This window comes from Coregonus lavaretus (genome assembly GCF_964263955.1).
Source record: "Coregonus lavaretus genome assembly, chromosome: 32".
Taxonomy (NCBI): Eukaryota; Metazoa; Chordata; class Actinopteri; order Salmoniformes; family Salmonidae; genus Coregonus; species Coregonus lavaretus.
Genome location: NC_140019.1, coordinates 19,224,598 through 19,296,686, shown reverse-complemented (window position 1 = coordinate 19,296,686; position 72,089 = coordinate 19,224,598). Strand labels below are relative to the sequence as shown.

The 72,089-nt window shown below is 42.2% G+C and overlaps 2 protein-coding genes across 3 annotated transcripts; one reads left to right on the top strand and one right to left on the bottom strand.

Moving 5' to 3' along the window:
- Positions 1-34,576: 34,576 nt before the first annotated feature.
- Positions 34,577-36,007, top strand: LOC311107984 (transcription factor LBX2; the record flags this gene model as incomplete). Its single annotated transcript, XM_084150617.1, has 2 exons — positions 34,577-34,901; positions 35,547-36,007. 2 exons carry the CDS (start codon positions 34,577-34,579, stop codon positions 36,005-36,007), a joined length of 786 nt encoding a protein of 261 aa, XP_084006743.1.
- Positions 36,008-41,985: 5,978 nt separating this feature from the next.
- Positions 41,986-55,597, bottom strand: LOC311107410 (polycomb group RING finger protein 1-like). Of its 2 annotated transcripts, none has more exons than XM_084149899.1 (9): positions 55,503-55,597; positions 54,587-54,692; positions 52,919-53,071; positions 52,563-52,634; positions 52,352-52,454; positions 44,251-44,296; positions 43,883-43,969; positions 43,469-43,549; positions 41,986-42,945 (listed from the first exon to the last, which is right to left on the bottom strand). In XM_084149899.1, exons 1-9 carry the CDS (start codon positions 55,587-55,589, stop codon positions 42,895-42,897), a joined length of 786 nt encoding a protein of 261 aa, XP_084006025.1. In that variant the 5' UTR covers positions 55,590-55,597; the 3' UTR covers positions 41,986-42,894. The 2 variants fall into 2 exon arrangements, with proteins under 2 accessions (XP_084006025.1, XP_084006026.1); XM_084149900.1 differs by having other exon boundaries at positions 41,989-42,945; positions 43,883-43,966; positions 55,503-55,592.
- Between the last annotated feature and the right edge of the window lie 16,492 nt (positions 55,598-72,089).

Sequence of the window (72,089 nt, the reverse complement as noted above, 5' to 3'; positions counted from 1 at the left end):
ATCAACATCTTTCCTTGTTATTTCAACTTAATTTATACTTACTTACTTACTGGTAGTACTGAGCGGTGAACCGAAATGTCGGTTATGTTTAGTTTTTTAAACAACTAATTGGTTCAATTATTTGAATTCCATTTAGTTCGTTTTTTTGCTGCGAGCTCAATGCACACATTGCACAGCTGCTCTAGTTTCCAACAGGCCAATATTCTACATAGTTTAGCGAATAAAACGTGGTTATTAACTACAATGACAATAATCCATTGCGGATCTACTTGTCCGGTCTGTGTTTCTTTTACGCCTGCTACAGAAAAGGCAGAAGAATGTACGATCGTGAGGGGATAAAGAGAGCAGCTGTTGAGATGATTGATAGTTGGTACTCAGCAGTCATAAAAGTATGCCTTATTTACTTTGAAGAACTACTAAAATTGTGATTTTGTCAGAAAGCATTGGCAATAGCTCTATAGAGATGAGATGATGACTTGGAATGAAATAATAAAGTCATCAAATAAAACTGATGTAATATACACAACAACTAAAATATTTTATTAAAGTAAAGTAATGTGAATAAATGATGGTTAATAAGTGAAAGCAGTAATGGCAGTCACTACCATCATGGGACCTTTATTAATTGTTTTATTCTGTGTTGTTACAGCATTCAACCCAAATAATCGAAACTGAAATCAAAAACCATGATAATTTTTAAATAATGAACCGAAACCTCACAGACATCAAAAAGCACTAATCGCTCAGCTTTACTTACTTGACCTGATGTCTTTGCTGGTGGGGTGTTTGTTTTGGCAGACTGGAGCTCTGAGTGACAGTCAGAGAGTTATGAACGGGCTGTTGTGGTGGTGGCAGTTTGGAGGGACCTCAGTAGCCCTGGTGAGTGCCTGCTGCCTGGGGCACTTTACCTCCGTTGCCCTCCTCTGGAACATAGACTTGTTGTGTGACATGTTCCATAATTCATCTGCATGTCTTGCTCAAGGTTTTCCCTGAGCTGTTTTCCTCTTTTCTCTGCAGACTGCCTGGCCATAGTTAAATGAAAGGCTTGTTATGGATAAGGGTTATTTATGGGATCTCAAGCAGAAGCAATGTGATACATTTAATCACTTAAATTCATAATAAATATGTTTAATTTTTTACTCTAGCCAAACTCGCTTCCTGGTATGTTTAGTCCGGCCAGGCCATTTCCAGACATACTGATACACGTTGCAAACTAGGGAGAGGAGGACGCAAATACAGTGAGCTCCAGCACTTTGGATTTGAAATGATACAATTACATTTTAGTCATTTAGCAGACACTCTTATCCAGAAAGACTTACAGTTAGTGCATACATTATTTTTTTAAATACTGGCCCCCATTGGAATCGAACACACAACCATGGCGTTGCAAACGCCATGCTCTACCAACTGAGCTACATCCCTGCCGGCCATTCCCTCCCCTACCCTGGGCCAATTGTACACTGCCCCATGGGTCTCCCGGTCACAGCCAGCTTCAACAGAGGCTGGATTCAAACCAGGATCTCTAGTGGCACAGCTAGCACTGCGATGCAGTGCCTTAGACCACTGCGCCACTCGGGAGGTAATGACTATGAGGTTAAAGTGCAGACTGTCAGCTTTAATTTGAGGGTATTTCCATCTGTATCGGGTGAACAGTTTAGAAATTACAGCACTTTTTGTACATAGTCCCCTAAAATTTTAGGGGACTAAAAGTATTGGGACAAATTCACTTATATGTGTATTCAAGTAGTCAAAAGTGTAGTATTTGGTCCCATATTCCTAGCACACAATGATTACATCTAGCTTGTAACTCTACAAACTTGTTGGATACATTTACTGTTTGTTTTAGTTGTGTTTCAGATTATTTTGTGCCCAATAGAAATTAATGGTAAATAATGTATTGAGTCCATTTTGGAGTCACTTTTATTGTAAATAAGAATAGAATATGTTTATAAAAACTTGTACGGTTTACAAAGCATGGTAAGGCCTCTGTAGTCAGCTATAGCCTTGGCTGAGAAACTGAGTGAGAATACATGTAGTTGAATGTAGACGCATGATTTGAATGTTATGCTTTTAATATTTTGCCACCAAATTATGCTTCAGTGCTCTAATACATTTTCATCAGCCTAGTTTATAACACTTGAGATACCTACAAATAATGACCTCATGTATTTTCTTAAAACCTAGAACTTGATCATTGTACTGGATGAAATTAGCTCCCACATGGAATTCCAACAGGACTGGGTAAAACAAATTAACATTCTAAGAAATGAGGAGTGGTCTATGAGCGACCACCTTTTTGGTCCAGTCGTACCTCATTCCATTCTTGAAGTGGTAGCATAGCTCAGCTAATGCTGATCTGGAACCTGACTCCACAGCCAGGTCACCTGACTCCACAGCCAGGTCACCTGACTCCACAGCCAGGTCATCTGCGGTATAGTTGTAGATGGGGATGGCAGACAAGCAGAAGCATCTGCCACTGATTCCAAAGGTTGCAAGTTTGAATCCAGCAACAGAAAGTTGTTTTTGATATTTTTGTTTTAAGCATGTCCCAAACCTTAACCCTTACCTTAACTATTCGGAATTAATGCCTAACCTTAAGAATTTTGAGTTAATTCCTAAACTTAACATTAAACACTTATAAATTTGACATTTGGAACAACTTCGAAATTTGACGTTTGAGAAACATGGATGAACGTCTAATTCTGACATGAGACTGTGAGAGCTGGTAGGACTCCAAGCCTCCTGGCTTGTGTGTCTCAGAGATCAACAGTTAATCACGTTTTTTGTTCATTTTTCTTCTCGAGAATAAAGTGAAGCTCAGGTTAGACTCCTTTGCCACTGGCTGGCTAATTGGAACCAGGGTCTGTAAAGATGGGAACTTTAGTAAAACATGCTGTAAAATTCTTAAGGCTAACCATAAACTAACCGATTTCTTTCATTCCTTTAAAGGGAGCTCTAACTGAAACCTCTGTGTAAACTTTTACGAGGACCCCTGGGGTCACCCGTAAACCCGTTAATAGAGATGAGATATGAGTGGGGTACTTGGGCCTCCCATTTCATTTGCATTTTTTTGTTTTTCGCGTTCTTTGGAGGGGTCAAGTGCTGTTCTGAGGCAAATGCAGCCTCGTCTCGGACGTCATTTATATGAAAGAGCGAAACGAAAATGTTACCATTTAGACAGGACTTACCAGATAAGTGTCAACACACTAAAATAGTTCCTCAATTTTGTCAGGTTACTCTAATACCAAGTTTGTGGTGACAGCTATAGGAGCCACAAACAACCATGATGTTCCTGTAAGTTTTAGTGGTCTCCATGTGGTGAGGCTATCTCTATGTTCTCCTTAAGAGAACATGGTGGCTCAGACCCATATCTTTGATTATATTTTAATGACCACAATTTTGTATTTTTGTTTTGTATAAAAATGTCATAAGGTTTCTTGTCTTTTTAAAAGTATGATAACAAAAATGGTCTTAAAGATTTGACATGGTACATGCTAATGCTGAGATTAGTTAAGGTCCTAGAGGATCAATTTCTAATTGATGTAGTAAAGGCTGAGGTCACTACCCTAAAGACATAATCATGCCGTCCCAGAGTGCAATGCCTTATACATACGCACACAGTTTGACACAAGTAGGGCATGACACTATACCTCAAAATACATGGGCAGAAATGTATCCCACCCAAAGTAAAACAAAGTTCACTTCTCTGTGATCTCAACTTTTCTTCTCTGCAGCCTCAAACACACTGGGGATTCACCACCACATTAACCCAGTTTGGAAGTATGTGTTCACAATTGCATGCCTACTTTACTTCATACACACAGTGAGCAAAGACATTTTTAATATCAGGGAGGACTTTAATACTTCTAGGCATTTTGAAGACTTTGACAAAGTGCATCTCAGATTTTTTACTCCCTCATTCATTTTGGCCTGCCTTACAGTTGAGTCTTCAGCCTTTGAAGGAAACACTCGTCTCGGCTCAGCAAGAATTAAGTGGCCGCTGAGTCATAGCAAATCTATTAGCACAGAAATGATGATGGTGCTGAAAATCCTGACAAAACAATTTGTTAATTTTACAAATGATAATGATTTTTTGGTCAGTTGGCCCCGGGCAGCTAAAATATTAAGACTGGTAAATCATAATGTCGTAAGAGTTCATGTGTCTGTGATAGCATGGTCGGCCAGGGCAGCCGTCTACATTGTTTAGTGTGACGTTAACAATCTCAGGTTACCTTGAAGCCTGAGTCCCAGCGAGTCTGAGACCACCCTTAGATTAATCTTCTTGTAGCGCCTTATAATTTGCCATTACAAAAGCCATTAAACCTGGAGCCTGATTCAGGGCCCCGGGGACTCCTTGTAAGGAGGGTGCGAGGCTCGAATAGGCCTCCAGTTGGCCCCTTGCACCTCGGACGAGCCTCCAGAAAACAGACAGGTACTTAAAACAGGGTGAAAAGATCACTTTAAAGAAAACAAGGATGATTAATGGGGAAAAATGAGGACCCTTTAGGTTACTTTCATCTGGGACTGATTCAGGTCTTCGGTGGGCCATTAACCCATAGGACAACTGTCTGCTGCATACGGGAGAAATTAAGTCCCAGTGCTGGGTTCAGACAAATGTTTATGCCTCGGAATGAAAGTAGAACGGGAGGGACTTTGGAGAGAACTTCAACAGAACAAGGTCTAGTCGTGACCAGTTGGGGACAAAGTTCCACTGATATTATTAGTAATGCTGTACATGGTACAAATTAATAAAGATAAGATTTGAATTACATATTGGTTGTAATCATGCAGTGGATGGCTAGTAATGACATACCGTTCCAAAAATAGTTATTGCACCAAAAAATGGTATATACGGCATCAGATGAATGAATAAATGTATTAATCCACAAAGGGTAGAATTGCGGGATTAAAATAGACAGAAAGTTCAAATAATATTACTATACATTATATTGATTCAAATCTTAGACATGCGCAAACTTGGTTCATTTATCAACTGGACAAGATTCCCCAACCATACAATTCTATTTGGAAGATCAATCTTCATTGTGTACGTAGAGTGATGCATCATGGAGTATTCCTGTTGCTGAAAGATGTCATTATCATACCTACTGTTCCATGCACATCTCCTTTATAGGTTCATGGGTGAACATAGGAAACATATGAATGTGCATCTCCCAAAATGTCAGACTATACCACGTCAGTCATCTGTTCGCATCCTGTACAATGGATTAAAGTGGGCAAAAATAAATACATCTCTGCCTTTTTTGAAGAGTGCTCCAACTCCTTTTTACCTTGAATTAGTCCTTTTGGACGTTTTTCTTGGTAAGCCATTTTCATGATTTTTGTCATTATTGTTGAGCACGACTCCTTCCCTTTTTTTGATGAAGTGCGAAGGCCCACCTGAACACTTATACGACAGGTTTGTTGAATACTTGTACATTCTGACTGGTTAATAACTTGCTAAAAATATTTCTGAGAAATTCATATGACTTCAAATGAACACTCATGTTGCACATTTATTACACAATTTATGTTTGGTGGATGTATAGCTAAATCATTATTTAGGTACATATTTTTATTGAGCTTGTGTGGAAAATTGTGGTTCTAGTTAGCGACTGAATTTTCACATCCAACGTTTCCATTAAAACTGTTGTGACAAAGAGCCCAGGTATGGGTGTAAATAACTAGCTTTTGGATGGAAAGGCCAGAGCATTGGTATGGTTCGTGGCAAGTACAAAGCCCACACCTGGCTAGAAGTGAAATCAAATCTATCCTGAACTCTGCCTCTCTCACTTTGCTCTGGCAGTTTTCCTCAAGCAGGTTTCTGGGTCAACAGGCAGGCAAGTGATTTCAGTCCATGTCACACTCAGAGACAGTTTCACACAATAATGCATTTTAAAGCTGTGGCATTGCCATGACTAAGCACTATACCAAACTGGGTTACATTGTATCTGTTTATTAGAGACTTTCCCTCTGTGTATCAGACAGTTTTTATTTATTTATAGAATATCACTAATAATTGTATTTCTCTTTTTAGACATTTACATTTGTATATTTTAGTAATTTAGCAGACGCTCTTATCCAGATTGAGTGCATACATTTTTGTACTTTTTCGTTCTGCGCCACCGTGGGAATCAAACCCACAACCCTGGCCTTGCATGTCACACAGGGTCCGTTGCTGCTCTACCAACTTAGTCTGTGTGACAGATGTATGGCTATCAATGTCAATCTGCCAACATAAAAAATTAATCCCAAGACCTACTGTGATATATTTCAATGGTCACATCTATATTAAGATCAGAATCTTACCCTTTACATGAAGTATGTAATGAGCATTAAACCACATATGAATCATTAAACACATCCTGTAATCTGTAAATCAGTGACTGGTAGATGATCAATAAACCATTTCCTCTTGGTTATGTTCCGTAGTCTCCAATGATAACGTTGCTCCTGATTAAATCAAGGCAAATTATCTCCCTAAGATTTATCTCCCTAAATTTAGTTCCTTTCACACAGCTGGCCCCGGGAGAGAAGGCAGCTCCTGCTGGGATGGAGGAATAACCATTCATTAACCTTTGAACTGGAAGGAGAGTCAATTGAGTCACCAGAGTGTGCTTTTTCACTATCAACAGTGTCCACCGCCAGTCAAAGCAAACTGACAATTTACACAGCAGACCCAAACTTTATTAACCTGCTCCGTGCTTTGATGCAGTCACTTGATCATCCAATAAAGCATGTCCAAGCTAAGCTCAGATCTGCATTACATGTGTTATGTTAGCTTGTATGGAATTGTTTAACGCCTGTTTTTCCCGTAGATTTTAGGGTAATGTGGAAAAAGACAAAAGAGGAAGAGGCAAAGAGTTCACATGAATACATAAATTGTGCTCAACTTATATAGGGTGTGACGAGCACAAAGAAAAAAAATATATATATATATGTCATGGCCAGTGCCAAAGAGTGTCCATGGCCTCTGCTATAGAGAACAGCATGCATAATGAAGGCCTGGTTTGGTCTGTTAGTACTTGGCTGACCTTTTAATACGTTTACAGTTCTCCTGACATTTCTCCTGATGGAAATAAAAAAACGAGGCCGAGCTGCTAAAAGAGAAATCAGGACTTTCAGCTCTGTTTCCCCAGTTAGAGAATGGCTTTTACTGATCCAAAAGGTTTGGGTTTTATAGAGGGTCGATGTTCCATGTTTGTTAACACTAACTTGTGACTGTTTTCATTTCAAAACACGATCCAGTTTTTATTAGTTTTCATGACTGGTGGCATGGCTGTGGGGAATGGACGGAATGGAAGGTCATGAAGTGGACATTAGTAAACGGTCTAGATCGCCTTTCCACAGAGGGTTCTGCATGGAACCCAAAAAAGTTCTACCTGGAACCAAAAGGGTTCTACCTGGAACCAAAAATGGTCCTTCAAAGGGTTCTCCTATGGGGACAGCTGAAGAACCCTTTTGGAACCCTTTTTTCTAAGAGTGTACATACAGTGGGGGAAAAAAGTATTTAGTCAGCCACCAATTGTGCAAGTTCTCCCACTTAAAAAGATGAGAGAGGCCTGTAATTTTCATCATAGGTACACGTCAACTATGACAGACAAAATGAGGAAAAAAAATCCAGAAAATCACATTGTAGGATTTTTAATGAATTTATTTGCAAATTATGGTGGAAAATAAGTATTTGGTCAATAACAAAAGTTTCTCAATACTTTGTTATATACCCTTTGTTGGCAATGACACAGGTCAAACGTTTTCTGTAAGTCTTCACAAGGTTTTCACACACTGTTGCTGGTATTTTGGCCCATTCCTCCATGGAATGGTGGAAGGAGGTTTTCACTCAAAATCTCACTATACATGGCCCCATTCATTCTTTCCTTTACACGGATCAGTCGTCCTGGTCCCTTTGCAGAAAAACAGCCCCAAAGCATGATGTTTCCACCCCCATGCTTCACAGTAGGTATGGTGTTCTTTGGATGCAACTCAGCATTCTTTGTCCTCCAAACACGACGAGTTGAGTTTTTACCAAAAAGTTCTATTTTGGTTTCATCTGACCATATGACATTCTCCCAATCCTCTTCTGGATCATCCAAATGCACTCTAGCAAACTTCAGACGGGCCTGGACATGTACTGGCTTAAGCAGGGGGACACGTCTGGCACTGCAGGATTTGAGTCCCTGGCGGCGTAGTGTGTTACTGATGGTAGGCTTTGTTACTTTGGTCCCAGCTCTCTGCAGGTCATTCACTAGGTCCCCCCGTGTGGTTCTGGGATTTTTGCTCACCGTTCTTGTGATCATTTTGACCCCACGGGGTGAGATCTTGCGTGGAGCCCCAGATCGAGGGAGATTATCAGTGGTCTTGTATGTCTTCCATTTCCTAATAATTGCTCCCACAGTTGATTTCTTCAAACCAAGCTGCTTACCTATTGCAGATTCAGTCTTCCCAGCCTGGTGCAGGTCTACAATTTTGTTTCTGGTGTCCTTTGACAGCTCTTTGGTCTTGGCCATAGTGGAGTTTGGAGTGTGACTGTTTGAGGTTGTGGACAGGTGTCTTTTATACTGATAACAAGTTCAAACAGGTACCATTAATACAGGTAACGAGTGGAGGACAGAGAAGCCTCTTAAAGAAGAAGTTACAGGTCTGTGAGAGCCAGAAATCTTGCTTGTTTGTAGGTGACCAAATACTTATTTTCCACCATAATTTGCTAATAAATTCATAAAAAATCCTACAATGTGATTTTCTGGAGAGAAAAAATTCTCATTTTGTCTGTCATAGTTGACGTGTACCTATGATGAAAATTACAGGCCTCTCTCATCTTTTTAAGTGGGAGAACTTGCACAATTGGTGGCTGACTAAATACTTTTTTTCCCCACTGTATACTCTTGTTAAAACATTTTGAAATAAAAACCTATCTATCAAAATGATTCAAATAAATAAATAACATGAATATAAGTTATTCATCTCTCATTTTACAGATTATTTCCCTGTCCGCATCTATAAATCTAACAATGCATTGCATTATGATTACTATGGCTCCAATTCCACCATATCCTTGTAAAGACTTGTCTCTTCCCTCCGATCAGTTCTGTGTGAGGGGGAAACCTGGGATCCAAAGATGGGGCGGGCGTTGATTAATAATTCAGGAGAGCGAGATTAAAAAGTGAATTCGGATGGCACTTTATTAAAAGCCAGGGTAATTACTTCAGAACTCGATGTCACCGCCTCAATAAGAGAGACATAATTTGGTTACAGGCGCCTTGCATGTAATTGCTGAAAATGAACAATGCCATCTCTTAGAGAATCCAATCCACATGGAATCCCCATCCCACACCTGATTCAATAAGGGGCCTTATGAAATGATGACTGCGATTTCACATAGTCTTTGACACAGCGTTGTCTTGTGAAAAGAGCTCATTGTGTTACTGAAACGTTAGTTTGCCTACTTCATGTTTTATCATACATCTTTGCATTCTGGAATCTGACTCGTAAAAATTATACAAACATTTTCTGTGGTCTGCATAATTAGAACACATTGTTACACAGTACTTACACATTTGATACTGGTTTGCTATTTTGATTTGTGTAATTACGAATGTAGATATTTACATGCATTATGTCACACTGTAGTCAGAGTTTTTTTATATAGGTTTTAGTGGCACTTAATGTAAAGTGGTACTGGGATGGTCATCATTTACATCTACACTGAGTATACCAAACATTAGGAACTCCTTCCAAATGTTTAGTTGCATCCCCACTCCCCCCTCAGAACAGCCTCAATTTGTCGGGACATGGACTCTACAAGGTGTCGAAAGCGTTCCACAGGGATGCTGGCCTATGTTGAGTCCAATGCTTCCCACAGTTGTGTCAAGTTGGCTGGATGTCCTTTGGGTGGTGGATCATTCTTGATACACACGGGAAACTGTTGAGCGTGAAAAACCCAGCAGCGTTGCAGTTCTTGGCACAAACCGGTGCGCCTGGCACCTACTACCGTACCCCGTTCAAAGGGGCTTTTGTCTTGCCCATTCAGCCTCTGCATGGCACAGATACACAATTAACGTCTCAATTGTCTCAAGGCTTAAAAATCCTTCTTTAACCTGTCACCTCCCCTTCATCTACACTAATTGAAGTGGATTTAACAAGTGACATCAATAAGGGATCATAGCTTTCACCTGGATTCACCTGGTCAGTCGATGTCATGGAATGAGTTCTTAATGTTTTAAAGCTCTTGAAATTTAAGATTGATATGTTGTAGGCTAGCATACTCATTATCATGAAACACGTGACGAAAAGTCACTGTATGCTGTAGCGTTAACATTTCCCTTTACAGTTGGCACTACGCATTCGGGCAGGTAGTGTTCTACTGGCATCCGCCAAATGCAGATTCATCCATCGGACTGCCAGACGGTGAAGCTTGATTCATCACTCCAGAGAACGCGTTTCCACTGCTCCAGAGTCCAATGGCGGCAAGCTTTCCACCACTCCAGTCGACGCTTGGCATTGCGCATGGTGATCTTAGACTTGTGTGCAGCTGCTTGGCCATGGAAACCCATTTCATGAAGCTCCCGACAAACAGTTATTGTGCTGACATTGCTTCCAGAGGCAGTTTGGAACTCGGTAGTGAGTGTTGCAACCGAGGACAGACGATTTTTACGTGCTACGTGCTTCAGCACTCGGCGGTCCCGTTCTGTGAGCTTGTGTGGCCTACCACTTTGCGGCTGAGCCGTTGTTGCTCCTAGATGTCTCCACTTCACAATAACAGCACTTACAGTTGATCGGGGCAGCTCTAGCAGGGCAGACATTTTGTCACTTTGAAAATCACTGAGCTCTTCAGTAAGGCCATTCTACTGCCAATGTTTGTCTATGGAGATTGCATGGCTGTCTGCTCAATTTTATACACATGTCAGCAACGGGTGTGGCTAAAATAGCCGAATTCACTAATTTGAAGGGGTGTCCACATACTTTTGTATATATAGTGTATATCTCATTCTTGTTTTTTTAACACATTTTTCTGGAGGTCCCTGGTGATGTCACTCATTCAGTGTTCCAATCTTTTTCTCTGTATTATGAATCAATGAACCCAGCTGCTCGTTGTGTGACCACCCATCATGTCATCAATGGCATATTAGGCACTGGACTTTTTCTCTCCACAGGCACTACATCACAAAACTGAGGGAGTTGCTACCAGATGGTTAAACAAACACATCACCCAACTGCCCATAACTCAAATCCACTTAGCACCCCTTGTCAACATATCTTTCACTCGTCTGCTACTTCTCCTATCTTCTGTGCATGGAGGGAGGGAACGAGAGAAAAAATAAGGAAGAATATTAAGTATCTGGAATAAATTCTTGCTTGGTGTGTTTAATTTTAATCAGCAAGCCCACCCATCCCCAGTTGTCTGTCTCTGTCTCTGTCTCTGTCTCTGTCTCTGTCTCTGTCTCTGTCTCTGTCTCTGTCTCTGTCTCTGTCTCTCTGTCTCTCTGTCTCTCTGTCTCTCTGTCTCTGTCTCTGTCTCTGTCTCTCTCTCTCTCTCTCTCTCTCTCTCTCTCTCTCTCTCTCTCTCTCTCTCTCTCTCTCTCTCTCTCTCTCTCTCTCTCTCTCTCTCTCTCTCTCTCTCTCTCTCTCTCTCTCTCTCTCTGTCTCTCTCTGTCTCTCTCTGTCTCTGTCTGTCTCTGTCTCTGTCTCTGTCTCTGTCTCTCTCTCTGTCTCTCTGTCTCTCTGTCTGTCTGTCTCTGTCTCTGTCTCTGTCTCTGTCTCTGTCTCTGTCTCTGTCTCTGTCTCTGTCTCTGTCTCTCTGTCTCTCTCTCTCCCTCACTCTCTCCCCCAGATGTGTTGAATAATGAGGGGGAGCAGCGAGACACCTGGCGTGTGTGAGGGTCACGGAGACAAAGCCCAAATGGGCTGTCCAACCAGGGCCTTTTTGTGCGAGCGCTCTGGAAGTCGCCCTGGACTCGAAGAAGGGGTTAAGAGTTGGGAGGTCGCGGGGTCATCACATTTTCCTTTCTCTCTGCTTCATCCTCATGCTTAAAGCCTAAACTATACCTGGGATAGGATAAAGTATTCCTTCTAACCCCCCCCCCCCCCCCAAATTGTAAAGTGGTTATCCCACTGGCTATAGGGTGAACGCACCAATTTGTGAGTCGCTCTGGCTAAGAGCGTCTGCTAAATGACGTTAATGTGCCCTTGAGCAAGGCACTTAACCCTAATTGCTCCTGTAAGTCGCTCTGGTTAAGAGCGTCTGCTAAATGACTAAAATGTAAATGTAAATGTAAACGGCGTACTTGGGAGGGTAATTTATTATCCATCGTCCTGTCCAGCTTGTGTGATGGGAATTGCTCTTCTCACTTTAAAAGGACTCACAGGCATTTTTAATTGGGTTAAGATGCTTCGTTCAGCTTCCTTTAACTATTTGTTTGAGAGAGCTATCTTAATCAAGACCATTCCAATGAGCTGAGTGAGAGATTGTGGAGGGAACGTTTGATATGGAATCTTTGCCATTCCTCTGCGTCTGTTAGCAGCAGTGTAGTAAGGGTGAAAAGTTGAGAGATAATGTTATCTCAGGCCCGTAATAGTCAAAGGCATGGATACTTAATGTGAATGCCAGCTATGTTCAAATGTGGAACACTGGTGACAGTCCAAATTGCATTTGGCTCTTGGAATGTGTAAAATATGATTTTCAGACAGCAGAACATCAAACCCAGTTTAACTCCACCACTCCTGGGGAATGATGGGCACTGGGGAGGATTGAGGGATGACAGGCGTTAAAAGTAAAACCAGATTTTCTGTCCTTAGAATTTCCATTTAAAGGCACAATCTGTAACCTCAACAGCCTGACCCTGCCACTTTGTGTTTATGAGTGAGCAAATGTTTTGTGTGGTTATGTGATTAGGCCTATATTATTGTGTTCATTTCTGAGTATGTGTGAGTACAATAATGCGTGTTTAAATGTAAAATATGTTTTTTGTAAATTTGCAAGCATATTTCCCTTCTCTCGTTCACCCACGAAAGATAATTTGCGTTTCAGTTTATTTTATGAGCTTATACGTGTAGAGTGGGTAACAACATTGTCGGCACCGCTGGGATACATTTTCTTTTGAGCACCGACACATATTATGCAAGAAAGGCAGACGAGACATTGGAAGAAATGCTAGCTGGCTAACCACCAAATGGAGTCTAGCTATCTTGCCATTGACTGCACTGTCGTTGTTGCAAACATTATGGCACAAGAGGTAGTGCTATATAATATGAGTCGAGGAGAGAGGGAAGCGTTCTTGGATGAAATTGAAGAGTTCACCCGACTGAGGTTGTGACTTAGACCATGTAATGACAATGAAATGTTTACTGTTATTGTAAAGACAAACATTTGGCACTACCCGCTGCCTTATTCCATGCATTCTGATTTCATAAAGTTGTCCTGAAACGCGGGAGTGGGTGGGCCAGAAGAAGTGGATAGAAAAGCCAAAGCAACAAAGACATGGGCCGAACCTGTTGTCCACCGGGGTGATAAAGCAGAGGTTCTCACAGAGTAGGATGTGATTTAAAGAGCGGTATTTATCTTAAAGCCCAAACGCTGTCGCTGCTTAGATAGCACTGCCAATGTGCAATGAGGTAATTCCCTTGGCGTGTGGTTGATACATCCTGGCTGCAGTTCTAAACAGAGGCCTGCTGGACTGGTGGGGATGCGAGGGGTGAAAAATAAAAGTTTCCACAGATAGAGACATCCAAATGTGAGCAGGACCCAGCATGGGGTTCATACCACTGGCCCATACACTGCATACCTGTGGGCCAAGGCGTGCTGCACGCTTTTAAGTCTCAGACTCCCTACAGTCAGTTTTGATGTTTCCAAAACCAGTTTGTGAAGGGTTGGTGTGTGCATGCGTTAGTGTGTGTGTGTGTGTGTCTGTGTGTCTGTGTGTGTGTCTGTGCGTGTGTGTGTGTCTGTGTGTGTATGTGTCTGTGTAGTCAGAGTATGATTACAGACGTCCACTCCATCTTCTGTGATGGTTCTGTTACATATCAGGGACAGGGGGAAGGGAAGGCCGAACACTGTGATTGGAAGAGTAAGTGTCTCACAGACGGAGTCAGGGAAGCATGCTGAGATGAGCTCAATGGGGGCCCCATCCACTGTGATGACTCAGAGTTGGGTCTACTTTACTTTCATCTCTTTATCTATGATTAGACACTGTATTAATGTGTTTTTGTATTGGTGTGCTTCTCTGAACTGGTCAGCCTCCATTGTAAGCTAATACCTTGTAAGAAATATCTAAATTGACACAAATTCCATATTGTTTCATTGTACATTCAAATTGGTTAATGCGATCTCACATTATTCACATCAATATTGGCAGGATCAAGATTAATTAGTTGTTGTTTTCCCCTACGACATCACTCGAAAGCAAATGCTTACTTACAGGGTAACTCTAAAGATTTTAAAGCCTTGCAGCACTATCCCATGTTTTTGCCAGACATTGATTAAGCTGTTACTGTGTTGTGTTCGCCTTAACTTTAATCATTGTGGGTAATTACATAATGGATAATATGCTACTATTAAACTGAATGATCACTGTCAACAACACCTCAAACCCCAAATGAATAGGTGGCGGAGAGTACAAAATCAAAGAAGTGTGATGAGTGTGGTTAGAAGGAGTCAGGCGCAGGAGGGTAAATCACCGAATACAGAGTTTATTCCGTCGTACACAGTTGCGCTGGATAGCGACAACAAAATACAGGCACAGGAGAAAAATCTACCCCGGCAATACAAGGTACGGGTAGCTCCAACAAAATACAGGCACAGGGGAACAATCTACACCGGCAATACAAGGTATGAGTAGCTCCACCGAGCTACACTCAACTCACATAAAACAATCCCCCACAAGGACAAGGGGGCAGAGGAAACACTTATACACAGACTAATGAGGGGATATGAACCAGGTGTGTGTAATTAACAAGACAAGACAAATGGAATGATGATATATGGAGCGGCAGTGGCTAGTAAGCCGGTGACGACGAACGCCGAAGCCTGCCCGAACAAGCAGCTCCAGCAGCGCGCCGACCCCGGCCTCGGCAACGGCCAGGAGGACGCGGAGCAGGGCGAGCCGGATGGCGACGGTGGAAATCCTGCAACAGGGAGGAATCGAGGATATCCCTCACCGGGACACAGCACCGTTCCTCCAGAACGTACCCCTCCTACTCCACGAGGTACTGAAGGCCCCCCACCCGACGCCTCGAGTCCAGGATGGAATGGACAGAGTACGCAGGAGCCTCCTCGATGTCCTGAGGAGCTGGAGGGACCTCCCGCACCTCAGACTCCTGGAGCGGACCAGCCACCACCGGCCTGAGGAGAGACACATGAAACGAGGGGTTAATACAGTAATCAGGGGGAAGTAATAACCTATAGGTGACCTCGTTGATTCTCCTCAGGATTTTGAACGGCCCCACAAACCGCAGGCTCAGCTTCCGGCAGGGCAGGTGGAGGGGCAGATTCCGGGTTGAGAGCCAGACCCGATCCCCCGGTACGAAGAGCGGGGCCTCACTGTGGTGGCGGGCAGCGTCCCACGTCTTCTCCGCGCGCCGAAACCAGTCATCCACCACAGGAGCCTCGGTCTGGCTCTGGTGTCACGGTGCCAGAACTGGTTGGTAACCTAAAACACATTGGAATGGCGTTAGGTTAGTAGAGGAGTGGCGGAGAGAGTTCTGGGTCATTGCACATAGTTCTGCTCCGCCGGGCTGAGCTTCTTAGAGAAGAAAGCACAGGGGCAGACCTTGGGTGGCGTGCCCAAGCATTGAGACAGGACAGCGCCTATCCCTACCTCGGATGCATCCACCTCCACTACGAACGGTAGTGATGGATCGGGGTGGGCCAGTACCGGGGCTGAGGTGAACAGACCCTGCAGTTTACTGAAGGCCAGGTCAGCCTCAGCAGACCAGCGGAGCCGGGACGGCCCACCCTTTAACAGGGATGGGAGCTGCGACCTTGCCAAAGCCCCGGATAAACCTCCGTTAGTAGTTGGCGAAGCCAAGGAAGCGCTGCACCTCCTAACCGTGGTTGGAGTCGGCAAATTACGCACTGCTGAAATGCGATCTCCCTCCATCTCCACACCTGAGGTGGTAATGCGGTATCCGAGGAAGGAGACGGACTGCTGGAAAAACATACACTTCTCTGCCTTGGCATAAAGGTCATTTTCCAACAGTCGGGCCAGCACTTTGCGAACCAGGGACACATGCTCGGCGCGCGTAGCGGAATACACCAGGATGTCATCGATGTAGACCACTACACCACGACCAAGCATGTCCTGAAACACCTTGTTCACAAAGTACTGGAAGACGGATGGAGCATTCATCAAACCAGGTATTCATAATGCCCCGTGGTTGTGCTGTATGCAGTCTTCCACTCATCCCCCTTTCGGATGCGCACCAGGTTGTACGCACTCCTGAGATCTAATTTGGTGAAGAAGCGCGCCCCATGCATTGACTCAATCACTGAAGGAATGTGGGGGAGAGGATAACTAAATCTTATCGTCTCCTTGTTCAGTGGTTGATAATCAATGCAAGGGCGCAGACCGCCGTCTTTCTTCTTCACAAAGAAGAAACTCGAGGAGGTGGGTGAAGTGGAGGGACGTATATACTCCTGGCGCAGGAACTCGGTGACGTATGTTTCCATAGCCTCCGTTTCAGCCTGCGACAGGGGGTACACATGACTCCTGGGAGGTACAGCGACTACCCGGAGGGTTATCATGCAATCCCCCGCCCGATGAAGTGGTAACTTGGTAGCCTGCGTTTTTGAGAAGTGTGCGCCAAATCGAGGTATTTGGGGGGAATGCGCACGGTGGATGTACTGTCTGGACTTTCCACCGTGGTTGCACCAACGGAAACACCTAGACACCTACCCTGACACTCTCATGACCACCCCGTGAGAACCCTCTGTGGGCATGAGAAGGTGGGGTTGTGGAGTGCTAACCAAGGGATCCCTAATACCACAGGGAAAGCAGGGGACTCAATAATAAAAATAAAGTGATCTGCTCACAATGAGTCTCCTGGGTAATCATGGTGACTGGTGCAGTAACTTCCTGAACAAACCCGGACCCTAATGGTCGACTATCAAGTGCTCTGATGGGGAGTGGAATGGATAGGGGAACCAATGAAATGCCTAGACGGCGTGAGAATGCCCTGTCCATAGAGTTCCCAGCTGCGCCTGAATCGACTAGCGCCTTACACTGGGGAACTACCATGTGATCGGGAAAGTAGATGGGTAGGGTACAGTGCACAGCAGAGGGCTCTGAACGAGTGTGGGTGTTCGATACCTGAGGTGATGCGAGCGTGCCCTGCCTGCCACCTCCAGACCCAAAAGAGCGTTGACAACCACGTGTGGTGTACTGTCCCTTCGTGCCACCCGAGTGACACTGTCGCTGTCGTCCTCCGCTCTCTCGAACGGCGACTCCACCCAGCTCCATCTGCTCGGCATTCGAGTCGTCCTCCAGCAGATGGCACCGGAAATGGTCGATCAGGGCCCTCTCGTTCCACCCGGACCCCGCTGCAAGAGTCCGAAACTCCAAAGCGAAGTCCTGCGTGGTCCTCGTCCCCTGCCTCAGGTGGACCAGCCGCTCGCCCGCCTCTCGACCTTTGGGCGGGTGATCGAAGACAGCCCGAAAGGGGCAAGCGAACTCCCCGTAGTTCTCCAACGCGGCTCCTCCTTCGTTCCAAATGGCGTTGGCCAACTCCAGGGCTTTCCCCGAGAGGCAGGAAACAAGGGCGGACACCTTCTCCCGCTCCGATGGGGCCGGCCTGATGCTGAAGAAGTAGAGCTCCAGTTGGAGGAGGAATCCTTGGCAGAGCACCGCCGTCCCGTCAAACTCCCGTGGTTGGGATATCTGGATCCCTCCGGGTTCTGGGGTGTGGGTGGCTGGATCCGGTTGGCCAGCTGGTCTCGACAGATCGGGTCCTCTCCTCTCCAGGCGTTGGACGACCTGAAGAACCCGATCCATCACTTCCCCCAAGCTGGCCAGCATCGTGGAATGCTCCTGGACCCATGCCACGACTCCAGGCATGCGCTCCTCTCCCACTGACTCCCGCTGGGTGATTCTGTGATGAATGTGATTAGAAGGAGTCAGGCGCAGGAGGGTAAATCACCAAATACAGAGTTTAATCCGTCGTACACAGTTGCGCTGGATAGTGACAACAAAATACAGGCACAGGGGAACAATCTACCCCGGCAATACAAGGTAGGGTAGCTCCAACAAAATACAGGCACAGGGGAATAATCTACCCCGGCAATACAAGGTAGGGTAGCTCCAACAAAATACAGGCACAGGGGAATAATCTACCCCGGCAATACAAGGTACGAGTAGCTCCACCGAGCTACACTCAACTCACATAAAACAATCACCCACAAGGACAAGGGGGCAGAGGGAACACGTATCCACAGACTAATTTGGGGATATGAACCAGGTGTGTGTAATTGAAAAGACAAGACAAATGGAATGATGATATATGGAGTGGCAGTGGCTAGTAAGCCGGTGACGACGAACGCTGAATCCTGCCCGAACAAGGAGGGGAGGCAGCCTCGGTGGAAGTCGTGACAAGAAGAGGATTGTGATGGATTCGGAAAGGTTTTGTCTAACTTAGGGAGGGTGAAGATGCCTCCCTCACAGAGTTTCTCCTTAGGGACATATATACACTTGTCACAGTCTGACATGGCATCAATAAGCCTTCATGTTATAGCTACAATAATTTCCAAGTTCCAATATACAAGCTGAAGTATTGAGTAGGCCCTGGGCTTCTGTGATCAATGAGTCATCCTGAGAGACACCGCCATTAATGGACTGTGTTTTCCTGAATCTAGACAAAAACGTGTGGTTGTTTTACAGTATACTGCAGTTCTGACTTTGTAGTATCCCTTGAAAGCGAATCGCCTTTAAGTAATAGACATTACATTACAGAGTATAAGCCTGCCTGAATGAAAACATTTGGCACAGTCATGAAGAATGGAGGATAGTGACTAATTCAGAGAACAAAAAGTTGACCAATTACACCCTGCCTTCACTGGTGTGTCATCAATAGGATAATGTATTGGTGTGTCATCAATAGGATCATGTAAGAGCATATTGATTGTTTTATCTAATCTCTTATGTGTCTAAGTAAAGCTTCACTTACAAGTGCTTTCCCAAGTAAAGGGGTGACATTGGTATGTGTGTGTGTGCAAGCGGAGAGTGTATATATTCAGAACAAGGGAGAGAGAGGACAGGGAGAAGGGCCAGGCAGTGCTTTCACTGCAGCCCCGGCTAGTGAGACAGAACAAGAGGGGCGGGAAATTGAGGTGCATTGATCTGTCCCCTGCCGTTTTTCCCTGAGCTCGTGAAATCATTAACCCTACTGACACGGACACCGGAAGCAATAACAGATTATCTTTTAGAGGTTAATTAAAAATAAAACCACGAGGGGCTAGGGCGGGGCCGTCGCACACCAGGGACAAGCACACAGACTTCCAAATGAGCTCCAGTGTTGGCTCAGGCTGCAGTTAGCATAACACTACTCTTACCCAAGAGGAGGATGCACCATAGGAGAGATGGAGGTGTCTAGAAGATTCCCTCATCCTCTGGTCCATTTAGGATGTGGACTAAGCCGTAAAACCAAAATGTTACTCCTACTTATGTCTTCTTCTACAGATATGGAAGAAAGGTTCACTGAGTTTTTCCATACAAAAAGTGATTTTCTGCAACTTTTACACTTAATAATAAATGATTAACTAGAGACGAAGAAATGAAATTGTTCTTTGATGAAGATATTGCATTTCACAGCACATCTCTCTGTCACTATTACAGTATGACATTAACTCAGGATAAATTATGATGATGGAGACTTTAGAAAAACTCATACTGTTTGAAATGCAGTCAAAATGTCAATAGGATGACAGATCAGTCTTTGAGATTAGATTTAAGAGGCATCATCTGAACGAAACCTAAAAGTATTCTAGCAATAACAGCAATATTATTTGTTCTGTGATTTAAAGGTATGAATCAAAGTGAATGAAACTTTCTGGAACCTTATCATTGGAACTCTTTGCCATATCTCTTTGACTCATCTATTGAAAATTCTGATTACGTCCTCAAAAAGACATTTAAAACCACAAAGTTTCTTAACACTTAATAAGCAGTCATGTGTATGACCGAGACATAATCTACAAAGGCACTGATTTGATTACTTCAACGCATTAGCATAAGTCGTTTTATTCGTTTGCTACTGTTTGTACAGCGTAAACAGTTTACGTGTTTTCAGTATTCTGAAAATGTGGCATGGCTCTCCTTTATTGTCCTCTATTGAGTAGCTGTATTGCTTTCTCTGGTATTGGGTTACAGGGGAAATGATGCTCCCCCTGTCAGATTGCTGCAGTGCTGCACAGCCCTCAACTAGCAGGCCTCACTGTAATTACCGCTAGTCTGCTGACTCAGGCCACACACACAGACACTCACACGCACGTGCACGCTCACCCTCATGCACAAACACACATCACACACATATGCGCATGCAAACACACACACATATTTGTATGTATATATACACACACAAAGCTCTGGTTACTACTTGGATCATCTAGCCTCCAATACTTTTTATTATATTAATTAGTTGTTCTAAGAAATGTAACTCCTGTAATATCCAAATAATATATAATCAATCTCATACTGTATTAGTTGGTAAGATCGGTTAGATACCAGGTCAACTATAAGAGCCAAATTACTTTTTTACTTTGCCATAAGGTTTCAATCTGAAGGATCCCTCTAGGCTGAGTGCCTTGAGGAAATTGCCTTGTGCAAAGAGGAAAAACGAATCATTTGAATACATACTACGCTGCCCTAATGCTCATCTCAGAGTTGTCACTTAGGGCAGGGATAGAATCGGCGCATTGTGGCTCTGACAGGGCTGGCTTTGTACATGATGAATGGGACCATCAGACACGTTGACAGCTCTATGTTCAATACATGTGGATACAATACTGTCTACTGTCTGCATCCCTTGACAAGCTGATGGGGTTTCGTCCTGATCATCTCCATCGCATGTATTCCTTTAGCTTCCTTATGGTGAGTGTGGTCACTGACGGATATATCACAGCCCTTGAGCACAATGTCAAGATAAATAAAATAAAAAATATGGGCAGTTTGTGATATCTGTCCAGAACTCAAACTACCGGTTGACTTCAAGAAATAGGTATGGCGCTCCAGGCCAATACTGCCACAATGTTCCCCCCTAACTTTACTTTTGCAGGGCCACCTCATTCTAGATTAAATGATTCAATTGCTTGTAATTAAAAGCTGTCCTGCCTGCAGACCTGGATGCTGTTTTGGTTATATTGGCACCCTGCATAATAAGTAAAAATACTAGACATGGCCACAGACCCAATCACGGATAAGGACCATTTTATGCTTTACATTCGCGGTCATTTAGCAGACGCTCTTATCCAGAGCGACTTACAGTAGTGAGTGCATACATTTTTCATACTGGTCCCCCGAGGGAATCAAACCCACAGCCCTAGCATTGCAAATGCCATGCTCTACCAACTGAGCCACACAGGATCTGCTGTTGTATCTGTAAAATATGTGTATCCCTATTTAAACTGAGGAGAATGAAACATTGAGGAAAAAACGTGTGCACACCACTCATGGTGACTAGTGATGGGTTGGCTGCATGCTCATTACTGCTCAGGGGGTATGCTAACAAAATACTAGTTATGTATGAGGATGAAAGATCACATGACACAAGTTGAAAGGAACAAGGAAAATAGTATACATTTTTTGGGCATAGTAAGGATGCTATATAAAAATACAATAAATATCCAGTGTTGCAAACTAAATAAACAACATCTTTACAACTTTTCAGCAATAATGTCTGTTTTGTGGTAAAAGTGTAGCCACTACACTTGTATGCAGTCTCTCTAGTGTATATTGGGGATCCAGGATTAGTAAATATGAATAAATAAATGCTATAAAAGCACAATAATCACACTCCAAATCCCCTCCAAATCCAATTTCCAAATAACACAATCCACTCCAGAAGTTCTCATTTGACAAAGCTTTTACTGTAATCCCAAATATTTGAACAAGTATCCTCATTGTTGACTGCTTAACTGCGTGGAAATGTACAATCCTCTTGTGCACCTTCCTTTTATATTTATATTTTCTCCCCTTTCTCGTATAGGAAATTTGAACAAAACAGCACAAGGAGAAAATACCACTGGGTCAGGGAGGGCTGTCAGCAAAACTAATTAGAAACCTAGACTTTCTACTAGAACATACGGTATATCTGTTTGTTACCTGGAACAGGGCATAGCTTGGACTGAAGGCTATTTTGGGCCCAGGGAAAGGTCTCTCACCCGTGGGACACGCACAGCGTTCTCCGAGGAATCATCGCTTATGATTTGGACTGAGTGTGAGCCTATTTCTAATATTTATGATCCCCAGTGACAGAGTAAGTTATGGGGGAGCTTGGGCCAAGACCGTCCTCGGTAGTTTCACTCCCTTGTTATTTATGTTGCCCAACATATTTTTCCCCATCTCTATTTCTTCCTGGTCTTCCTGTCCATTTTAGATGGAGCCTGAGTAGAATAAAAGACAAAAGGGGAGTTTGTGCATGTTCAAAAATGACAAGCAAACATTGATGTGAAAGCCAGATAGTAGTGTCAGTGATAGATAAGTAGGCTGGAATGAAATCTATACTGCCTTAGCAGTGTTTATGCAGTGGCGTTGTTAAGATAACTTCATACAAATGCCTCTTATTTTGAAAACTGGAAGCATCAATCTGCTATTTTTACAGAACCCAAAACCATTCTAGCTTGTAGTTCTGTACCGGGGTTAAACCAGTGTCTATGATTGTTATTACTAGGTCATTTCCAGTAATGAGTGGAACTTGTAATGTCATTTTCTTGTTTAAACACATAAAGTTAACACCCCCATTGACTTCCCAGTGGCTCATGGTGTGTTTTAGCTTTACAAATGTATGGTGTTTAAAGGCTCTAGCAGCCTGTTTTTCACTTATGTTGATGCATTACTGTAAGTGGCCTATTAACCCTCTGCTGTCCTGTGTTGCATTAGGCCTGGCCAGGTAGGCTGCAGAGTAACCCTTTGTTTTGGATGAAGAAACTTAGTAGTGCTCAGTCTCGCAGGGTGAAAGATGTTTCACTGGGGAGAGCATCTCTCTCCACGAAAGATGACTTACTTCCCGGCATTGGATGTGTTTTTTTGTCTTTCTTTCGCAGAGCTAGCCTAAACCCAAAACTAGAGGGTATTAGATTTTTGGCTCACTCAAATGGCATGGGACGGGATACTTTGAAAAGCCCAACCAATGTCTTACATTGACCTTTGATCTTTTTTAGCATTGCATATTTGTCATTTTCATTGACCTAACTCATATGATCCATATGAAAATGAGACAGGTTTATTGACATCATTACAAAGTCACAGTGTGGATATAACAGGATAACATTTCACTATTTGTGCTTATGTGGTAATAATGCTGGTGGAAGTAGTATACTATGCTTGAAATTTGGACAACAGTAGTGTATGTGCATGTGCGTGCATGTGTGCGTGCACGTGCATGCATGTGTGTGCGCCTCCACACACAAATCTATAAGATACACTATATATACAAAAGTATGTGGACACCCCTACAAATTAGTGGAATCTGCTATTTCAGCCACACCCGTTGCTGACAGGTGTATAAAATCGAGCACACAGCCATGCAATCTCCATAGACAAAAAATTGGCAGTAAAATGGCCCATACTGAAGAGCTCAGTGACTTTCAACGTGGCACCGTCATAGGATGCTACCTTTCCAACAAGTCAGTTCGTTAAATTTCTGCCCTGCTAGAGCTTACCCGGTCAACTGTAAGTGCTGTTATTGTGAAGTGGAAACGTCTAGGAGCAACAACGGCTCAGCCGCGAAGTGGTAGGCCACACAAGCTCACAGAACGGGACTGTCCTTGGTTGCAACACTCATTACCGAGTTCCAAACTGCCTCTGGAAGCAACGTCAGCACGATAACTGTTCGTCGGGAGCTTCATGAAATGGGTTTCCATGGCCGAGCAGCCGCACACAAGCCTAAGATCACCATGCGCAATGCCAAACATTGGCTGGAGTGGTGTAAAGCTTGCCGCCTTTGGACTCTGGAGCAGTGGAAACGCATTCTCTGGAATGATGAATCACGTTTCACCATCTGGCAGTCCGACGGACGAATCTGGGTTTGGCGGATGCCAGGAGAACGCTACCAGCCCGAATGCATAGTGTCAACTGTAAAGTTTGGTGGAGGAGGAATAATGGTATGGGGCTGTTTTTCATGTTTCGGGCTAGGCCCCTTAGTTCCAGTGAAGGGGAATCGTAACGCTACAGCATACAATGACATTCTAGACGATTCTGTGCTTCCAACTTTGGGGAAGGCCCTTTGCTGTTTCAGCATGACAATGCCTCCATGCACAAAGCAAGATCCATACAGTAATGGTTTGTCGAGATCGGTGTGGAAGAACTTGACTGGCCTGCACAGAGCCCTGACCTCAACCCCATCGAACACCTTTGGGATGAACTAGAACGCCGACTGCGAGCCAGGCCTAATCACCCAACATCAGTGCCCGACCTCACTAATGCTCTTGTGGCTGAATGGAAGCAAGTCCCCGCAGCAATGTTCCAACATCTAGTGGAAAGCCTTCCCAGAAGAGTGGAGGCTGTTATAGCAGCAAAGGGGGGACCAACTCCATATTAATGCCCATGATTTTGGAATGAGATGTTCAATGAGTAGGTGTCCACATAATTTTGGTCATGTAGTATATGTCTTGGGAAAGTTTAAGTCTTAACGCTGGATATGTACTTATCCTAAATATTGTTTGACCTTCCCAGCGCCTGGCCATTACTCTCCTCTGAGTTCTTCTCGCAGATGGATTTTTCGTAGCATTAATCCCCGAGATCAGGTGGGTTTTGTCAAAGTGTTAAACTTTAATACTTTGGGTCATTTATCTTTACGGCCAAACCCGGGGTCTGTCAGCGGCCAGACGAGCTATTTCCTCATTTGGTTTGGGAGCAAAGTGGCGCAGGAGTGCTCATGGCTTAATGAAATCCTGATGTGAGAAGGGGGAGAGCTGCTTCAGGTCATGGCGCCAAACGATCTCAAGAAACTATACCTCTCTGGAGAGGTGGCTTCAGTTATTCATTTATTTCTTTCTCTTTTTGAGAACTACGACACTCTGCTCGTAAAATGTTGCACCAATGCGCCCTCATTATCTTGGAACATGCATTGGGACCCGCTAGGTGCCCAAGTAGCCGTGGAGAGAATTGCAAGTGATTCATTTGTTGACGGCTCCCATGGTACAGAGTGTACTCACAGAAGCATTTATCTTCATTCACAAAAATATGTGCAGTGACACTGTGGATATGAGTCCCAGTTCAGTCCAAATTAATTATCGTCCAACAAAAAGAACAGACGTCACTGAAATGTACACACATTGTTGTTATGTTTGAATAGATAGTGTGTGTTAGTATAGTTATGGAACTATGGAAGCTTTCCATGTGGGCTTTCATTCAAATGTTTGTATTGAGTGACTTTCTGGCTTCTTGTTTTAAGAGTACCTTTCTGGCTGTTTAGTTGTATTCATAGTTCCATGAGTCATAAATCCCTAAGTAGTAATACTACACAGCATCATTCATTATCACAAGCAGCTTCAACTTTTCACTGTCCTTCTATTTTGTTTTCTTTGCGCATTACTTCCTACAGCTATGAATTAATAGAGTATATTTAGTATGGGATGTTGTTCTATATTACTTTTTGAAGACTATTTGAGTTAGCCTAATATTTATCGCAACAACTTTGGGTTTTGGGCTCATAACCCAAACTTTAATCATGACCATAAACCTAGCAATTCTTGAAAATTGAGGGTTTCGCCAATACGTTAAAACCACAATATGTGTCAAATTTTTTGCTAAACGTCATTATGTGACTTTGTCCATGAGATCAGGTAGGCTTTATGATGGCATGTTGGGATCAATTGACCAATCTGAGCTCTTCCAGTTATGAGTCTGCTCCTGTGCTAAGGTTGTGAGTATGTCTCAGTCTAACATTCTAGTGTGAAATAGACACATAACACCTACTCCATCTTTCATATGTTTGCCTTTTACATTTAAGTCGCTCTTATCCAGAGCAACTGACAATCAGTGCAGACAACATAGGGTTAACAACATCTAATTTGTTAACAACATTGATACACAGATTTATCTCCATTGAATATAATAATTAGTGATTAACTCCAAAGATCATGGAAATAAGTTGTGGGGTTTTTTCTGGACAAAACCGTATATCCCTATTCATTCAGTTTTGGCATTAATATTTGTTTAATTGAACGTAGTTCAGTTTATCAATGTATGGATCGTTTTCAATGTATGGATCATTATGGATCATTTCAAATGCATCAATTTGAAATTATAATTATGGACAACAACATTGTTCTGCACATTATCCATACAGGATAATGCTGCATTAATGTAAGAGCAATACTGTACATGAGAAAACAAAACCCTGAAAATGTAATCAGACCATGGTTGCTCACCCCACATCTAACCAATAATAAGTGGCTTGGGCTCAACCGCTCCATATCTTCTCATCATCCGGCGTCCATTTGGGGGGACAGTGTGGTTCCTCCCTTTGATCTATCCCACTTCTCTTTGTATGAGTCTGCTGGTGCCATGTTCAAAGGCAAACATCCATCATGATCTCTCTCTGTGTGTGTGTGTGTGTGTGTGTGTGTGTGTGTGTGTGTGTGTGTGTGTGTGTGTGTGTGTGTGTGTGTGTGTGTGTGTGTGTGTGTGTGTGTGTGTGTGTGTGTGTGTGTGTGTGTGTGTGTGTGTGTGTGTGTGTGTGTGTGTGTGTGTGTGTGTGTGTGTGTGTGTGTGTGTGTGTGTGTGTGTGTGTGTGTGTGTGTGTGTGTGTGTGTGATTGAAAAACAACATCTGTAATTGTGGGTACAATATGTTACAGTACACAGTGAATACTGAACAGGGTCAATGTCCACTCCATACACTTTAGAGTTCAGTGATTCCACATGTAGTTAATTGATGAAAACCTTCTACTACAATTGGACATCAAATTCAGACCATCTACTGGTACTCACAGGTGTCATCAGGATGAAAATAACATCCAATGTATAGGCTATGAATTTATTCAAAAGTGAAATAAAAAAGTATTATAATTAAGTAATAAGTCCTGAGGGGGTGTGGTATATGGCCAATAAGTCCCGTGTAGCTCAGTTGGTAGAGCATGGCGTTTGCAACACCAGGGTTGTGGGTTCGTTTCCCACGGGGGACCAGTATGAAAAAATATATATATATATTTTAAAAATATATATATATGCACTCACTAACTGTAAGTCGCTCTGGATAAGAGCGTCTGCTAAATGACTAAAATGTAAATAACATGGCTAAGGGCTGTTCTTTATGCATGACACAACGCGGAGTGCCTGGATACAGCCCTTAGCCATGGTATATTGGTCATTTACCACAAACCCCCGAGGTGCCTTATTGCTATTATAAACTGGTTACCAACGTAATTAGAGCAGTACAAATACATGTTGTCATACCCGTGGTATATGGTCTGATATACCACGGCTGTCAGACAATCAGCATTCAGGGCTCGAACCACCCAGTTTATAATAACTGATATAATGTCATTATTGTCACGGTTTCGGCCGAGGCTGCTCCTCCTCCTGGTTCGGGCAGGCTTCGGCGGTCGTCGTCCCCGGAGTACTAGCTGCCACCGATCTATGTTTCATGTTCGTTTGGTTTTGTCTTGATGTTGTACACCTGTGTCTTGTTAGTCCTCGTTAGTGTCCTATTTAGTTCTCGTTGTGTGTGTTTGTCTTTGTGTGTGATTGCTCTTCTGTTTTGTGTTGGAGCTACGTACTTCCCTCCAGAGTTTTGGAGAGGTTTTTCGCACATGTTAGTGCGCCGTTTGTTTGACGCCTGTGTGCGCCGTTATTTCGCCTTCGGGCTTATTGTGCTTATTTTCTACGTGAATATTGCACTAAAGTCTTTTGGACTGAGCTTCTGCGTCCTGCGCTTGATTCATGCACCACACCCACCTTCAGCACCCCTTGACAATTATAATATAATGATATAATAATAATAATAATTATTATTATTATTATTATTATTATTATTATTATTATTATTATTATTACTATTATTATTATTGTTATTATTATTATTATTATTATTATTATTATTATTATTATTATTATTATAACAAATAATCCTTTAGGCCTATACTCAGCTATTTACAAAATATGAATACATTTCAAAGTGTTTGTCTTTGCAGTAGGACTTGTACAGTTAGCTCACTCTAATCTATTAGTTGTGTTTGAAATTATGGTTAGTTTAAAGGTGCTTAAATTGTTTCTGATCATTACAGGCTAATAAAGCCTATTATGGCCCACGGTGCAGATACATGTACTAATGCAATGTAATCTTCCTTTAGCCCTTCTGGTCGGGAGCTTGGCCTCCCACATCCTTCTTTATGATCTTAAATGGACCCCATTGGAGCATTAGTGTCGAACAACACCGCTTCCCGGGGGGTTTCAAGCTCTGACCAGCAAGAGAAAATCAACAGTGCAAAGGTGATAGGGCTTCGAAGCCGTTTGGCCCTGCCGTATGGGGTTCCGCGGTTGGACATCTAAACATTTGTCAACCCAGTGGCGGAAGGGAGAAAAAACAACAGGTACTAAACAGGGTGGAATATGACACTGTCAAAGCCAATGCGCGATGTAACAGCCTAAGCACCTAAAGGCCGACGTTTATGATTGCTGTTGTTTTAGATGCTTGAGAGAGGGTGCTTGAAACCGGCGTTCATGGTCTTCTCTCCATCCCTACACGCGTCAAACCCACTCACACACGCCTATAGAGAGAATGGATGGAGAATGTTTTGTCTCCAAGATTACGCATCCACCTCGCCTGTCATGTATGCGCGCACACACAAGCCTCCACTTTCTCACTCCCCGTTTTCACACACACACACACACACACACACGCACACTGCAGGGGCTTATTCTTGCTCTCACTCACTTTCTCTCCTATTCAGAAGTGATGAGGTACGAGTATGATGTGTTGTGTAATAGGGCTAGGCTACCCATGATTATCGTTAGAACGCACGAGCAACTCAAGATCATATTTACCCAAACTATTGACAACATTGTTTCCTTGAAAACGCATTAGTGCTTAAAATGATCGCTTCGTTCAATAAAGCTTGTATAGGCCTAACATGTTTCGGCTAGTACAGAGAAAATAGGGGCAGTCAATAATGACGTTAGGTAACATTGCAAAAAAGATTAATATATAGGCCTATACAATTTTTAAGGGAAATAGCCTATAATTCGCTCTCTTGTCACGTAGGTCAAGAAATGTCATAATCGTGATTCCAGTAATGACATAATGTTGTGAATGACTGCATTACTATTAGTAGGCCTACCATTATTTTTCTTGTTGAAAATAATAATAATAATAATAATAATAATAATAATAATAATATCAATAATATCAATAATTGTAATAATAACAATATACTTTTCTATTTACAGTTGACAATTTATAATATTGGTAATGAATTGTTATGCCTATAAAATAATTATTGAATGAGGAGATGAAAGCCCACAATATCCCAACGATTATTTCCTCTTTATTTTTGCTTCATTGAGCAGCATCTTATGAACCCCAAACCCATTTATAATCAAAATGGTTGACTACTGATATTGTGTCGACATGCCCTGCTGGCATTATACAATTTGATCAATGCAAGCACTTTATGGACACACTATGACTAGGGTAATGTCATTAGAAGGCATATACTGTACATTGAAGTCACTACCCTCCTCCCCTACACCACATCAGATTATTGTACTGAAGATTGAACCCCGGTCATAATGCAGCGTTAGGGTTATGTTGTAAATTGATAGCCTGCATAGACAAATATCTTTATGTTTCAACCCTGTATACCCAGAAAATCACAGGACCTATAGGGATACAATGGAGACCAACACAACTGATGCAAAGACAGCAAGTCCTCTCTATTTCATTATAAGCATGTATCACTCTCATGTGTCACCATAACTCCCACGTTAATGTGAGTGTTCCTGTATCATGTTATACTTAAGTTGTTAGTACAGCTGTTTTGTTTTGCAACAGGAGTCAGTAACGAATAAAGTAAGAGGGTGATGAAGAAACCTGATAGGCCTAGCTACCTGAATTATATTCAGATTTGTCACTCGACAGTAGTATAGCATTGGGCGCCCCACGTTTCAACATTTTCTCTAAAACCCAAATAATATTGGCGATGAGAGTTTATCAGTCTAAAATAATTGTATTTAAATCATGGACAGAGACCAACAAAGAAAACGTAGAAATTACCGAATCAATACACCTGCATAATTTATGTTTTAGCACAATTTGGTAGAACTACAGTATGTTTCTCCGGTTTTACAAGTTTATTGGACGTACCAGGACAGGGTACTTTTATCATTTCTCGAACATCTGCAAATCATCAACAAAAACCATGCAGTGCAGCCTAAAGAGTCAGAAAATCAACATTCATAACCAACTGTTTATGTCTGCAGTTATTCCAAAGGCCAGTTCGAGTCTATTGGCGATGATATTTTGATAGTCCGAATACCGCTTTCCAATAGCCAGCCCCACTGTACGAGGAAAACTGAGAGGCCATGAGCAATATGTGACCTATGGGGGGACCATGCAGCTCTGGGAAAGGGGACTGGCTGACTGGAGATAGAGCTTTGGTGAATATAAAACACAACTCCCATAAGAGTTAATGATTGATGATGTCAGGTGTTCTGTTTCTAATTAACGGTTAAATTAAGCCAAAGAAAACCTTTCGAATTAGCACTGCTCCGCTTGAGACCGTAAAGATCATTGGAAACATGTTTGGAAAAGAGATATCGGTGGACGTATCTTTAGAACTATTAATGCTTGCCGCGTTTGAGGGAAATATAACCCGCCTATTCATTCCATCGCTCCATGGCTCGTTTGCCCTCCGCTGTGTTCTTGCTGGGCGTAGAGTGCAGCTGTATCTCTTTCTGAAAGAAGCCTATGATATCAACACCAACGTTACATTATGCGTTTTTCCTGAATAGGCTGAAACTATGAATTGCACCAAGTCTGTTGGCATGAATGTAAATATGTTTCATCATTAGCCTATGACATTAATAAGCATGGTTGGTTTGTTTCCATTTCCAAGTTCTCCTGTAAATGTAAGCATATTTTATGTTATAGGCTACTGCGATTGTAAAAGGTCAGCAATGGTTATTTTCCAAGTAGAGTTAAAATATAATAGCACGTGGAGACGAACAGTATTGTAATAAAATCGTTGCAACCAAATAGTCCATGCTATCCAGGATCCTTGGGACCTCCCTACCCCATTGAAGTTGACATTTAAAATGGTTAAGGTAAGGGTTAAGGTTAGGGTTAAGTAAGGGTTATGGTTATGGTTAAGGTTAGGGGTTAAGGTTAGGGTTTAGGGGGTACGGACGTCCCAAAGATCCCAAGTAGCACTGACCGCAACCAAATAGTAAAACACATTTTTTTTTTACATTGTTGATCAGCAACAAGACATTGGTTTATAGTTATCAGGCTGTAATTCGATGGATGGCCTAGGCCTGTAGTTCTATGTAACTGATCATTATTTGAGCTAGACTAAATCCTACAACAAGTCATGAGATTAAGTAACACATTAATGACGTTAGTGTGATAGGCCTACTGATGTGGGTTTTTTTTTAAGAAGAAGAAGAAGAAGATGTACATTTTACAAGGCCCAATCGACGCATCTAGCTGGGGAAGGCTGTACCCCGTGGTATTTTATAGCCAAAACCACTGTGAAATGTTATAACCTCAAATGTTGTTTGTATTCAACAGAGCCCTTCGAATAAATTATCCCTCTTTAATAGGAAAACCTCCCTCTCAATATTGCTAAATGACATCCAAGACAGCGGGTCTCCATCTAAGCTAATAGAATCTCGTGCTGTTTTATAACTCCAATGCTATTTGGCCTGGTTTCGTCCCTACACGAATGTCACCATATGGTGTTCTTGGCACGAACAATATGGTGTTTCTGCAAGGTTCTATTCACTGTTAATGGTTCATGTAAGAAAGACATTCATAATTTCAGTCGATTATTAAAACGCAATGAAATAACAGCAACAATGGACATTATCAATAGTGTACCTCGGGTTTGAAATAGATAATTGATGTTGTTGACCCGCACCTAGGGAATGTGGGAATACGCTCAGAATTACCACCTCTGAATTGTACATCTTTCTACCACACTGCAGAGAGCACGGTGTTAATGTGCTGAGTAAAATACATTATAAATAATCATCCAACAGTTTGTAAACATGTCAATGGAATGTATTTTTTTTCGAAAAAATAATTGTTAAAAGCATTATATTCATATGCTGATATTGTCCTATTTCATGTAGGATATGTCCCTTTTTGCGATTAGCCTAATAGGTTACAATTATACATTTTATGATAGCCTACGTGTGCACCATAAACAATGAAATAGAGCTGGTTTAATACAAATATAATACAAATTGTAAACACATTTCGCAATATATTATATTTTAATAGTCTAAACGAAAATACAAACAACATTTCGCTATATGCATGCAGATCAAATTCCTGTCGAAAGCCCATTGCTTATTTGTAATTGCAATATTATTGAAACCTTATGCATGCAACATAGCTTGATGGATATTTTCAGATTCAGATTGCCGTTAAACGCATTTGAAAAATCTTTATAACGAACTATTAATGCGTGCATATTGTACTATACTGTAGGTGTTATTGTGTCAAATTAAGTAGGCCTAATAGCCTGCTCAATGGATAAACAACACGCACAACCTACCTGATCCTCGATGCTGTCGAACTTAACCCTTTTTCATTCTATGATCTACTCTCTTACATGGTACAGCCCGGACATCATCAGAATTTTAATTAATATCATTAACGATGGGGGGGGGGGGGGGGGGGGGAGAGAATGGGAGCGTGACAACTCTTCTGTGTCTCGTTTCTTTGCCTGCGAGCTAAACAGATCACATAAAGTATTGTCACTGGCCACGGCGTCATATTTATCAGCATGCCAATCTAGGACATTTTATGGAACACTATAGTGTAACTCAACACTGTCCTACAATGCACTATGTATCTCCTAATCATTCCCAGGTTGTCTCTTTGGCTTCCTATACCGTTATAAGAGATAAAAGTAGGCTACAGCTATTGTTTTTTTAAAGCACCGATAGCTGATGTGCAAAAAAAGGTTTAAGGTTTCAAGGGTAAACGGTTTATCTTAGTGGTTCCTCTGCCAAAAGATCCAAAATTATAAGCTCACGACAGGAAGGATAATGCATGTCTATGCTTTGTTCTTGAAACTTAATGAGCATGTTAAAATGTAATGTTAATAATAATGTGGGCTTACTTTTGTATAGTTCTAAGAAAACAATGATGTTGATAATGTAGTAATAACATATATAGTCCTGCCTATCATAATAGTAATGCACTCAATAAAAAATATAATACGAAGACATTAGTAGCCTGATAATAACAATAATAATGTACATTTGTCACATTGCAAAATTGCATATTACTGTATTTGAGTTACCTGCGTAATCCTAACCATATTGCTTAATTGAAAATTAGACTAATTGTGCAGTGAGCAGAGTTTGATGTTGCCTACCCTGTTCAAGCTTTTGGGGTTGCTAGCACTCACATTATCCCCCTAACCTTTTTGTCTCCGAATCATAAGTGCTTTCAAATCACTCATATACTTTTGTATGATTCAGCTACAAGGGTTCCAATACTGCAGTTTCTTTTTTTTGTATCACTCAATTAGGCCTACTGTGTACCATAATAATACAAAGTTAACGATTATACACAAGAATGCTTATGGCATTGTTTTAATGAGCATCAACTCTCCTTTTCCAGGGGAATACAAGGATAGCATGTTGCCTGTGGGAAGGGGGCAGCAGATACATAAACATTTAAAGCCATCTCCCCCTCCTCAAACATCCCCAACACTGCTGAGGCGAAACTCCTCCTCTTCTCGCGTCCAATTAATTATTATGGTCTGGCCCTTTAAGACGCAGCAGCGGGTCAGCAAGTAGTGTAGCTAGTGTTTCTCTAATTGAACTTCACCCAATCAACAATAACTCGTTAGCAGTTGCTTGCTTTTTCGTGTTCCTTGAGGCAGCTTATTCCTTGCAGGGAATCGCCCCCCAGCCAGTACCGTTATACTTTCTAAAGATCTTAATGGAACTTCGCAGAGGAACTGTCTCTCTCTGCAAGGAAATACGATTCTGTTGCCTGTGAAACTGCAACCTACGCTCGAACCATGGTTATTTTGGAGAAAACATTTCAGAAAAGTGAAGTTGTATAATTCGAATGAAAGTGCTAAAAAGTGGGCTGCGAAGAAGACGACAATTTAAAGAAACACTGGTGGACGTTTAAACGACCATTTGAATGAAATAATCAGCCTTTGTCAGCAGTAATTCCCTGGGACTGCAATGACCTCCAATAAAGACATGAAGGCAGGCTCTGTGTTGCAGTCCAGTGGCGAGGAGAGGAGACGGGGTCCCTTGGACCAGCTTCCACCCCCGGCCAACTCCAACAAGCCTCTGACGCCGTTCAGTATTGAGGATATCCTAAACAAACCCTCGGTGAAAAAGTCAGTTGCTAATCTCTGTCCGCCGAGAGTTATTGAAAAAGTGTCCGGCTCAAATGCAGCAAGAAACGGTATTAGCACTCCCTCTTCGCCGTTATGCGCTCTGGAGGAACTAGCCAGCAAAACATTTAAAGGTCTGGAAGTCAGCGTTATACAAGCAGCTGAAGGTAAGAATTCATATTCAATATTGACATAACGTTTTAATATTTACATTTACAGATTCAGTGAGTGATTGTATTGCCTAAGCATACATAATAATCGAAATAGCCATTGGTGAAAGCCTATCGTGTGAACTGTTGTCAAACTTTTACAGTGAGTGTGGTTCTAAAGGCATTGCAATATGTCTCAAGCTATTGCCAAGCCTAGTCTGTGTGATGTTATTTATCCTTGGCTATTATTTCAGAGTTTGAGTTTTATTGGGGTGGAAAAGGAGGCCTCTAAACTGACATGTTCTATTGTGCTTCCTGGTGTAAAATGTAATTTGCAACATTTTATAGGCTTTTATTGGGTAGAATGTTATTTATTTTAATCCTGATATTGATAGCTATGTTAATCCTAATGATGCATGGGCAATGTAAAACATGAATCTGTTATTCATTGCACATTGTCTCTATAGAATGCTGCCCGCAAGTTATTACCAAAACATACCCATCACCACAATTGGCCAAAATAACAAAAATTGTTTGCATCTGCTTTACATATTCGGTAAAACAAGACCTCAATTACAAAGCTGCTGATTCTATCATGGCACACTTGACACTTGTAGACATGTTGTTCTGATAAAGTGACTCTGTATTTTCGTTTCCCTAAAGGTCGTGAACATGTAAACGCCTTTGGACAGAGGCAAACCTCAAAAAAGAGGAGAAAGTCCCGGACAGCTTTCACCAACCATCAGATATATGAACTCGAGAAGCGCTTTTTGTACCAGAAATACCTGTCTCCGGCCGATCGAGACCAGATAGCTCAGCAACTGGGGCTAACCAACGCTCAGGTCATCACTTGGTTTCAGAATAGACGGGCCAAGCTCAAGAGAGACTTGGAAGAGATGAAAGCAGACGTGGAGTCGCTCAAAAAAGTACCACCACAAACCCTGCAAAAGCTAGTCAACATGGAAGACATTGACGACCTGCAAGGAAGCTCTGGAGCAATATCCCCTAGTATCTCCCCGTCGTCACAAGGACACCGAGCATTTCCTCAGTCCCCCTCCTCATCCAGAGACCAAACCACGGACGAATTCTCAGAGGAGGACGAAGAGATTGAGGTGGACGATTGACAGTAGGCCCATGTTTTAAGAAAGCGCATTTTCAAAACTTTTGCAGGCACGGATATTGACGAAGATAGAAGTTAAACTTAAAAGGAAAGTTTACTTTCTCCTCTTCTCCATTTTAATTTATTCAATAGGACTGTAAAGCCTTCATGATGTCCCCGTTTCAATTTCACCAAATTATTTGAGGAATACATATTTATTTAAATAGGATATGAAACATACTTAGTGTTATAGTACACGATCAAGACTGCAAAGTTTGTATTTTCGGTATGTATTTTCTTTTTTTTTTTGGGGGGGGGGGGGGGGGGGGGGGTCATTAAAAAAAAAAAAACGATTCAGCTGCTAAAGGACATGAGAAAATATTTTCAACTCGAACGTCCCCAAGTTTAGGCCCAAGTCTCTTCTAAAATGCCCATGTAATAATTGTAAAAGACAAACCGGGCAAGATTAAAATGGGAGTGTAGGCTATATGTATCCCGATCTTGATGTACATTTTATAAAAAACAAGAAGTGTTTCCAAACAATAGCAGTCCATTATCAATATCAAGTTACAAACATATGCCAAAACTTTTACACGCTATAAGTTCTGTATATAAATTAAATAACGAATGCCTAATTTTATTGTACCATTCTATTTAATCAACATTATGTAAATAAAGGGAATGATATTTCATGACATTATCTGCAATTACATCTCTCTGTCTCGATGTGTATTGGTTTAGCCTACAATTTGTGACATAACACAATGGCAAGGCAACATTTATTATCGTGAACATTTGTCTAGAATTGAATATTGTTTTCCTTATGGTAACATCAAAATATTGGTTATTACGTGATTTGAACCTCTGAATATCCTTCTGTTGATTGAAGGCCTACTGCTCTTTGTGTGTAAAGTGGCTTTGTGCGTAAAGTCGCTCAATTAGCCGCAGTTAAACAAGCTCTTCCTTTTTACTCCCTCCCTAACAGTTGTCACAAGTTGGTAAGGAACCCGGGCGGCATAAAAAAATGTTGCGACCACTCTACTGCCATATGGTTTACGAATTGTCTTTAACACAAAGTGGTCAACATGATTGATTACGTTAACCCGCCTTACCGTACATACCGTTTTTACTGAGCCGGCAGCAATAATGGCACGCATCTGCGTCTCTAAAAATGGGTGTGTTTAGAAAAACGACCATGAATAGCAATTGATTAGCATGGGGTTCCTAATGAATAAATGTCAATAGGAGGCAGTGGAAATAGGAGGGTTGTTGCCTTTGTCCCCCGCATCCTTGTTGTTCTAACTGCAGTCCGCTTGAATATCTTTCGGCCCATTTGTAACACTTTTAACCAGATCAAGGGGGTTTCTTCAGACAGGGAGAAGACAGGACGCTAATGCACACAATTGGTGTAATTGCTTGGAATCGTTGTGGTTGAAAAATCAACTAGATTTTTATAGCTACATTGTGGAGTGACTCAGCCAGACAGGCCTACAGGTTTTTTCTCAGTTTGGGTAAAGAACAGTGTGACCCACATAACGCGAAATAAGGCATCTGATTCACTGCTTGTCTCATCACACACATCACAATAATAATATTTTACTCTTATTTTGAAAGGGAAACTTTAGCACTCTCCATGAACAATTTTTTTTACAGAAGCTTGAATACAAATATATAATTGGTATGTGGCAAATAAAACCAAGCTTTCGTTTACATTTCATCCGATAAATATGTTATACATAATGTTATCACAACGTCACCTTAGTCTAACAACGTTAAATCAACGGCTTTCATTTGATGTTTTTCATACACCATGCAAGAGGACTGCTGAAATGTCTGTATCACAAAATAGAACAAGCAGTGTTTCTGGAGGCAGTCTTTTGTTACAAATGCTCAGATGACAGTGTGATATTTCATACATCCATTTATTTAATCAAACGTCAGCTAAACGAAGAAGGGGCAAATGTGTGTGTGTGTGTAATAATAATAATACTTATTTCAAATAATATTAACAATTAAATAACCATAGCAATCTATTATTATAGATGAACAGGCTACTTTGCCCAACTGGCCAAGTCTTACTTGAATTGTAGATTCTAAGCAAGGACACTTTACATTGTGTCCCTAATAATTCCTGTGTGTTAACATGGTACTTACATTGACAGGTTCAGTGTAATTACAGTGGAGTTAGGCCTACACATTGTTAGGTTTACAACTGTTTTACCTGAGGGGTATACTACAAAGCAGAATCAATGAGTTACCCAGCTAACTTGCCTAAATAATCTGAAATAACCTTTTATTTTTTGGCAAGATAAGCCATTAATGGGAATGGTCTAATTGACTCAACAACCAAAAACACATAAGCTTAGCTTTCTTAATGAACCACAAAATCAGTAGTTATTTGTTTTTTGATCAAAGTTAGCTGGCTAACTCATGTATTCTGCTTTGTAGTATAAATTGGCATGCACAATTTCAAGTATTTGCAAATGAACACTTATGGGGAATTTTTATTTAATTAATTTATTTTGCCTTCATTTAACTAGGCAAGTCAGTTAAGAACAAATTCTTATTTACAATGACGGCCTACACCGGCCAAACCCGGATGACGCTGGGCCAATTGTGCGCTGCCCTATGGGACTCCCAATCACGGCCGGTTGTGATACAGCCTGGAATCTTACCAGGGGGTCTGTAGTGACGCCTCAAGCACTGAGATGCAGTGCCTTAGACCGCTGCGCCACTCGTGATCAAAAGTAGTAATTAAAGGGAGGTTGTTTAGCCACACTTAGGTACCTTGAGTTTGTTTAGGCCTACAAATCTTATGCACATGAGACATCACCACTCCCACAGCCCATGATGACTTTGGCCTGGCACCACTGTTCTTGATGGTTAGTTAAGGAATGTATTCACATATGCATAATCTATGAAGTAGGCTATGTACTTCTGATGATATCGGTTTTGAGATGGCACTTTATGGTATTTACTTGGAGATTATGTGGTACCAATGTCTACTAACAGTACTTCAAAGAATTCAACACAAGTGATAACTACATGGTACCAAATGGTGCATGTTTTAATGAATCCCAAATAAACAATAGGTAATTATTGTATCATTACAATTTCACCATATACTTTAAGTAAATAGCTGGTAATTTCTTTAGCATACAGTGGATATGTATTGCTTGACATGCAGTCTTAGTTTTACATTAAAATATGTCCTTTGATATGGTTACAGATACCCATCAGTTGGTTTAAAGACCAAATATACTGTGCTACAAAAGATTACATGGAATTTATGGTGTGTGTAAACACAGGACATGACTGAAAATAACATTGAGACTCAATGGCACAAATCACCCTGTATGACTGTTGAGTAATATTAGAAAGACAGATGGCATGAGGAAAATGATTCTAAACATGTCAAGCAGCACCATAGCTCCACTGATAATGCCCCTCATGGGGATGGTCTCTCCTCAGTCAACCTAAAAGTGAAGTAATGAGTAGAATGAATCAAGTCTGCCACCTAGTGTTGCTTAGTGGGATGTTATCACTTACATTTTTGCATTTTAGTCATTTAGCAGATGCTCTTATCCAGAGCGATTTACAGTTAGTGAGTGCATACATATTTATTTTTTCATACTGGCCCGCCGTGGGAATCGAACCCACAACCCTGGCATTGCAAGCGCCATGCTCTACCAACTGAGCTACACGGGACATACAATGAAGGAAGGACATTAGAACCAATAGTCTTGACAGTCATATTCAAACAAAAAGGTATGTTGTATGAGATTTGGTTATAGCTTTGAGAATAGTGCCTTACTGATTTAACTAAAATGGGCTGAGTTATCACTGATTGCCAATGCTGGCAAGCCTAGCCATTTATCAGCTGCTCCTTTCCAGCTTGACTTCTAATCAGCACAAACCATAAGGGGGCTGTAAAATAGCATCAAGAAGTACAGTGAGGGAAAAAAGTATTTGATCCCCTGCTGACTTTGTACATTTGCCCACTGACAAAGAAATGATCAGTGTATAATTTTAATGGTAGGTTTATTTGAACAGTGAGACAGAAAACAACATCAAAATACAGAAAAACGCATGTCGAAAATGTTAAACATTGATTTGCCTTTTAATGACGGAAATAAGTATTTGACCCCCTCTCAATCAGAAAGATTTCTGGCTCCCAGGTGTCTTTTATACAGGTAACGAGCTGAGATTAGGAGCACACTCTTAAAGGGAGTGCTCCTAATCTCATCTTGTTACCTGTATAAAAGACACCTGTCCACAGAAGCAATCAATCAGATTCCAAACTCTCCACCATGGCCAAGACCAAAGAGGACTCCAAGGATGTCAGGGACAAGATTGTAGACCTACACAAGGCTGGAATGGGCTACAAGACCATCGCCAAGCAGCTTGGTGAGAAGGTGACAACAGTGGTGCGATTAATCGCAAATGGAAGAAACACAAAAGACCTGTCAATCTCCCTTGGCCTGGGGCTCCATGCAAGATCTCACCTCATGGAGTTGCAATGATCATGAGAACAGTGAGGAATCAGCCCAGAACTACACGGGAGGATCTTGTCAATGATCTCAAGGCAGCTTGCACCATAGTCACCAAGAAAACAATTGGTAACACACTACGCCGTGAAGGACTGAAATCCTGCAGTGCCCGCAAGGTCCCCCTGCTCAAGAAAGCACATATACAGGGCGTCTGAAGTTTGCCAATGAACATCTGAATGATTCAGAGGAGAACTGGGTGAAAGTGTTGTGGTCAGATGAGACCAAAATCGAGCTCTTTGGCATCAACTCAAACTCGCCGTGTTTGGAGGAGGAGGAATGCTGCCTATGACCCCAAGAACACCATCCCCACTGTCAAACATGGAGGTGGAAACATTATGCTTTGGGGGTGTTTTTCTGCTAAGGGGACAGGACAACTTCATCGCATCAAAGGGACGATGGACGGGGCCATGTACCATCAAATCTTGGGTGAGAACCTCCTTCCCTCAGCCAGGGCATTGAAAATGGGTCGTGGATGGGTATTCCAGCATGACAATGACCCAAAACACACGGCCAAGGCAACAAAGGAGTGGCTCAAGAAGAAGCACATTAAGGTCCTGGAGTGGCCTAGCCATTCTCCAGACCTTAATCCCATGGAAAATCTGTGGAGGGAGCTGAAGGTTTGAGTTGCCAAACGTCAGCCTCGAAACCTTAATGACTTGGAGAAGATCTGCAAAGAGGAGTGGAACAAAATCCCTCCTGAGATGTGTGCAAACCTGGTGGCCAACTACAAGAAACGTCTGACCTCTGTGATTGCCAACAAGGGTTTTGCCACCAAGTACTAAGTCATGTTTTGCAGAGGGGTCAAATACTTATGTCCCTCATTAAAATGCAAATCAATTTATAACATTTTGGACATGAGTTTTTCTGGATTTTTTTGTTCGTTATTCTGTCACTCACTGTTCAAATAAACCTACCATTAAAATTATAGACTGATCATGTCTTTGTCAGTGGGCAAACGTACAAAATCAGCAAGGGATCAAATACTTTTTTCCCCTCACTGTATGTCCAGGTAGGAGATCAAAGTTCCACGGTATGTAGTACGGTTCATGGGAGTTTAGGTGCTTCTAAGAAAAACATGATTTACAAGAATTTAGAGTTCTTCAGTGTTAGTTTTGCAATACTCCAATTTGATTATTCCAGACTTGCCCCACTGAACTCAATGAAACTTATTATCAACTAATAAATAACAATTTTAGTAAAAATCTTTAATTTTCTGGTCTATAAAACAGTGTTCATACTTTCACTACTTTAATCAACTACTAATCATATTCACTACTAAAGCTTCAATGCAAAGGAATCAACACTTATCTTACATGACTAAACTGAGTTGAGACAACATTGCACGGTTCATTGATAGTTGCTTCCATTCCATTTTGATGTTTGCTTCCCATAATTGAACATAGCGCCTGTAAAAAAAAAAAGTGCAAATCTCCACAAATAAACGTAAACATTTGTCCACAACTTTCCAATTTTTATTTTCAAAAATACAAAACAAGCAAAATATGTATATGTACACAAACACTATTAAAATAGAATATATTTAAATACAAAATATATACAGCTGTTGAGGTCATTAGAAAGGAGAAAAGTCCTTGCCTGACAACTCACCCTGAATTTAATTCCGCTGCTCTATAGATGGGTTAGCTGACAACGTCATGAAAATGATGCGCACGCATCGATGAGGCAGGAAGCCGTGCTTTGTGATGATTCTGAATGGTCAGATAGCTAGCAACAATGAAAATAGTTGCCATGTGGGGAATCGTAGGTGGCTCATTTCAGCTGGTTTTATCTTGCTCTTGATACCATTTCTTGCATTGAGGCTTGACTGATTTCATGTCAATGCTAATATGGCAAAAATTCACTAGCTAACCAACAACTGTAACAATGTATGAAGAGACAAGTGCTCATTGTGCAAATGTATTTATGTTTTCAATAAACGTTGAGACTAAATATAGTTTACATGTTGTCAACAATCTAAGTCAACAACCTCGTCTGTTTTGCCCCATAGTTGCACACATGTCGGTTTTGTTGCTAAACAACCAACCAGTCTATCGATGGCTACATACGTCTGAAACTGCCATCCTAGAAGTCGTTTTTGTGACTTTAAAATGAAGGCCTTCGTACAATACAAATTAATCAGCGATTGGATCGTCTAACAAATCATAGTATCAAAGTCGATGACATCATGTAGGCCGGCTCTGGCCCAACCCATCGGTTTCTGGGACCAATCAGAACGGGCAGAATGTGTTCGCATTGTAGAAATCGTCGGGGGGGGGGGGGGGGGAGCAAACCCAGACTCATGGTGGAGAAGAAACGTCAGTTGGCCAGAGTGATGTGGATGGGTAGCCAGGCAAGAAAAGTTCTATCTTGTCCTTTTGTCCTTAATAGTGTAGTGAAGGACCAATGGTTGAGCCTGGAATAAAAATACAGAATTCATTACATATCTGACTAAAGTGATCCTACGTGAACATAAATCCAACTAATCTGAAGAAACTCCCAAATCAATTATAACCCGGTTAAAATATTTTTCTCTTCTCACACTACGATTAATTATTTTGATTTATAAAGGAAGGTGTACAGTGAGATCAGTGTCAGCATGATTTAACTAATTAAATATGTATGCACTCTTACATTTGCAATTATTGCGTGAGACTATTTACACTAACTCATTTTGATTGAATATGTAGTTTTCTAAGTAACATGCAATTACTTTCTTCTTGTGCTAGAAAACATGTTTGAATTGAGAGAAATTGCCATAGACATTGTATAATTTGAAGTCACTACAGAATATTGATTTGGAATATTATTTAGTTCCTTAAATCCAACAATGCTGTTTCTACCACAGAAGATTTTTCTAAATGAACATCCAAATGGAAAAAGCCAGTTCAAGTGTAAAGGAATTCAGTATGAAATTGTTGGCTCAACTTGAGAGGTACCTTGCCAAACCAGTGAGAGATCCACAGCCGTTTCATGGTCATGTGATCTGGAAGGGACTCATTATTGAACAACATCTGGACCTGTGGAGAAATGGAGACCACACAGTGAAGACAAAACATGACAACTGGTCCTGGGTGAACTGTACAAGCGCACGTATGGTCCATTTCCAATTCTCTGAAACATTCACATGCTAACTCAAAATACAACTAACTTGTGTATAATATTCAAAGCCCTCAGAACTGAAAAATTGCACAACAAGAGATTATCTAATAGGCTACACTTTTTTGTAATCATAGGACATGGTTCCAGTGTTGTAGTTTTAGACTGTTTGCAAATAGGTACACTGCACATTTAATGTAAAATGGTGCTGAAATGTTCCTCTTAAATGTAGTCTTGCTAGAAGATAGACTGACCTGGTGCTTCTCCACATTCAGTCGATGACACAGCACTTTACGCAGGTGTCTCACCTCGGCTCGGACCGAGCAGCGCACAAACTTCTGCTGCAGAGACGAGGCAGAGCAACATTACTACAACTCCAATTCCACACACGTGATTCCAAATGATTCCAGGATTAAACAGAAATACCAAGAAATGTGTGGGCAATTCTAGTAGGGACTGACAGATGCACTCATATTAAATATAATTGCAAAAGCAATTGAGGGAAGCATTGCTTGTGGAGACATCTTCGGTTCGTCTCGATCCAAACAGAACAGACCACTGCAAGTTACACCAACAGAGACCTCTGGTGGCAGGGTGCATTTCCATTCCACACATGACTTACCTGAAGAGTCAGTTTGGTCTTATCTTTTTTTTCAGACAGAGATGAACTGTAGGGACAAGAGAGTACATGATTAAGCATGAAACACAGGGAGGAATTGTATGGGGCATTTTGAACGTACTTCATTGAGGACAGCATTTCAGGAAACATTTGTGACGGATGGTCATTTAAAAATGTGAAATTTACCAGCTATATCTAATAGAAAACCATTTGAATGCCACCGTGTGAAGGTTAAGGCTTTCTTTTTTGGGAGTGCTCACTGCCAATCAGTGATGTAGTGGAGGGTATATGCAGGTACAGTTGAAGTCTGAAGTTTACACACACTTAGGTTGGAATCATTCAAACTCGTTTTCTAACCACTCCACAAATTTCTTGTCGGCAAACTATACTTTTGGCAAGTCTGTTAGGACATCTACTTTGTGCATGACACAAGTAATTTTTCCAACAATTGTTTACAGACAGATTATTTTACTTATAATTCACTGTATCACAATTCCAGTGGGTCAGACGTTTACATACACTAAGTTGACTGTGCCTTTAAACAGCTTGGAAAATTCCAGAAAATGATGTCATGGCTTTAGAACCTTCTGATAGGCAATTGAGTCAATTGGAGGTGTACCTGTGGATGTATTTCAAGGCCTACCTTCAAACTCAGTGCCTATTTGCTTGACATTATGGGAAAATCAAATGAAATCAGCCAAGACCTCAGAAAATTTTTTGTAGACCACCACAGGTCTGGTTCATCCTTGGGAGCAATTTCCAAACGCCTGAAGGTACCACATTCATCTGTACAAACAATAGTACGCAAGTAAACACCATGGGACCACGCAGCAATCATACCGCTCAGGAAGAAGACACGTTCTGTCTCCTAGAGATGAACGTACTTTGGTGCGAAAAGTGAAAATCAATCCCAGAAAAGCAGCAAAGGACCTTGTGAAGATGCTGGAGGAAACAGGTAGAAAATTAATATATATCCACAGTAAAACGAGTCCTATATCGACATAACCTGAAAGGCCGCTCCGCAAGGAAGAAGCCACCGCTCCAAAACCGCCATAAAAAAGCCAGACTACGGTTTGCAACTGCACATGGGGACGAAGATCGTACCTTTTGGAGAAATGTCCTCTGGTCTGATGAAACAAAAATAGAACTGTTTGGCCATAATGACCATCGTTATGTTTGGAGGAAAAAGGGGGTCACTTGCAAGCTGAAGAACACCATCCCAACCGTGAAGCACGGGGGTGGCAGCATCATGCTGTGGGGGTGCTTTGCTGCAGGACTGGTGCACTTCACAAAATAGATGGCATCATGAGGAAGGAAAATTATGTGGATATATTGAAGCAACATCTCAAGACATCAGTCAGGAAGTTAAAGCTTGGTCGCAAATGGGTCTTCCAACTGAACAATGACCCCAAGCATACTTCCAAAGTTGTGGCAAAATGGCTAAGGACAACAAAGTCAAGGTATTGGAGTGGCCATCACAAAGCCCTGACCTCAATCCTATAGAACATTTGTTGGCAGAACTGAAAAAGCGTGTGCGAGCAAGGAGGCCTACAAACCTGACTCAGTTACACCAGCTCTGTCAGGAGGAATGGGCCAAAATTCACCCAACTTATTGTGGGAAGCTTGTGGAAGGCTACCCAAAACGTTTGACCCAAGTTAAACAATTTAAAGGCAATGCTACCAAATATTAATTGAGTGTACAGTGGGGAGAACAAGTATTTGATACACTGCCGATTTTGCAGGTTTTCCTACTTACAAAGCATGTAGAGGTCTGTAATTTTTATCATAGGTACACTTCAACTGTGAGAAACAAAAATCCAGAAAATCACATTGTATGATTTTAAAGTAATTAATTTGTATTTTATTGCATGACATAAGTATTTGATACATCAGAACAGCAGAACTTAATATTTGGTACAGAAACCTTTGTTTGCAATTACAGAGATCATACATTTCCTGTAGGTCTTGACCAGGTTTGCACACACTGCAGCAGGGATTTTGGCCCACTCCTCCATACAGACCTTCTCCAGATCCTTCAGGTTTCGGGGCTGTTGCTGGGCAATACGGACTTTCAGCTCCTTCCAAAGATTTTCTATTGGGTTCAGGTCTGGAGACTGGCTAGGCCACTCCAGGACCTTGAGATACTTCTTACGGAGCCACTCCTTAGTTGCCCTGGCTGTGTGTTTTGGGTCGTTTTCATGCTGGAAGACCCAGCCACGACCCATCTTCAATGCTCTTACAGAGGGAACGAGGTTGTTGGCCAAGATCTCGCGATACATGGCCCCATCCATCCTCCCCTCAATACGGTGCAGTCATCCTGTCCCCTTTGCAGAAAAGCATCCCCAAAGAATGATGTTTCCACCTTCATGCTTCACGGTTGGGATGGTGTTCTTGGGGTTGTACTCATCCTTCTTCTTCCTCCAAACACGGCGAGTGGAGTTTAGACCAAAAAGCTCTATTTTTGTCTCATCAGACCACATGATCTTCTCCCATTCCTCCTCTGGATCATCCAGATGGTCATTGGCAAACTTCAGACGGGCCTGGACATGCGCTGGCTTGAGCAGGGGGACCTTGCGTGCGCTGCAGGATTTTAATCCATGACGGCGTAGTGTGTTACTAATGGTTTTCTTTGAGACTGTGGTCCCAGCTCTCTTCAGGTCATTGACCAGGTCCTGCCGTGTAGTTCTGGACTGATCCCTCACGATCATTGATACCCCACGAGTTGAGATCTTGCATGGAGCCCCAGACCGAGGGTGATTGACCGTCATCTTGAACTTCTTCCATTTTCTAATAATTGCGCCAACAGTTGTTGCCTTCTCACCAAGCTGCTTGCCTATTGTCCTGTAGCCCATCCCAGCCTTATGCAGGTCTACAATTTTATCCCTGATGTCCTTACACAGCTCTCTGGTCTTGGCTATTGTGGAGAGGTTGGAGTCTGTTTGATTGAGTGTGTGGACAGGTGTCTTTTATACAGGTAACGAGTGGAGAACAGGAGGGCTTCTAAAAGAAAAACGAACAGGTCTGTGAGAGCCGGAATACTTACTGGTTGGTAGGTGATAAAATACTTATGTCATGCAATAAAATGCAAATTAATTACTTAAAAATCATACAATGTGATTTTCTGGATTTTTGTTTTAGATTCCGTCTCTCACAGTTGAAGTGTACCTATGATAAAAATTACAGACCTCTACATGCTTTGTAATTAGGAAAACCTGCAAAAATCGGCAGTGTATCAAATACTTGTTCTCCCCACTGTATGTAAACTTCTGACCCACTGGGAAATGTGATGAAAGAAATAAAAGCTGAAAGAAATCATTCTCTCTACTATTATTCTGACATTTCACATTCTTAAAATAAAGTGGTGATCCTAACTGACCTAAAATAGGGAATTTTTACTAGGATTAAATGTCAGGAATTGTGAAAAACTGAGTTGAAATGTATTTGGCTAAGGTGCATGTAAACTTCCGACTTCAACTGTATACCCAGTTATTTTTCAGCGTACATTGCATATACTCCTTAATCCCCATGATGGTATCAAAGTAGTGTAGTGGAGGTATACGCCGTATCAAAGTAGTGTAGTGGAGGTATACGCCGTATCAAAGTAGTGTAGTGGAGGTATACGCCGTATCAAAGTAGTGTAGTGGAGGTATACGCCGTATCAAAGTAGTGTAGTGGAGGTATACGCCGTATCAAAGTAGTGTAGTGGAGGTATACGCCGTATCAAAGTAGTGTAGTGGAGGTATACGCCGTATCAAAGTAGTGTAGTGGAGGTATACGCCGTATCAAAGTAGTGTAGTGGAGGTATACGCCGTATCAAAGTAGTGTAGTGGAGGTATACGCCGTATCAAAGTAGTGTAGTGGAGGTATACGCCGTATCAAAGTAGTGTAGTGGAGGTATACGCCGTATCAAAGTAGTGTAGTGGAGGTATACGCCGTATCAAAGTAGTGTAGTGGAGGTATACGCCATATCAAAGTAGTGTAGTGGAGGTATACGCCGTATCAAAGTAGTGTAGTGGAGGTATACGCCGTATCAAAGTAGTGTAGTGGAGGTATACGCCGTATCAAAGTAGTGTAGTGGAGGTATACGCCGTATCAATTAATAAGGCTGATGGAACAGATCACAATGTTTAGCTTCAAATGTTGATAAACTATTATTTCTTAATTTTTGCCGCAGCAATGCATTCGGAAATTATTTACAGTGGGGAAAAAAAGTATTTAGTCAGCCACCAATTGTGCAAGTTCCCACTTAAAAAGATGAGAGAGGCCTGTAATTTTCATCATAGGTACACGTCAACTATGACAGACAAAATGAGGGAAAAAAAATCCAGAAAATCACATTGTAGGATTTTTAATGAATTTATTTGCAAATTATGGTGGAAAATAAGTATTTGGTCAATAACAAAAGTTTCTCAATACTTTGTTATATACCCTTTGTTGGCAATGACACAGGTCAAACGTTTTCTGTAAGTCTTCACAAGGTTTTCACACACTGTTGCTGGTATTTTGGCCCATTCCTCCATGCAGATCTCCTCTAGAGTAGTGATGTTTTGGGGCTGTCGCTGGGCAACACGGACTTTCAACTCCCTCCAAAGATTTTCTATGGGGTTGAGATCTGGAGACTGGCTAGGCCACTCCAGGACCTTGAAATGCTTCTTACGAAGCCACTCCTTCGTTGCCCGGGCGGTGTGTTTGGTATCATTGTCATGCTGAAAGACCCAGCCACGTTTCATCTTCAATGCCCTTGCTGATGGAAGGAGGTTTTCACTCAAAATCTCACGATACATGGCCCCATTCATTCTTTCCTTTACACGGGATCAGTCGTCCTGGTCCCTTTGCAGAAAAACTGCCCCAAAGCATGATGTTTCCACCCCCATGCTTCACAGTAGGTATGGTGTTCTTTGGATGCAACTCAGCATTCTTTGTCCTCCAAACACGACGAGTTGAGTTTTTACCAAAAAGTTCTATTTTGGTTTCATCTGACCATATGACATTCTCCCAATCCTCTTCTGGATCATCCAAATGCACTCTAGCAAACTTCAGACGGGCCTGGACATGTACTGGCTTAAGCAGGGGGACACGTCTGGCACTGCAGGATTTGAGTCCCTGGCGGCGTAGTGTGTTACTGATGGTAGGCTTTGTTACTTTGGTCCCAGCTCTCTGCAGGTCATTCACTAGGTCCCCCCGTGTGGTTCTGGGATTTTTGCTCACCGTTCTTGTGATCATTTTGACCCCACAGGGTGAGATCTTGCGTGGAGCCCCAGATCGAGGGAGATTATCAGTGGTCTTGTATGTCTTCCATTTCCTAATAATTGCTCCCACAGTTGATTTCTTCAAACCAAGCTGCTTACCTATTGCAGATTCAGTCTTCCCAGCCTGGTGCAGGTCTACAATTTTGTTTCTGGTGTCCTTTGACAGCTCTTTGGTCTTGGCCATAGTGGAGTTTGGAGTGTGACTGTTTGAGGTTGTGGACAGGTGTCTTTTATACTGATAACAAGTTCAAACAGGTGCCATTAATACAGGTAACGAGTGGAGGACAGAGGAGCCTCTTAAAGAAGAAGTTACAGGTCTGTGAGAGCCAGAAATCTTGCTTGTTTGTAGGTGACCAAATACTTATTTTCCACCATAATTTGCAAATAAATTCATTAAAAATCCTACAATGTGATTTTCTGGATTTTTTTCCTCAATTTGTCTGTCATAGTTGACGTGTACCTATGATGATAATTACAGGCCTCTCATCTTTTTAAGTGGGAGAACTTGCACAATTGGTGGCTGACTAAATACTTTTTTTCCCCACTGTAGACCCCTTGACTTTCCACATTTGGTTACATTACAGCCTTATTCTAAAATTGATTAAATTCATTTTTTCCCCTCAATCTACACACAATACCCCATAATAACGAAGCAAAAACAGAAAAACCTTATTTACGTAAGTATTTAAACCCTTTGCTATGAGACTCGAAATTGAGCTCAGGTGCATCCTGTTTCCATTCATCCTTGAGGTGTTTCAACAACTTGAGTCCACCTGTGGTAAATTAAATTGATTGGACATGATTTCGAAAGGCACACACCTGTCTACACAAGGTCCCACAGTTGACAGTGCATGTCAGAGCAAAAACCAAGTCATGAGGTCGAAGGAATTCTCTGTAGAGCACCGAGACAGGATTGTGTCGAGGCACAGATCTGGGGAAGGGTACCAATAAATGTCTGCAGCATTGAAGGTCCCCAAGAACACATTGGCCTCCATCATTCTTAAAATGGAAGAAGTTTGGAACCACCAAGACTCTTCCTAGAGCTGGCTGCCTGGTCAGGGAGGTGACCAAGAACCCGATGGTCACTGAAAGAGCTCCTCTGTGGAGATGGGAGAAGCTTCCAGAAGGACAACCATTTCTGCAGCACTCCACCAATCAGGCCTTTATTGTAGAGTGGCCGGACGGAAGCCACTCCTCAGTAAAAGGCACATGACAGCCCACTTGGAGTTTGCCAAAAGTACCTAAAGGACTCTCCCACCATGACAAACAAGATTCTCTGGTCTGATTGAACTCTTTGGCCTGAATGCCAAGCATCACATCTGAAGGAAACCTGGCGCCATCCCTACGGTGAAGCATAGTGGTGGCAGCATCATGCTGTGGGGATGTTTTTCAGCGGCAGGGACTGGGAGACTAGTCAGGATCGAAGGAAAGATGAACGGAGCAAAGTACAGAGAGATCCTTGATGAAAACCTGCTCAAGACCTCAGGACAGCGACCCTAACCACACAGCCAGGACAACGCAGGAGTGGCTTCGGGACAAGTCTCTGCCAGAGCCCGGACTTGAACCCGATCGAACATCTCTGGAGAGACCTGAAAATAGCTGTGCAGCGACGATCCCCATCCAACCTGACAGAGCTTGAGAGGATCTGCAGAGAAGAATGGGAGAAACTCCCCAAATACAGGTGTGCCATGCTTGTAGCGTCATACACAAGAAGACTCGAGGCTGTAATCGCTGCCAAAGTTGCTTCAACATACTGAATAAAGGGTCTGAATACTTATGTAAAATGTCATTTCAGTAAAAAAATATATACATTTGCAAATATTTCTAATAACCTGTTTTTGCTTTGTCATTATGGGTATTATATTATTATTATGTGTAGATTGAGGGGAAAACTATTTAATCATTTTTTGATTAAGGCTGTAACGTAACAGAATGTGGAAAAAGTCAAGGGGTCTGAATACTTTCCGAATGCACACAGCGGTAGGACTATATGCAAATGTCCAAAATACAATTTGCGGGAAAATACCATTCTAAAATGCGTACCACACATGCAAGCGGTTTCATGGACAGAGATAGAATTATCTGTTTGAAATTTTGAAAGAGGGGAGATATAAAGATGCAACAACTATCATGGGTTGCTAATATGACTAGGATAATGCCTTTGGCTGCTAGACAATGAAAGAAAGTTGAAAGAAAACCAATAGTACAGGAGAACGCATATGAGGAAGTCTTTATAAAATAATTGCCTTCACGTTTCTATGGTGGGATTTTAGTTATAGGCTACTCTGAAGCAAGGTAAGACATGCCTCAAAGTGACGTAAAACGTCTAGGTTAACAGCATATTGACAAGCCACCAGGACACATGCATTTTTCAAGGATCCAACCTTCACTTGGTAGGCTATTATATCTCCTTGCATATCTCAAATCATTGTTACCAGCTTGCAAAACATCATAAAATACTTCTGCACCACACTGACAGACTCACTGGCGCAGGAAACTCTGCAGGCCGGTACCAGTTGATACAATGTTAGCGAGAGCACAAGCTCAAGACAGACAGGCAGAGGGGACGGGCATACAGAGATGATGCGATTGAAAGACAACCTGAACCAATTTCCATGCAGAGCCAATGAGATCAGGATATATTCTGGGCTGGCAACGTTATGATTTGTTGGCTTTTATGTATTTTTATTGGACAAAAGCTGGCAATTACCAGCTAATTACCGGAAACGCTGATGGGGGATATAGAACCAAAAGACTGAACATAGGCACGAAGTATCAGTGATAATCCACCAGTGGTCTGAGAATAGACAGTAGGCTACTTACTGTAGTTGTCAAGACATTACACGAAATCTTACCTTTGCCTCTCTAGACAAAGCGAGACCTGCTCGTCGTATCTGTAGAAGTGGGCCTTGGAATGGTCAAAGCTGGTAAAAGGTAATCCTGTATCTGGTATGGAGTCTAGGGGCGACACACAGATACCATGTAAAAGTAGAAACATATCATGACATTTGGGGGGGGGGGATAGAGCTGTAGACTCACAAAATTAACTAATCTGTAGAGGCTTACCTTCCCCAGAGGGTTGGACAACTCTCTCAAGCCCACGCGACTGATAGAATTCCTTTATTCTCTTGTCCTCACCTGTTTACAAAGAACAGAAAATAAGGACCATAGAAGCACTATCACATGTGAAAAAATATCAACCCACACTAAATTGATAATGTAATGCTGCTTCCTGCTGCAGCGGTTTAAGTAACGCTGTTACACTAGTAACAAGACTGCATGAGCACTTAACAAATTTGATGATTAGGAGTTAAGAGCTTTTTTCTAAGGAAACAGGAGAAATAAAATAACAAAACCATTAATAAAGTACTATGTAACAAAAATGAGAACAAGTATCATTGTATGAATATCAATGTACTTACTTTCTTGAAGTCCTGGAACCAGTTTGTAGACAATGTCTTGCATCACTCTATCCAATTTCAGGTTCAATAAAGGCTGGGTTTCATGGATCTTTATGTTGCACATTGGACAATACTTGCTGGTTTGGAGGTATTTCACGATACAACTTTTACAGACTGAAATAGAAGCAGTAGAGTCATTGGCCATTAATGTCCCTGAAAATGAAGGATGTTCTTTTATAATAACATTAAAATGTACTATACAACTATGTATTACTATGTACACTCCATGACCAAAGGTATGTGGACACATGCTTGTCCAACATCTCATTCCAAAGTTATGGGCATTATTATGGAGTTGGTCCCCCCTTTGCTGCTATAACAGCCTCCACTCTTCTGGGAAGGCTTTCCACTAGATGTTGGAACATTGCTGAAGGGACTTGCTTCCATTCAGCCACAAGAGCATTAGTGATTTTGGCCGATTAGGCCTGGCTCACAGTCGGCATTCCAATTCATCCCAAAGGTGTTTGATGGGGTTGAGGTCAGGGCTCTGCACAGGCCAGTCAAGTTCTTCCACACTGATCTCGACAAACCATTTCTGTATGGACCGCACTTTGTGCACAGGGGCATTGTTATGCTGAAACAGGAAAGGGCCTTCCCCAAACTGTTGCCACAGTTCGAAGCACAGAATCGTCTAGAATGTAATTGTATGCTGTAGCGTTAAGTTTTCCCTTCACTGGAACTAAGGAGCGCAGCCCGAATCATGAAAAACAGCCCCAGACCATTATCCCTCCTCCACCAAACTTTACAGTTGGCACTATGTATTCGAGCAAGTAGCGTTCTCCTGGCATCCGCCAAACCCAGATTTGTCTGTCAGACTTCCAGATGGTGAAGAGTGATTCATCACTGCAGAGAACGCGTTTCCACTGCTCCAGAGTCCAATGGCGGCGAGCTTTACACCACTCCAGCTGACACTTGGCATTGCGCATGGTGATCTTAGGCTTGCGTGCGGCTGCTCGGCCATGGAAACCCATTTCATGAAGCTCCCGACGAACAGTGCTGACGTTGCTTCCAGAGGCAGTTTGGAACTCGGTAGTGAGTGTTGCAACAGAGTACAGACGATTTTTATGCGCTACACGCTTCAGCACTTGGCGATCCCATTCTGTGAGCATGTGAGGCCTACCACTTCATGGCTGAGCCTTTGTTGCTCCTAGACGTTTCCAATTTACAATAACAACTCTTACAGTTGACCAGGGCAGCTCTAGCATGGCAGAAATTTGACAAACTGACTTGTTGGAAAGGTGGCATCCTATGACAGTGTACGTTGAAAGTCACTGAGCTCTTCAGTAAGGCCATTCTACTGCCAGTGTTTGTCTATGGAGATTGCATGGCTGTGTGCTCGATTTGATACACCTGTCAGCAACGGGGCTGAAAATTGCAGAATCCACTAATTTGAAGGGGTTTCCACATACTTTTGTATATATAGTGTATTACTGCACTTTTGGAGCTAGAAACATAAACATAAGCATTTCACTGCACCTGGAAATCTGTGTACAAGACCAATACACTTTGATTTGTATGCATTCACAGGCAGTAAGTAGGCTAGGCCACAAGTCTATAAAAGTTTGCCTATTTCCCAGAGAGGTAACGTCATAAGCCAAAACATTGAAAACACAGCCTAGGCCCACTCACATGTATGCAGACACTCGGTAATAGTTGTGGCATCGATGAAGTACCCAGCACAGAGATAGCACACTATGTGCTCGTTCAGGTCTTTGATCTTCAACTTCACTTCCTCCTGCAACAATATTAAGTTGCTATTGAAATCTCAATAATAGAAAGTATCGCATTGCAGTTTCGTTTACACCAAGTAGCAACAATGTCAAAACAGCATGTTAGAAGAATGATGACATTCTAGAGTAGCCTAATGAGTTCATGCGAATAACATTATGTCGATTGCGCGTCTTCTTTTCCACTACGTTGAGCAGGTGGGTGTGTCAGGTGACTGCAACATTGTAGCCTAGTAGTTAGTTAGCTTTTATGATTGCTAACAATGGCAAAAAACAACAGTGTAGCATCTACGTATCTATCTTTGTAAGTTATAGTTACAAACCCAGTACGCTACACACGGAATTGCAAATACTGGACACATATTAGTTACTTTACAAGCAAGGTCCGACAAGCCCGTCACGAGAAGCTAGCTAGCCTAGCAAACACAATTAGCTGCTAGTTAATAAGTGTAAGTTAGTAGCTAAAACTCTTACGTCACTGTCAAAATCATTTTTTATCCTTGTAAAACGTGCATTCGCCTTTTAACAAACAATGCATCACGTTTCTGGTGTAAAACGGGGGAAATGGGTAGTTTGAACGATACACATTTGCGCGAATGACCTGCATTAGCTGCCCAGAACAACAACACGGGTAGACTTCTTCCACACACGCCTGCGCACACATGGTAGACAGCTCTCTCTCCATCACTTTGGGGACGGGAGAAAGCGCTCGCATTGCTCCATTTCCTCGTCGTAACTAGTTATGCGGCTAGATCCAGACCTGATCAACTCAAACAATTCTCACCGGTCTATAGAGTACGAAATTAATTGGTACCTACCTCATTTCGTAACGGGTCGAGCTTATATACGGATTGGAGTTGATTTCTTAGCCGCATAGCTATCGCCATTGGCCCTTGCTCCGCCATCTTTGGGAAATTCTGCTTATTTCCGGGTGTAACGAGCGTGTTCAAGAAGAGCATCTTCAAAGTCCGTTCTGTGGCTGAATCTCAGTCTTTCCTCGTGTCCTGCCCTCCCGGTTTTACTCGCTTCCTATTGTTTTTCGCACTCAAAACTGTTATATAATTTAATCAAAAACACCTCTCGGAAAATTATAAACTAAAAGCAGATCACAAATTACAGAACGTTGAGTCCTGTTTCTCTAATTGCATTTCTTAGCATACAGCTTCTCTTGATGTGTTGTACGCTGCCTGTAGGACAAACCTATACTATTTTAAATAATAAATACATTTTGCATGGATAAATTAAGTAGGCCTACTAGTGACAGCACTGGCACCTTTGTGACATAAGAGGCATATGGCTCACAGTTGGTCTCACACAGAAACGTTTGTGAATAGCCTTGAATGGTAGGCTCTGTGCTGCCTGTCTCTTGTCAGTAGATGGCACTGGAAGCATACGACTCAATATTGTTAAACAACAGCAAAATTAATTGGGTAGACATTTTCCGTATAAATTGTTTTTCATATTACTTGTTGGCGGACATCGTAGTTTGGAGATTGCAATTACCACTACGATTATAGAGCATAGGCTACTCATCCACAGGGGTAGGCTACAATGTGTGACATATTTAGAAGAGATGGTGTTCTCAGTAACAATAGTCATAATTATTGAACTTAAACAATTATGTCCTTAATATTTAACACATGTTCCCATAGGTGAATCTTTCAAAAGATGTAATTTCTGCCATATTGAATGATATTGTATGGTCGCTTTGAGAACAAGTTTGCTGTGACAAGTTTCAGAGAAATAGCATCTATATATATATAAAAGAAAGTTACCCTTTGAGTCGCTCCTTCCTTGATGGAAAGTGCTCTGGGCTATCTTGAACGTTTATTTAGGGAAAGTAGGGAAATTCCCCAGTGGCTTTCTATCTGCGGACCACCCAAATGTTGTCTTGAACAAAAGCTCATCGTTGTCTCACCCTTTTGTAATTTCTCAATGTCGCACTCAATCAAAATGTGTGGCACATTGTCTCCCACTCCATCCAACAGACCGTAAAGCACCTTGTTGTTTGGTAAGCCAATGGAAATACGCATGCAGTGTCTTTTGCACCCCATTTTGTGCAAGATCAAAAACCGTAGGCCAAATAGGTGCATTCAATATATTCTGGGAATATGTACATGTACATGATTTACACATATCACGTTTTACGTTTACAGAAGAATTGTACTGAATGTTTAAAAAGGCTTCTAACGTTTTAATTTTATGATACAGAGAAAAAATATACAAAATAGTAACACAATAGGAATAAAATATATATATAGCTCCATTATTGTGTATTTTATTCCTCGTGTTACTATTTTTATTTGTATTCTTTTTTTAAAACTCTGCATCGTTGGGAAGGGTTCATAAGCAAGAATTTCAAGGTTTAAGTACAGCCATTGTATTCGGTACATGTGACAAATACAATTTTATTTTATTTTATTTGCAGAGGCCCACTCACGTCATCATATAACAGAGATACCTGTCTGAACTGTGTTCTGGACATGTAAAGGGGAGGGATTTTGTGGGTGCTTGAAGAGAGACAAGTATCCACCAGATCCAGATTTGATCCAGTCAATCTAATTGGGAAATGGCAAGAAGAGGACAAGCGATACTTCATTCTTGGCAGCCCTATGTGGTTGAAGAGCCGTTGTGATCAGCCTCGCTTCACTGAGCCTTTATAGTCGGCCTTGTGTCCCCACTGTCTGCCGTTCCCTCTTCCTGTGTAATGTCTTATCTATGAGGCCTGCTAGGTCAGTGCTTATCTGATTGACAGAGCTTTGACTCCATGCAATATCCAAATAACCTGAGGGCCCGGAGACAGGAGATCGCAGTATGGCAAAACACGTCAGCCAGGAGAGAGAGGGATGGGAATAGAGAGAGCGAGAGAGAGAGAGAGAGATGTCAGAGAGGGCGCACCGAGCCTTTCATTTATTCTCATTACCTCACATAGGATGTGGACAATGGGGCCCTTTTTTTCTTGGACAGTCTGTAAATCCGCTTTACTTCTCGGCCCTTTTATTTGAAATGATGGGTTTATCTGATTCAATCACCAGCCAGGCAAGACGGAGAGGTCCAAAGATGAAACACTATGCATATACAGTGCATTCGGAAAGTATTCAGACCCCATTACTTTTTCCACATTTTGTATTACGTTACAGCCTTATTTTAAAATGGATTAAATTGTTTTTTCCTCAGCAATCTACACACAATACCCCATAATGACAAAGCAAAAACTGGTTTTTAGAAATTTTTGCAAATTTATAAATATAAAAAACCCGGAAATATTACATTTACATAAGTTTTCAGACCCTTTATTCAGTACTTTGTTTAAGCACCTTTGGAAGCGATTACAGCCTTGAGTCTTCTTGGGTATGACGCTAAATGTACAAGCTTGGCACACCTGTATTTGGGGAGTTTCTCCCATTCTTCTCTGCAGATCCTCTCAAGCTCTGTCAGGTTGGATAGGGAGCGTCGCTGCACAGCTATTTTCAGATCTCCAGAGATGTTCGATCGGGTTCAAGTCCGGGCTCTGGCTTGGCCGCTCAAGGCCATTCAGAGACTTATACCGAAGCCACTCCTGCATTGTCTTGGCTGTGTGCTTAGGGTCGTTGTCCTGTTGGAAGGTGAACCTTTGCCCCAGTCTAAGGTCCTGAGTGCTCTGGAGCAGGTTTTCATGAAGGATCTCTCTGTACTTTGCTCTGTTCATCTTTCCCTTGATCCTGACTAGTCTCCCAGTCCCTGCCACTAAAAAACATCTCCACAGCATGATGCTGCCACCACCATGCTTCACTGTAGGGATGGTGCCAGGTGTCCTCCAGACGTGACGCTTGGCATTCAGACCAAAGAGTTCAATCCTTTTGCTCTGACATGCACTGTCAACTGTGGGACCTTATATAGACAGGTGTGTGCCTTCCCAAATCATATCCAATCAATTGAATTTACCACAGGTGGACTCCAATCAAGTTGTAGAAACATTTCAAGGATGATCAATGAAAACAGGATGCACCTGAGCTCAATTTCGAGTCTCATAGCAAAGGGTCTGAATACTTTTGTAGATAAGGTTTTTCTGTTTTTTATTTGTAATAAATTTGCAAACATTTCTAAAAACCTTTTTTCGCTTTGTCATTATGGGGTATTGTGTGTAGATTTATGAGGGACAAAAATAATGTAATAAATGTTATAATAAGGCTGTAACGTAACAAGACGTGGAAAAAGGGAAGGGGTCTGAATACTTTCCAAATGCGCTGTAAGTGGACCATGTGTAACATGTCAGCTGACAATTTGCATAGCAAGAATGAATAGATAATAAATAGATTTATAGACAAATGCCAATCTCATGGTTGGAAAAGCCAGACTATAGTTGGGAGGAAATACACTGCACCTTTATTTCTGATTTGACATATGAAACAGCTAGTTCAGGTGTGCACTGCATAGTAGTGCATTTGCTCAGAAAGAGAAAACATGTTTGTTGTTGAAATAGCGTTAGAACATAGCCTGCATCACGTCGTTGAGTGTGGTCTCGTCTCCCAATTTAATATTTGCTTTCAATTAGTATCGTGGAATGTCAACGTCCTCATCAAAACAGGAAAGAATCCTCGAACATTGCACACTGAATCAATTGACTGACATTCAATAACTGATAAAGACCCAGTCCTGGACGGCCTGTGCCAAAAACAGCCAAACAAATATTCTGCGGGGGAATCTGCGCTCCGCCATGCCAAAACGAGGCCCCATCCCGTCCCAGCCGGGGCATACAGGTTTTTTATCCTCGGACCACTCGGAGCAATCAGAGCATGCAGGGGTGGGCGTGGCTTTTGTCTCCGCTGCTCCGTGCAATTGGCCGCCAAGTGGCAAGCTAATGGCGAACGCCCCCAGGCAGCGCTCCAAAGCCACCAGGCAGCACTCCAAAGGCTGTTTTTGAAGTGGAGTGCAGAATGGATGATGTAGTGCAAGGCCCTTTAGGCCTCCCTGGCAGGAAACCCACAGCACTTTGTATACTACGTACTCTTAAAACATACATATGTAGGTTCTTTTGGTGGGTATATATAGCCTATTAGCTCATTGGTCAACCAAGCTGGACTGAGTAGTCATATCTGATTGTAATCCTTGACAAGCAGCCCTGTCTCTGCAAAGTTCCAGGTAAGTGGATGAGTGTGTGTGCAAGTGTGTGAATTTAGTGAGTGAATGAGTGAGTAACTTTCTGCCACTGAGTCCTGAGGGACCAGTGGACTTGCTAAACTTCAAACAAGCCTATAGAAGGGTTGGTTGTTTAGCAACAAAACCAACACATGCACAACTATTGGGCAAAACAGAGGGGGTTGGCTTAGATCGTTGACAACAGGTAAACTATATTTTGTCTCCAAATGTGTATTGAAACATAAATACATTTGCACATTGAGAACTTGTTGTCTCTCAAATACATTGTTACAGTTGTTGGTCAGCTAGCTAGCAAATTTTAGCCATATTAGCATTGACATGAAGTCAGTCCAAACATCTCAAAACAAGACATGGTATCAAGAACAAGATTAAACTAGCTGAAACCAGCCACCTACAGTTGAAGTCGGAGGTTTACATACACCTTAGCCAAATACATTTCAACTCAGTTTTTCACAATTCCTGACATTTAATCCTAGTAGAAATTCCCTGTTTTAGGTCAGTTAGGATCACCACTTTATTTTAAGAATGTGAAATGTCAGAATTATAGTAGAGAGAATGATTTCTTTCAGTTTGTATTTCTTTCATCACATTCCCAGTGGGTCAGAAGTTTACATACACTCAATTAGTATTTGGTAGCACTGCCTTTAATTGTTTAACTTGGGTCAAACGTTTCGGGTAGCCTTCCACAAGCTTTCCACAATAAGTTAGGTGAATTTTGGCCCATTCCTCCTGACAGAGCTGGTGTAACTGAGTCAGGTTTGTAGGCCTCCTTGCTCGCACACGCTTTTTCAGTTCTGACCACAAATGTTCTATAGGATTGAGGTCAGGGCTTTGTGATGGCCACTCAAATACCTTGACTTTGTTGTCCTTAAGCCATTTTGCCACAACTTTGAAAGTATGCTTGGGGTTATTGTCCATTTGGAAGACCCATTTGCGACCAAGCTTTAACTTCCTGACTGATGTCTTGAGATGTTGCTTCAATATATCCACATAATTTTCCTTCCTCATGATGCCATCTATTTTGTGAAGTGCAGCAGTCCCTCCTGCAGAAAAGCACCCCCACAGCATGATGCTGCCACCCCGTGCTTCACGGTTGGGATGGTTTTCTTCGGCTTGCAAGCAACCACCTTTTTCTTCCAAACATAACAATGGTTATTATGGCCAAACAGTTCTATTTTTTTTATTTTCAGGTGTTTGGAAATTGCTCCCAAGGATGAATCAGACTTGTGGAGGTCTACATTGTTTTTTCTTGGCTGATTTCTTTTGATTTTCCCATGATGTCAAGCAAAGAGGCACTGAGTTTGAAGGTAGACCTTGAAATACATCCACAGGTGCACCTCCAATTGACTCAAATTATGTCAATTAGCCTATCAGAAGCTTCTAAAGCCATGACATCATTTTCTGGAATTTTCCAACCTGTTTAAAGGCACAGTCAACTTAGTGTATGTAAACCTCTGACCCACTGGAATTGTGATACAGTGAATTATAAGTGAAATAATCTGTCTGTAAACAATTGTTGGAAAAGTTACTTGTGTCATGCACAAGTAGATGTCCTAACCAACTTGCCAAAACGGCAGCAGGTAGCTTAGTGGTTAAGAGCGTTGTGCCAGTAACCGAAATGTCGCTGGTTCTAATCCCGAGCCGACTAGGTGAAAAATCTGTCGATGTGCCCTTGACCAAGGCACTTAACCCTAATTGCTCCTGTAAGTCGCTCTGGATAAGAGCGTCTGCTAAATGACTAAGAAAAAAACGAATAAAAAAAACTATAGTTTGTTAAAAATAAATTTGTGGAGTGGTTGAAAAACAAGTTTTAATGACTCCAACCTAAGTGTATGTAAACTTCCGACTTCAACTGTACGATTCCCCACATGGCAGCTTCTGGTCATTCTTGTTAGCTAACTGACCGTTCAGAATCTTAACAAAGTACTGCTTCCGGACCAATCGATGTGCATACATCATTTTCATGAGGTTGTCAGCCAACCCGTCTATTGGCTGTGTGTTTGTTCGTTTTCTCTCTAGTGGAGGACCTAGTGGGGTACCTAGTGGAGGACCTAGTGCAGCAACACTTTGCCATTGTTTTCTTTTTTTTCTGGCTCATGTGTGAAACCCCAGAACACCCCGAATGTCTTTTCCCTCTTCCTCGTCTTTCCCTTCTGGTCCTGTCTTACCTCCCTTACATGAAGGGAGTAGGTTGTCTCTTTCACAATCAGGTCTTGATAAGGTGATTTGTTACATGTGCCCAGAGTTCACCAACAATTCCTCATCGAACTGAATTACACCTCTGCGGTGTGAACATCTCAATCTAATTTCTCCATGGTTATCTGGGAGCGGTGTGCTTGTAGACCATCTAAGGTATTGCAACATTTCAACAGGTGTTGTGCTATAATAATCATGTCATGGTGAAAGTTTGGTATCTACAGTAAATATCACTTCAATGCCATTGGGTCCAGCGTGCACTAGATAAGGCCACAACTACATGCCTCCACAGAAGACTCCCAACATCACCTCTCTTTGATATGGAAAACCCCAAAAGGAACAGGCATCACACTTCCCATCTACTGTATCTCCACACGGAGAGCCTTCTCAATTACCCCACACCCATCTTATCTTCACAGACATTTAAGAGGATGGGGGGCAGAGGGAAAACATGCTCGGCACAGAACCTGAGGGAGCAGCAGCCAAATCCCAGGCAGCATGCAGGTTGAGCAGAATACGGTTACTCACCTAGCCCAATAATGTCGCGCCGACGCGTCCAGATAATCGGCACATCAAAGCGTGTGGCATCCCAGAGATGCCCCCAACCCCCCCCCCCCCCCCCCCCCCATTTTGTTCGGAGCTTGGCTAAGCGATAACGGCAGTCCTTTGATGCTGCACGAGCGAGTAGCCGTAGCCTACCACATTATTTTACTTCATGGTCTCCCGTAAAGAACTTTGATGGGGTTAAAAAAAAGGGCCCTTATTGCCTGCACTGTGTCAATAATGGAATTGTTTTGGAGACATGTATTCTCTCTGTCTCATCTTCTCCCTAGTCCCTGCATGCAGGCGGTCTTTCATCTTGTTTCAGTATCTCCTTCCGTAGCATGCGACTGGCTGCTGAGAGCCATCGCCGGCCCTGCCACCTAAAACTCCTTAAGGAGAAAATATAATTTCCCATCACTCTGTGGTTTCCACCAGAGGTGTGCATACTGCAGCTCCCAAATTTCTGTCATTGTCATTGTTTGTGTCACCTCATTCACATTCAGACTCGAGGATTGATATTGACAATGCAATTAAGTAACCTTAGTGTCATAGGAATTAAAACACAGTAACACACATTTACCTCTTTCTTTATTTCACCCAAGAGTGAGGAAGCAGATTTGCCCATTCATCTCAATAGAGACATGACAGCATAGTCAAATTTAAATTCTGCTCTCAAATGTATGGTCAGGTGGTGTAAGGCGGACCTGACCGCTGTGTCTCCCCCACTGCTCATGCGCACCACACCACAGTGCAAAATTAAGAAATCGTTAGAGCCGTTTATAACTTTTCTGGCAAAAAAGCAGCCACTTTAAATAATTACAGGGAATCAAAGGCTAAGTGGTGGGAGATCAAAAGCAGGCATTCTTGGGTAATCCGGTGGTGTTGCAAATCTTGGGTAATCTGGCCGTCTTGTCCCCACTGTTTGACATCTATTTACTGTATGAAAGGGAATGGTGCCATCAATTATGGCCCGGCAGTGCTTTTGTTTACTTTTGCCCAGGCCTGAGTGCGGGGCCTGCTTTGGTGAACTATAGATCCCCTTGTTTGCTCTTCGCAGGGAGAGGTGTGTGCCTCTATGTGCTCTGCTCGCCCTTGTCTTTAGGGTGGGGGCTTGCGGGGGCTTGCGGGGGATGGGGGGCTTCCTGTGGTATGGGAAGAAGGGAGATTAGGGCTAGAGATTGGACTAGCGAGACAGACTGTTTGTTCTGCGTTGAAATGTGGAAACGGAGGGCTTTGCTCACCTACGACCCACACATGTTACAGTTTGGGTGTCTGGTGTTATTATAGTGGGATCTCTGACAACTAAACACACAAAGTGGGCACTTTATATAAAGTGTTAGTTAGTCTTCTCCCCAGTCATAAATCTACCATTAATCTATCTATACGATTTTAATACAGACAAACTGATAGAAGGCATGGTAATGAGGCATGTGAAAAAAAGTTTCAACAAAACAATTTGCTATTGCTCAAAGCCTATTTGATCCAAAGAAGAAAGAAGGAATTTGTACTTGCTGGCTGAATCTTTGTTCTGTGTGTACATGTACAGTGTGGCTTGGCACTGAGCTAGAATGGTGGAACACTGGAGAGGACAACCTGTGCGCCACAGTGGCCAAATTTACGAGTTAATGGAGAACTTGTGAGTCAAGAGCCTTTAATTTCCTGATAGGTGGGTGGATCAAAGTTATGATCTGATTAAAGGGACCAGGACAAAAGGAGGCTGGTAAATATTTGGACAATGGATTCTTTCACAAGCTTGCCTTGCTTGTTTTTTGTTCTTGGACAGGAGCTGTAGTGCCCTATATTATGATGAGGTAAGAGATATGATTAAAATGCTTCATAGTGTAGACCCTAGAGCCTTGTGCTTCGTGGCATTTTCAGACTTTCTCTCCAAAGTCAGCCATTCAGTATGAAGGTGTTATTTGAAACTGTGTTTTACTACTACTGTTATTAAGAGGCAAGGTAAAGAAGATGATGCCAAAGTTGCATCATAGTAACCACCAAGGTTTAGTCAAAACATCCCATCCCCTGTCCCATACCTCCTAGACTCTCATCCTCTGATTTCTTTCTAATGATCACCTCCCTTGAGCCTGTCCAAGTTCCCCCCAACACACACACCCTTCCCATGTGTGCAACTCCTGGCCCGAGAAGAAGCATCGGAGCAGCCTCTGCTCTCCCTGCCCCGGCCACGGAGATGATGAGGTAATCCGATGGAACCTCATTTTCCCTCAAATTGCACCTCCGATCAGCGCAGTGTTTCCTGCCACAATTAGACTGACCCCAAGTCCTCATCAGAAAAGACTGAGGGGAAAATACAGAACAAAGACCACTTAGGTCAAAGAGAACAGAGTTTAGTCGAGAGAAGCTTTCTTAAAAGTGATCTCCCATCAAGTCTTGGGGCTCTCCTTTTGACGTCAACTTCTCTGGGCTGATTGCAGTAGGACTGAGGTTCGGCTCCATGTAGTGGAGATTTGAAGATGTGTGTGGTTGATCTGGAGGGTGTATGACCTCAGAGGCGTCATGCTCACAGGGGGCACAGGGGCACGTGCCCCTTCAGATTTGTCGTGTAAAAAAATATATATACAGTATATATGTTTTATGTTTTTGTAAAACATAATACTTTTTGTTTCTCTGTAATACTACTAGCCACCTACAAATGTTATGAAGTTGTCTTTAGCTAGCCCAGATGTGTTACCAACCTCATAACTAGCTACCAAGAAGCCATTTCAGGCTACCAAGCAAGTTAGAGTACCTAGCTTGTCTAATTATCTTAGCTGGCATGCCTGCTGGCAAGGTTGGTAGACTTTAGAAAAGCAAGCAATTACTAAATGTACTAAATAAGACTCAGATTCCTTTCCATCTTTTACCCAGAATTTAGCAAAGATGCAGAGATGCATATTTAATTTAACAGAAAAAGAACCAGCAGTCAGGAGGATACAGACAGCTCAAGAGGTATGCTTAGATATGCAGAAAAATAGTCTACCGGTCAAAAGTTTTAGAACACCTACTCATTCAAGGGTTTTTCTTTATTTCTACTATTTTCTACATTGTAGAATAATAGTGAAAACATCAAAACTATGAAATAACATATATGGAATCATGTAGTAACCAAAAAAGTGTTAAACAAATCAAAAAAATATTTTAGATTTGAGATTCTTCAAATAATAATAATAATAATAATAATAATATGCCATTTAGCAGACGCTTTTATCCAAAGCGACTTACAGTCATGCGTGCATACATTTGTACGTATGGGTGGTCCCGGGTATCGAACCCACTACCCACTACACATACTCTCATTCAAACACACACACACACACACACGTAAATAGTGCCACACATTAACACTAACACACACAGTTGGCCTTGTTGTTTTTTATTATTATTTATTATTTGTTTTACATTGTTGTTTTGTTCTTGTCTCTTTTTCGCTGTTCTTTCTCTTTTATTGGTCGTTGGCACATCAGGCTGTTTGGTTGGGTTGGACCGGGATGGTGGCTCGGAGGGGTGGAGATGGGGGGGTTTGGGGAAGGGGAGGTTTTCTGGGGGGACTTTGGGGGGGGGGGGGGGGGTCTTGGATAGTTGAGCGGGTGGATTTTGTTTTAAAATGCAATAAAACATTTTTTTTAAACAGAGTGACTGAATTCAGCCAATCAATGAAAGAGGCTGAAAAATGTGATTGCCGTAAGAAGTCTCCTTTTGCTATATCCTAATCATGTTCTTCACTTAACTGCATGATCACTAATAAAAACAGTAAAATTATCCCCATATTGGAATGGGGATCAACTTCAGAAGCCTTGTACTTTGCATTGAACCATGAAGACTATGTACCAGATTGACTAAGACTGGACTTTGATCAAACACAGACTGCTGAAAAGTTCACATAGTTCTGGACTAGTAAAAGTCTATTCTAATACTTTTATCAGTTAATGCCTGTAATGACAGGATGGCCGTAATGACAGCTGCATATTTCTGCAAGAGGGAACAAATCATCACTAAGACATCGAGCTTTGTGATTTCTGCCTGTAAATGAAAAGTGCTATACAAATAAAATGTATAATTACAGGTTACAAATGTTAAATGACCACATACATGGAAGTAAACTTTAAACAATTGCTTTTTTTCTTGACTTTTGTTACTTTATTCACATTGCAAACAATTTGCTGTAAATAATCCAAATATCTCAGTGTGATAAGCTGTGGTCCGTCGTCTGAAGTGTGCCTTTACCACTGCATGGATTTTCACATTTATGAGCGGCTCAATCCGTCATAGCTATGTGTGAAGAGCACAGCGCCAGTGGAGATAGGGGTCTCTATATCAAGAGACGGATTTGTGGTGATGTGAGGAGCTGGTGGTGTTTAACCAATTAGTGCCAAAGATATACGAGATGGCTTTGAGGAGATAACAGTGTCTGAGGCAGTTGAAACAACCCAGTGAGCTCCATATATTTACTGTTGCTGGAGGGTACTATGACCCCTAGAGTTAGATATGACCTTCAAATATCTCCCAGCCTATGAGGAAACCTCAATAGTGATTAATCAAATAAGTGCATCTGTAATGATTACTCATTGAAAACCAAACATTTAGATTTTTATCGATGCATGCATTTTCTCTGAACAGCAGTAATGTTATTTTTGCACAATGCTGTGCAGTGTTCAAATTGAATTCCATCCCCCTGACGATGCAGCTGAAAGACACTTGTGGCAATGTTTACTGGATGAAAAAGCAGCTGTGCCACTCCCTATACAAATAAACAACAGCTTGACATTTTTGAAAAATATACTAATTACAAGAGCTGAACACATACACACACAAACATATACACACAAATACACACACACACAAACACACACACACACACACTGAGGACATCATGCACCTGCTCCTGCAGGACAGACACAGTGCAGGTATCAGCGACAGCGGTCTGCTGATTATCATTATGATCATCACAATGGACTTGAGCAGAGACACTCCTTCGTGTGGGGCCCTGGGTAGGATACTAAGCTCATTCATCACCCACACGCAGAGCCCTCACACTGTAAGTCGGACTCTGTCATATTTCATTTGCGCAGCGCTCTAGGCCAAATGGCTCCCATTTTAGTCAGTTTGATATATGCAAGTGTCCGTGTGTTCCGGACACATTTACCCTTCAAATCAAATCAAATTTCATACATGGAATGCAATGCAATGTGCTTCGTAGGGGGGGAAAAACGTATAAAAAGATATGAAACAATGAAAAACAAGCTAATTGGAGATGTAATGGTTGGAATTTTAAATCAGGAGGTATTTCTCTAGTGCTGCACCTTTTAAGTAGTCAGGGAAGAAGAATCACCTTTTTAACATGAGTGTAATGACGGGGGTTTTAGTGTTGGCTGGTGGTGGTGATAACAGTGACATTTGAGTTATGAATAGACTCATGTTCTCTGAAACCTGCTACAAATCTTCTATATGGGGGTATATTTTTGATGTTTTATGAACAAGTTGTACACAACTTGATTCTAGATAATCCCATAGACTTTCAGTTGGACGCAGTGGAATATAGCAAATCTTACCCCTGTCATTCTCTTAAGGGGAAAAAACCTTGTAGATGTTAGTATTGTCATAATGGACACAACACAGGAAATGGCTCTGTGCTCTGGGCTTTCTCAACAGCAATTTTTAAGTGATATGGAACTGGTTCCAGCAGGTGGCAATGTAAAGTAATAGCTTGCAGTACATATACAGTACCAGTCAAAAGTTTGGACACAGCTACTCATTCCATGATTTCTATATATTTTTTACTATTTTCTACATTGTAGAATAACAGTGAAGACATCAAAACTATGAAATAACACATATGGAATCATGTAGTAACCAAATAAATGTTAAACAAATCAAAATATATTTTATATTTGATATTCTTCAAATAGCCACCCTTTGCCTTGATGACAGCTTTGTACACTCTTGGCATTCTCTCAACCAGCTTCACCTGGAATGCTTTTCCAACAGTCTTGAAGGAGTTCTCACATATGCTTAGCACTTGTTGGCTACTTTTCCTTCACTCTGTGGTCCGACTCATCCCAAACAATCTCAATTGGGTTGAGGTCGGGGGATTGTGGAGGCCAGGTCATCTGATGCAGCACTCCATCACTCTCCTTCTCGGTAAAATAGCCCTTACACAGCCTGGAGGTATGTTGGGTCATTGTCCTGTTGAAAACAAATGATAGTCCAACTAAGCCCAAAAGAGATGGGATGGCGTATCGCTGCAGATTGCTGGTTAAGTGTGCCTTGAATTCTAAATAAATCACAGACAGTATTTTAATTTTTTTTATCGAACCCACAGCCCTGGCGTTTCAAACGCCATGCTCTACCAACTGAGCTACATCCCTGCCCTACCCTGGGCCAATTGTGCGCCGCCCCATGGGTCTCCCGTCGCGGCCGGCTATGACAGAGCCTGGATTCGAACCAGGATCTCTAGTGGCACAGCTAGCACTGCGATGCAGTGCCTTAGACCACTGCGCCACTCAGCGCCCAGTGACCTTTGAACAGTTGATGTTGAGATTTGTCTGTTACCTGAAATCTGTGAAGCATTTACTTGGGTTGCAATTTCTAAGGCTGGTAACTCTAATGAACTTATCCTCTGCAGCAGAGGTAACTCTGGGTCTTCCATTCCTGTGGCGGTCCTCATGAGAGCCAGTTTCATCATAGCGCTTGATGATTTTTGCGACTGCACTTGAAGAAATGTTCAAAGTTCTTTGTATTGACTGACCTTCATGTCTTAAAGTAATGATGGACTGTCATTTGTCTTTGCTTATTTGAGCTGTTCTTTCCATAATATGGACTTGTTTTTTTACCAAATAAGGCTATCTTCTGTATACCACCCCTACCTTGTCATGACACAACTGATTGGCTCAAATGCATTAAGAAGGAAAGAAATTCCACAAATTAACTTTAAACAATTCACACCTGTTAATTGAAATGCATTCCAGGTGACAACCTCATAAATCCAAGATGGCATAGCAGTGCGGTCGTGTATTATGTTGTGTCCTTGTGTAAATAGCCTGTTTTGTTTTTGTGTCTTTTTTCGTATATATTTCTCTATCTCACATCCTTAACTAAATATACTTTCCTGCAACCCGCCTCACCCAATGTGGAACGGATTCTATTATTTCTTCATACCTTTTATCAAGAACCCACGGCTGAAACTAGCCAGCTAGCCAGCTAACTAGCTACTTGCTATTAGCTATTGCTATTAGCCACCGTTAGCGGTCTTCACCACTGTCCGTGGCCTGCACTACCTACCAGCCAGCTCTAGTCTGGACAATTATCGGCCAGTCTGCACAGCGTGCTATCGACCCAGAGCATTTCGGATTTTCAGCCGGAATCACTGAATCACTGGACCTTAACACCGGATCATCACAACTAGCTAGCTGCAACCGACTGGATGTTGTTGTTGGCTAATCACCACTAATCACTACTTGTCCCAAAGCTAGCACCAGTTAGCCTTGAGCTAGCCTCGAGCCAGGCCCATCTCCCGGCTATCCACCTCTCTGTCAACCGGACGGGACCTCCTAGTGTCGACACGGAGCCCCGCCGATCCAACACGACTGGTCTGCCGACGTAATCGTCTGATGTGGTTTCAACAGGCTTCCCGTTGCGACGACCATGAAGATCCATCTGCTAGCACCGGCCCGCTAGCACGCGCAATCAACAGCCGTGCCTCCTGCTCGCCTGTGCTGTAGCAGCCTACGAACTGCTCCCGGACTTACCTATTGCTGTTCACTGGACCTTATGATCACTCAGCTACACATCTGATGCCCGCTGGACTTTTCCTTTTTACGGTACCCCATCCTGTTTATCTGTTTAGCCTCAGCCCAAACTTTCGTCGCCATTACCAGTTGTTGTCTTAGCCCTCTCGAATAACACCTGTGATTGCGTTATGCCTCTCTCCCATGTCAATATGCCTAGCCTATTGCTGTTTGAGTTAGTTGTTATTGTACTATTTCACTGTAAAGCCCCCAGTCCCGCTCAACCTGCCTCAGATAGCTTCTTTGTCCCACCCCCCATACACGCGGAGACCGGCTCAATCGGTACCTCCAGTGATGCTATCTCTTTCATCGTTACCCAATGCTTAGGTGTACCTCCACTGTCCTTCTATATCCTTGTCTGTACATAATGCCCTGAATCTATTCTACAACGCCCGGAAATCTGCCCCATTTATTCTCTGTACCCAACGCACTAGAAGACCAGTTCTTAAAGCCTTTAGCCGTATACTTATTCTATTCCTCCTCTGTTCCTCTGGTGATGTAGAGGTTAACCCAGGCCCTGTAGCCCCCAGTATCACTCCTACTCCCCAGGCGCTATCATTTGTTGACTTCTGTAACCGTAAAAGCCTTGGTTTCTTGCATGTTAACATCAGAAGCCTCCTCCCCAAGTTTTAGTTATTCACTGCGTTAGCACACTCTGCCAACCCTGATGTTCTAGCAGTGTCTGAATCCTGGCTTAGGAAGGCCACCAAAAATGTCCATCCCGAACTACATCATTTTCCGTCTAGATAGAACTGCCAAAGGGGGCGGAGTTGCAATCTACTGTAGAGATCTATCATACTATCTAGGTCTGTGCCTAAACAGTTTGAGCTTCTACTTACATTTTACGTTTTAGTCATTTAGCAGACGCTCTTATCCAGAGCGACTTACAGGAGCAATTAGGGTTAAGTGCCTTGCTCAAGGGCACATCAACAGTTTTTTTTTTTCTTTACCTAGTCGGCTCGGGGATTAGAACCAGCGACCTTTCGGTTACTGGCACAACGCTCTTAACCACTAAGCTACCTGCCGCCCCCTTACTTCTAAAAATCCACCTTTCCAGAAATAAGTCTCTCACTGTTGCCGCTTGCTACAGACCCCCCCTCAGCCCCCAGTTGTGCCCTGGACACCATATGTGAATTGCTTGCCCCCCATCTATCCTCAGAGTTCGTACTGCTTGGTGACCTAAACTGGGATATGCTTAACACCCCGGCCGCCCTACAATCTAAACTAGATGCCCTCAATCTCACACAAATTATCAAGGAACCTACCAGGTACAACCCTAAATCCGTAAACATGGGCACCCTCATAGATATCATCCTGACTAATTTACCCTCTAAATACACCTCCGCTGTCTTCAACCAGGATCTCAATGATCCCTGCCTCATTGCCTGCGTCCGTAATGGGTCCGCGGTCAAACGACCACCCCTCATCACTATCAAACGCTCCCTAAAACACTTCAGCGAGCAGGCCTTTCTAATTGACCTGGCCCGGGTATCCTGGATGGATATTGACCTCATTTCGTCAGTAGAGGATGCCTGGATGTTCTTCAAAAGTGCTTTCCTCTCCATCTTAAATAAGCATGCCCCATTCGAAAAATGCATAACTAAGAACAGATATAGCCCCTGGTTCACCCCAGACTTGACTGCCCTTGACCAGCACAAAAACATCCTGTGGCGTACTGCATTAGCATCGAACAGCCCCCGCGATATGCAACTTTTCAGGGAAGTCAGGAACCAATATACACAA

What these genes read in the sequence shown, in the direction of transcription:
- LOC311107410 (XM_084149899.1), bottom strand. Translation starts at nt 55,589, where the DNA reads ATGGCGGAGCAAGGGCCAATGGCGATAGCTATGCGGCTAAGAAATCAA. An exon ending in TCGACCCGTTACGAAATGAG is followed by an intron (nt 54,693 to 55,502) that starts GTAGGTACCAAT and finishes ATATTGTTGCAG; the next exon opens with GAGGAAGTGAAGTTGAAGAT. An exon ending in TGAATGTGGAGAAGCACCAG is followed by an intron (nt 43,550 to 43,882) that starts GTCAGTCTATCT and finishes ATTTCTCCACAG; the next exon opens with GTCCAGATGTTGTTCAATAA.